The 72,089-nt window shown below is 36.6% G+C and overlaps 1 pseudogene; it reads right to left on the minus strand.

Annotated features, from left to right (window-relative positions):
* Positions 1–6,397: 6,397 nt before the first annotated feature.
* Positions 6,398–56,470, minus strand: LOC132027505 (uncharacterized; annotated as a pseudogene).
* Positions 56,471–72,089: the final 15,619 nt, after the last annotated feature.

Raw genomic sequence — 72,089 nt, forward strand, 5'->3', positions numbered from 1 at the left:
CATAACAATGTAATGCTTGGCACACGATGGGTGGAGGGGGGGCTGCAAATCCATTCCTCTTGAATGAGTTATTTGAAAATCATGATCTTTCAAAGGCCAAGCCCATGGTTTGTCTCCCTCTCTGATTACTTCCCATTCAGTTTATAGGAAATAAACTGAGAGTTTCTGGAGAGGATGGTGGTATGGGGATGGATAATTGGGTGAGGGGCGTTAAGACGGGCATGTGATGTGATGAACACTGAGTGTTACATGCAACTGATGAATTCTTGAATTCTACAATCTGAAACTAATGATGTGCTCTATGTTGGCTAATTGAATTTATATACAAGTTTTTAAAAAAAGAAGAAAGAAAGAACCCCCTCTTTCCCAAAACAGAGCCAATGTTGAAAAAGAAAACAACTCTAAAAATTAGAGCTATAACTGAGATCATAGGATTTGATAGTGATTACAAAATTTGCTGTTATGCTTACCATTACATTCTATCTGGTCACACAGTTTAAAGTCAATACTTTATTTTCAGTGGTCTGGGTTTTGTGGTCCCTTTTTAATAATTGAGGACATAGAAATCTCTATCATAATTTCCTGCCTGATCATCATTGTAGCTAGTGACATTAATTTAACTATGTGTTGACTCAAGAATAAGTCTCTGATTGCTCCTTCTAATTTGACTTGGGAATTAAGTCAATGTCAAGTATAAGTTATAGGCTGTTATATCATTTCAGTTTTGGTACATCCAAAGTTTAATGTAGCACTGCACACATACACAAAATAGATCTATTAAAAAATATGACTGCTTATCTTTATAGAGTGAATTCATAGAAAAATGCTGTTTATAAAGCTATGTTTTTGTTTTCACTACCACTAACAATGAAAGAAAGATAAGCTTCAGGTGCAGAATATAAATTCAATAGATTATATTTGTTCATCAACACAAAGGTGTTCCTCAATATACCCCTAAACCTTAAGCATGATTAATGGGACATTGGGCTGCTAGAGCTGGTGTCTTTTGGTCCATATGTAGAATTATATAATTCACAGCTGTTGGTGATTAATCACAGGTACTGGCTCATGCGTTTATTCTCTACTCCTTAGAAGAGCAAAAATATAATGGTGTGTGTGTATGTAATTTGAGTAAACAAATTTTGAACACGTGTAAGGCTGATTTATCAGTTTCCAATTCATTAATGGGGAGCTTTTGCTTTCCCAGTGAATATAATCAGTGAAACATCTGGAAGTATGTTTCTATTGGGCTTGTTTATATAAACTTTGTTTATATAACAAATTACAGTTGTATAATTTGTGACTGAAACCGTGCTTAGGTGGTATAAATGAGCTACTTCCTTAGAGATTCTCAAGTTGTGCAAGAGGCAGGTGTTGAAGTGACCCAGAATCTAGGAGTCTTTAAATGGAATTTCTAATAGATCTGCTATTTTTCTTTGCCACATCAGCAAGTACAAAAATGATCTACTATTTCAACAGCCCTAGTGGAGATCAGACTGTCATGGAGTAGATTTAGATTTAATTTAACTTTCTTTATCTTCATCCTACCTCACAAATTATTACATATTTGTGCATTTTCTTATAACTAAGTTAAAGTTCTCCTCCCCTAAACGTTTTGATTAATATACTACATCTGATATTTCTCTCTTCTTCTTTTTTTAAATAATAGTAAGTATTTAATATAATAAGTATTTCACTGACAAATTATTACTTGTGTTCAGAGGAAATGCAAACACTATAACTAATTAAATGCTACTACAATACACACCATCTTCATTTCCAGTTCACCTGGTGCGTTGCTACATTTCTTTAGTAGAAATTCCTCCTGCTGTTTTGAGAAAACCAGTTTCATGAATGGTTCTAAAACGAATTCCAGCTGATAACTCAAAGTGTGTTTCACAACGTCCCCAACTTACTCGGGTCTTTCAGTTCTTTCTTTCTAGCTTCTAGCTTCTTCTTTTGACTGTGAAGGTTGGTGTTTTTTTTGTTTGTTTGTTTTGTTGTTTTTTTTTTTTTCATCTAGAACACGAGATGTTTCATTGCTCTCACTGAAACATCACATACTTCAAGGAAACAAAGTGCTGTAGGACAGGTTCTCCAAGGAAGAGCCTCTGAGAGTCTGAGACTGACATGCATGAGGTTCATTGGAGATTGCTCTTGTGAACAGCTAAGAAACATGATTGCAGCCATGAAGCAATTGCAACTGTGGTCTCAGACAACCCTATAGGAAGCCTTCCATCTGGGATGGCTCTTCAGAATTTTTATGTTTGGAGGCAAGAAGTCAGGATTTTATCTCCTGTGTCTACCAGTCATTGAATGCAGGCCACCCTTGGGGTGGGGCTGACCTTGGCTGAGGCTAATTCCTGTAGAGAGAGAGAGAATCAGAGAGCTGTAGACCAACATTCCCAGCAACGGAAGAAGTGAGTGTTTCCGTCCTGAGGAGGATTTCAGAGCAGCACAACACAGTATCCACTCTAACAAGCTGCAGAACTTTTGGTACAACGTTTGCAATGGCAGTTGTGAATGATGATTTACTTGTGTGTTATACACACAAGAGCATTACAACCATTCAAGTAAACTATGGCCTGTAGGTAGTGGATAGTCATGCTATAGAATAATTGGGATGTTATCTTTATCTTTAGATAACTTTAGAAATGCCAGCCTCTGATTTCCCACGGAGACCCTAGGGAAGTTACAATCAAGATTATAATTAGCTTAATGAGAATAATTTGTAAAGAATCCCGTGAGTTAGACCAAGAAAGAAACATCTCCACATGTGAAGCTTTGAACGTCTATTTATTTCATCCTTTAAATGAATCCTAAGATGTTTTGTTTTTAGAGATTTTATCAAAATGACATTGAAGATTTCTCATATTTTTATTTTACTCCTAATAGATTTTCAACAATGTTAGGGCCATGTATTAGTATTATTTAAAAAATATTTCTATCAATCTGGGTTTAAAAGTTATAAATAATTACATGGACTACTAAATGAAATAATAGAGCTAGAATCTAAGGGTCAAATGAATCTATTTTAAAGCTAGGTTTAAATTGAAGAGGACTCTAGTAGTTGAATAATACACATTTTGATGCTTATTGACACAATTATTGCCATGGCAAAAATAAATCCAGATGGGTGGTGAGCATTAAAGTGGCAAAGTGGCATAATTGAATCAAACACATAAAAATTGCTAGTTGAATGAACAGGTCAATTTGCATTTAACACTGAGGGATCAACTGGTATTTGGAAGGAGTGTTCGTGACAGATGCATAGTTATATAGTCCTAGTTCAGTCAATTAACAAACAATTGACAGATGTGCTCAGGGTGCTGAGCAATTATTTGAATAAAAATGTTTAGAATTGTTTCTTAAACTTCAAAGTTTATCAGATGTGATTGTAATAAATTATTTTTATAAACGGAACTAAACAAATGAACATATTCATTAAAGGTTCAACAGTATAATGAACTCATCCTCATGGTTTGCTTAATGGAACAATCCATCTGATCTTGGTCTGTCGTAAATGACGACAATAGCAAAAAGAAGTCTTCTATAGAGTAAACATCAATTTGGTATAGTAGGAGAACCCCGCACATCAGACATTGGATAAAGAGAAATAACAAAAGAACCATACTCACTGTAAAGTTTTGATTATCAGTGGACATTGCCCTCATAGAATTTTGTACTAACTTGGTTAGCTTAATTTTTTCTTTAAGCTCAGGATATAAAACTTCATTTTCTTTATGTTGTGCTAGAGAAAAATGGTTCCTAGGTCACATGTTCTACCTTTACCCTCAGATTAGGAGTCATGTAGCAGACATCCCTCTAAAGTTTTAATAATTCAATTTTCTTCTTGCTAAAGTATATCCTTCAGCAAGACTTTCAGTGAGGACCTATAGACAACATTTTGTTTGTGCTTTTGTGTTTATGAATATCTAGGCAAGGAGTCTGTTTCTCCCTTTCCCTCTGCCCCTCCCCCTGCTCCTTCTCTCTCTCTCTCTCAAATAAATAAATAAAATCCTTTAAAAAGTTTGGAAAGTGAGGGAAAAAAATAGGGGAACAAAGTAACTGACCTATCAAACTTAAAAATACTAAAATTGTGACCATCACTACTAACTGTTTGAAGAGGGCTTAAAAACAAGGTCAAGTACCTAAAGAAAATATAATTTGTTACATAACTTTGAATCTTTTGAAAAATGATAGTAATTATTGATTAACTTTAGACTTTAGTAGGAAGAAATAAAATTAAGTGTGTATGTTAAAATTTCAAAGGAAACAAAACCATTGGTGTAATAGAAATAGAATATTTCATTTCATTTTTTTTTTTTTTAAGATTTTAAAAAATTTATTCATGAGAGACATTGAGAAGAGAGGCAGAGACAGAGGGAGAAGCAGGCTCCTGAACAGGCAGAGAGAGAGCAGGGAGCACGATGTGGGTCTTGATTCCAGGACCCTAGAATCATGACTTGAATGAAAGGCAGATGCTTAGTCACCCAAGCCACCCAGACGCCCCTAGAATGTTTAATTTCTTTTTTTTTAATTTTTTATTTTTTATAAACATATATTTTTATCCCCAGAGGTACAGGTCTGTGAATCGCCAGGTTTACACACTTCACAGTACTCACCAAAGCACATATCCTCCCCAATGTCCATAATAGATTGTTTAATTTCTTTTTTTTTCTTTTTTTTAAAGATTCCATTTATTTATTTGACAGGCAGAGACCACAAGCAGGCTGAGAGGCAGGCAGAGAGAGAGAAGGAGGAAGTAGGCTCCCTGCCGAGCAGAGAGCCCAATGCGGGGCTCGATCCCAGGATCCTGGGATCATGACCCGAGCCGAAGGCAGAGGCCCCAACCCACTGAGCCACCCAGGCGCCCCTAGAATGTTTAATTTCTAACCAGGAAAAAAATTCTATCAAGTCAACAGGAGGCAGGAAAGAAAAGAAAAGAAAATGAAACACACAAGATACAAGAAAAGAATAGTAAACTAATAACCTTAGTTTAAAATGTAACAAATATAAATATATTAGTAATTAGAAGAAATGTAATAAATTAATTATCCTATTAGAAGACTAAGACTATCAGATTTGATTTAAAATTAAATAGCTATGTATTGTTGGCAAACAATAATGCCTTATAAAAGAAAGGTTGGAAACCGAGAAATGATTAAAAATTATTCTATATAAACATTAACCAAAGAGACAAAGAATAGTTTTATCAGAAATAGAATTAGTTCTATTTCTACCTTCCCAGTGTGGATAACTTTTATTTCTTTTTTTGCCTAATTACTCTGGTTAGGACTTCCAATATTATGTTGATGGGAGTGGTAAAAGTATATATTCTTGTCTTGTTCCTTATCTTAAAGGAAATGCTTTCAACTTTTTACAACTGAGTATAATTATTAACTGTGGGCTTGTCATATATGGACTTGACTAGGTTGAGTTACATTCCTTCTATACTTGCAGAGAACTTTTATTATGAAAGAATATTGAATTTTGTAAAATGCTTTTTCCCATCTACTGAGATGATCATGACTTTTACCCTTTATTCTGTTAATGTGGTGTCTTATATTTATTGACTTATAAATGTTGAGTCACCCTTCCATTTCATGGATAAGCCCCACTTGATCATTGTAGATGGTCCTTTTAATGTGTAGTTGACTTGAGTTTGCTAGTATTTTGCTGGGATTTTTACATTTATGTTCATCCCGGATACTGGCCTGTCTTTTTTAATTTATTTGTTTACTACACTTGATCTTAGCCAAAAGGTCAAGAAGTGATATTTATTTCTTTATTTAATGTCATCAAGTTCAGAAGGCAGCGTCCTATAAGTCATTTTGGTATTTATTGAACATTGATTACATGCCGGGCATTATGATAATTTCTTTCTTTTCTTTCATAGTTGAGTTTTTATTGGTTATTCTGAAGATCAGTACAGACATCTCAATTTTTACCCAATTCTTAACATATGTACAGAAAAATCTAAAAAAAAATCATGTAGTTGTGATTATTTTCTAAAAGTTATTCCAGTGACCTCCCAGCTTAAAATCTGGAGGCAAATTTTCCTTAGCAGTCTATCAAGTACCAATGTCTCCAAATGTTGATACACTGTTACATTGTTATGCTCCATTAATTCGCAGTTTAATATCATATACACTACATACTCAAATTTTCAATCTTACACACCACATTAACAGAGTTTCTAGAAAACTGGACTACCACAATGAAGATGTGACACAGTGCACAAAATTCTGACGGGCAGAGCCAAGATCAAGGATTGGGTTTCTTTAGGAGACAATTCTACCAAAAACAACACGGCAATAGAAGTAATTGAAAATGTTCAAGACGTATTAAATGCATGATTGACTCCAAATTGCCATTTAATGTGGTATGCTTCATATTATAGAATAGAAAAACTATCCCATCCATGGAATGTTAAGCTGACACCCTAAGAAATCAAAGCCTTCCACACTCAACATCCCACTCCTTTCTGACCGCATCAGAAAATACACCACTAGCACAGGATTTTGCCTCTAAAAAAAAAAAAAGCATTTACACTTAGAAATTGGGTTGAGGTGGGATTCCCTCCTTCTTAAAAACGTTTTTAGAGTTAGTAAAACACTTGCATTTACACAGCAGTGGATAAAAATATTCCTCAGAAGAGTCCAAGAAGGGGGTCAGGAGCAACTGCTAAGACAGGGTCATGATTTTAATGAGACTTGGCTTCTTTCTCTCCTGTTTCATCAGAAGCCCGACTCGCCTCATTTTCAGTTTCTCTGTTCTCTGCTGGGAAGTCTGTCTTCGGGTCTTCGGTGGTCACTTGTAGTCACTTGAGCCTGCTTTGCCCTCGCTTGCCTCTTCCCCTTTGTTTGCGCTTCCGTGTCTGAAGACTTATCCTGTCCTGTCCCCTTTCTGCCTTCCTTTCCACTTTTTTTTTCCCCAAGATTTTATTTATTTATTTGAGAGAGAGAGAGAGAGAATAAGAGACAAAGAGAACATGAGAGGGAAGAGGTCAGAGGGAGAAGCAGGCTCCCCGCCAAGCAGGGAGCGCGATGTGGGACTCGATCCCTGGACTCCAGGATCATGACCTGAGACTTTTGCAGGAGCAGGTTTGGCCGACAGCCTCGCAGATCTCCTCTTGGGCCCCTTTGCCCCAGTCTTAACAGAGCTGACCTTCATCTAGGCCATGGCGGTGGCAGGGCCCAGAGCACCCAGAGCCTTCGCAGAGGTGGGGAGCCTGGCCTCTGCTGCACCGTCCACCGTCTGAGGTGCTATGAGCCACCTGATAATCTCTGAAGATAGCCTGAGATGTAGCAGTTTTTGTTTCAAAGAACTCAATCTACCCAGTGACACAGACTCATCATTAAACAACAAGAACAACAAAAACCCAAACAAGCAAGAAAACCCAAAAAACAAAAAACAAAAACAAAAACAAAACCCTAAAAACCAAACCAAAGCAACAAACCAAATACCTATAGGCTGAAAGAGAAAGAGGACTAAGAAAGGAATTTGAAAATAGAATTTCAGAGATCTTTGTAAGGAGCAAATTAGATATGTTGGAAGATTAGTGAATAGTTTTGAGCAAGGGGGCAAGTGGTTGTAGACTATTATTATTTTTTTTAAGATTTTATTTATTTATTTGACAAATCACAAGTAGGCAGAGAGGCAGGCAGAGAGAGAGGAGGAAGCAGGCTCCCTGCTGAGCAGAGAGCCCGATGTGGGACTCGATCCCAGGACCCTGAGACCATGACCTGAGCCGAAGGCAGAGGCTTTAACCCATTGAGCCACCCAGGCGCCCCAGTTGTAGACTATTATTAAGGGAAGTTTCCACATTCCAGTTTTATAAAGATCAACGTTAGAAAACTTAATTTATTTCATGGAAATAAAAGGAGATAAAACGTGATTAGTGCCTGTGCAAGTCTTAAAGACCCTTAAGAGTACATTTCAGCAACCAAAGGTAAATATGTATAGTGAAATGTTAAAGACAGTTCCCTTAAAATTAAAAACAAGGCAAGAATTGTAATGGGCACTGTGATAATTCAATATGGTAATGGAGCAAGGCACAATGTGGAATAAATGCAGTAAAGAAGTTTTGCAGATGATATACTTGAATACCGAAGAAAACCAAGAAACCGAACTAAAAATGTATTCGAACTAAAAAGAAAATGTATTAAGATGGCTGGCTACAAAATATCAGGTTTTCCTTTCCTACTAGTGTCACAGGATATTACGTTGGAAGCTTTGTCTGAACTCCAAGTTACAATGTGCTGTGAGTCAGATTATAAACCGAAATTTCAAAGAACGTGTCTGTGAAACTGCCGAATGAGTCATACACAGGATCTAAAATGGTACGTTCGCTAGAGATGCAGCAGGATTTGGTGAGAACGAGTATGGAACATTCTGTGTTGCAGTCCCATCTTCCATCCAAGGGCAGGGAGGGATAACAGACCCTCTTCCTCAAATGTAATGAGGCATATTGGATTGGTTTCTGATGCATGCTGGTGGAACTTGAGACCAAAGATTACGGCTGGCAGTTTCGTGTGACGAGGTGATTACGTTTCCTCAGATACGCTACAGGGAAAGCTGGTGTCTGGTTGTTCTTTCCCCTTCCTCTTTCCTGCTGCCAGCTGGCATCGGAGCACTTATCTTTGAGCTTGAGATGACCTTGGCACTGAAGACGCTAAAAGGAGACTGATAATTATGGAGCCACCATTCTTGTCCCAAGCAGCCTCCTTTACATGAATTCCTTTACATGAGAAAGGAATACGCTACCTTATTTAAAAAACTGTTCCTTGGGGCTTTCTGTTCATCGCAGCTGAAACGAAACCTCTCACTCGAACTTTTTTCTTATTTAATCATCCCAACTTGAGAGGTTTAGCAATGAGGAATAATAAGTTTACAGCTAATAAGTGGAGGCTTTTGAAAAAACATTGAGGTAGTGGTGAAGAAGTATTAATGAAATAAGTTTCAGGAGGACTCCTGGATGGCTCAGTCCGTTAAGCCTCAGACTCTTGATTTGGGCTCAGCTCAGGATGAGATTGAGATTTTAGATCCTATAAACTTTACCATTACAATAAAGAAGAAAAACTCTGTATGTAGTTAGAGAAGTGGCTAGTTTGGGGAGGTTGATTTTTTTTTTCTTTTGAGTTTCCCAATATCCTTGCAAGTGACACACCAGGTAGGTGGTATTTGGGACCATGTGAAGAGGAGTGAAAATTAAGTCTTGCAAAACTGTATTTCATTTCAAGTATAATAATATTTAATAAGCATACGGTACACCCGAGAACAAACAGTAGTCATTTCACTTCCTGCTTAAATTTCAATAACTTGAATTTGATGTTTTTTTCTGTTTCTAGGAGTCCGTGTAATCCAATTGTTTTAATTTTCCTCAGGACATCCCAAATACAAATTCTTTTTCTTTTCCATTGCTTAGAGGTTAGTTGCTTCCTTTTGTCTGTCTCGAGGCATTTGTTCAGATGTCATCTAAGAAAAAGAAACCGTGGCATGATCTTTTTATCAAGAATAGAATTAATCGGGATGGGGGCACCTGGGTGGCTCAGTGGGTTTAAGCCTCTGCCTTCGGCTCAGGTCATGATCTCAGGGTCCTGGGATCAAGCTCCGCATGTGGCTCTCTGCTCAGCAGGGAGCCTGCTTCCTCCTCTCTCTCTGTCTGCCTCTCTGCCTACTTGGGATCTCTCTCTCTGTCAAATAAATAAATAAAATCTTAAAAAAAAAAAAAGAATTAATCGGGACACCTAGGTGGCTTAGTTGGTTAAGCGGCTGCCTTCTGCTAAGGTCATGATCCCAGCATCCTGGGATCGAGTCCCGCATGGGGTCAGGTTCCTTGCATCTCCCTTTGCCTCTGTCTGCCACTCTGCCTGCCTGTACTCTGTCTCTGTGACAAATAAATAAATAAAATCTTTAAAAAAAAAGAGTAGAATTAATCAACTAAATACAGTGTTTGCTAAGTAAATTATTTTTCCATATAGTATATTTACTTATAGGAAAAATTTTCCTCAATCTATCCTCCAGTTTTGAGCTGAATGGAAATTTTTGAAGTTAAAAAAATGATATATTACATAGCCATTTTATATTAACTTTTGTAAAACTAGATTGAGATCCCAAATTAAGTTTAAAGATTCAGGCATGTTTGAGTGATTGCTGGGATGGGTTGTAGAAGTTTAGACTTAATAGCAACCCAAGAAGGCTGTAAATCCTTGTCTAACACTGAGACCCCACTGCATTGTTCCTGGCTTCCAGAATTTTCTTCCTAGATATTTATTGAACCAATAGGTTAATGGAAGGATGGATGAGTGGACGGATATAAGAGAGAGGGAGCCCTTCTTGTGAATGATAAAGCGGAGTAGAGATGACTATGGAATCCGTTTCTGGAATATCAGGAGGTAAAGCACTGTAGTGAGCAGAAGATCTGCCCCTGATATTGTTTCCTCTCCCACTTGGCTGCACTGAATTCATGTCCAAGTCCAGAGGATATCAGGGAACTGTGAATGATGACTATAAGAGAGGTTTCATTAAACTTCAGTAAGACTTGAAATACAAGTAGCAGTGCTGAAATGCTATGAATCAAACCCTTCTTCCCCACATTGCAACAAAGCACGGTGACATTTTGAGAGACTGTCCGTACAGCAGTGAGTTTATTCATGACCAGTTGTAATGCATCTTCTGAGAGTCACAGTCGTTACTGAGGGACATTTGACATGTGGCCACGGCCACCATTGACAGGTGTTGGAGGAAACAGCCAGTAACATTTGAGTTCTGTGAATGTGGCTTAATTACGGAGCCAGGACCAGAGCCCTGCCCTAAAAGTGAGTGCTTCTTTGACTTTCTATACCCAAGATATTTTTCTTGCTCTACCCTATCCTGGTTTTATTTAATTAATACCCCTTAGTTCATCATAACAAGAGAATGCTAGGTTAAAAAAAATATTTCACTATCTTCACTATCCACTGATGAAGTCTCTTAACAAGCAAATATGTAAAAGGCAAAGCTAACGATCTTGACTCTAGGTAATTGCTTTTGGTGGAAAATGACTGAATACATATAAAGTCCACATTGTCAGACATATATTAGATATTACAATTTCTACCCAACTTCCTCATACTTCGGTTGAGGTCCCTCTTGGGAGTAACTAGATAGATAGAAGATTAGAATATAATCATTGCCCTTGGGAACTTAACATTTATTTATTTTAGTAGAATTTTTCCCTCTTAGCAATTATAATAAATGTAAAATGACTAGTCTGCATTCTTTTCCTTCATTTTGTGGCTAAGCTGGACATTTTTAAAAAGTTTTAAAACCACATGAAAATTATATAGTGATGTGTACCACACTGACAGGCAAACTTGTGTGCTTGGAGCGCTGCTCAGAAAAGCTATTGTTTTCCTTCCACAGAGAATGATGGCAAGTAGGTAGGACCAATTTTGGTGAATGTAGGCTGGTGTGGGACCTAATTGTAAAAATAGAAGTGTCCTGAATAATCTGTTATTTTGGCAGCAGATCTAAGGACTATGGGCAAATACTTATGAAGATTTAAGAAAATGAAGACAAGCAAAGACAGATCTGCCTTCACCATAGTAGTTAAGAAATCCTTCATTCGGTTAGTACTGCAGAGAAATTTCATTTAGATTTTAACTTTTTGATATATAATTCACAAAGGGAATTTGTCTCACTTCAAAAATAACTCTTCAAGTATTAAACAAGAGAATAAATTTTTTTACACTAGGAAAATATTTGAGATTTTTCTGACAAAAAGCTGTTCTAGGAGAGAAAGAGAGAAGCAAAGAGCAAAGCAAAACAAAACAAATACTTTGTTCTCTAGAGTTTTCCTAACAAAAGTCTTGCATTTGTGTCTGTGGAAAGTGTACAGGGCAGTTTTGCCAACCATATGTTGTCAGAATGTAACATTTTTTCCCAAAGGTTATACGCTTCTGTTTATTTCATTTATCTCTAATGTGGGCTAGTTCCATACCAAAATTTCTCAAGTTGTTGAATTGACTCCTCTATCATGAGAAGACAATTGCCTGATGCAGCCTCCATATAGTGTGCTGAGAAAGCACATTTCCATAGCTTGAGCAAGTTCAAGGTGACTTCCAAAGGAGGTGAAGATCCAACTACTTGAGTGAGAAGGACAAGAAAGAGTGAGAGGGTAAGAGAATAGCAAAGGGAAAGGCAGGAAGGGGTGAGGGGGAGGAAGACAGATCAGAGTGAATCTGAGCTCAGATTTGAATTAACATCGTTGTATACTAAAGCTGACTGATACCAGAGCAGATTGGGTGGCTCTCTTCCCAACCCTGTCCAGTGATTTCTTATGGATAGCTTCAACAGACCATAGGGGACGTGTTTACATGCAAAAATAAGCAAACGTTATGAATCAGGGTATCTTCTCCTCTGGAGAGCTAGTTGTTAAACATTTACTGGCTCACTCCAGTTGATGTGGAAACTCTCAATGTCCAGTGTGGTAAAAGAAAAGCAATGTAACCAGATAGAAGCAACTCCTGAGCCAGGATGAAGGCATCAAGGGGGAAGGAAGGAATGCGACTCTGGATGATCAAGGTAATAATTTAATCACCTGGGTAAATTATGCCTACTGGAAAAACACACTACCGAGTTAAGCCCAGTTACTTAGATGATTGGGAAGAGCACTGGTCGTTTTCTCTGGTGTAACATTACTAATGTATGACCCAGGCAGACGCCAGAAAGAGAGGAGGTCGATTTCCCTGGGGTTTCCTGGATTAGCAGAAGTTGTCCATTTTTAGTGTGTTGAATATGATTTGGAGGGAAAACCTAATAAAAATATGATATACGCTGGGAACAAAATGAGATTGCTACAGCACTTTTTATGAAGAGTTGAAGAAGATCACAAGCTTTTTAAATAACTTGATTAAAATCTATTAGCAAGGTTGCCCAGAATAGCGATCTTTCTGAGGTTCCTAGAACATGCCAGGTACTGGCTTAATAACTTTATTATATTCTCTGATCTGATATTCATGGCAATCACATTAAGTAAATATTACTGCTATTCTCATTTGACAAATAAACTAAATAAAATCTAGAGGTGTGAAATCACTTGCTTAGGTCCTGGTCCAGACTTTGAGTTCTTATCTCCTTTAGTGTGGTTTGTTGTGCTATTCTAAGAGTTGCTCAATCTTTTTGAAATGCAAAATTCTGGATTAAATTTAATAACCAAGGAGTAATTTTCAAGTAAAAGAAGGGGATCCAGTGTACTTGATATTTTTGTATTTATAATTGTGGTTTTTATTGGTATCTCTTTTATAGTATCCTTTACAGAGAACATATACTTCTTATAAATGTCTTATATACAAATTATTATTTTATTGATATAAAAACATGAAAAGACCCAATTAACCATATAGTACTTATATCTGGAAACTTCAACAAGCTAAAAAAGTACTTTTTTTTTTTAGTAAAATTTTGTTTAAGATTTTATTTATTTGAGAGAGAAAGATAGTGAAAAAGAGCACAAGCAGGGAGGAGAAGGAGAAGAGACTCCTGGTTGAGCAGGAAGTCCTATGTGGGGCTTCGTCCCAGGACCCTGAGATCATGACCTGAACCCAAGGCAGCCACTTAACTGACTGAGCCACACAGGCTCCTCTTTAAAGTAAATTCTTTTTTTACTTTTTTTTTCTTTTTTTAAAATTTATTTTTTATTTTCAGCATAACAGTATTCATTATTTTTGCACCACACCCAGTGCTCCATGCAATCTGTGCCCTCCATAATACCCACCACCTGGTACCCCGACCTCCCACCCCCTCACCCTTTCAAAACCCTCAGATTGTTTTTCAGAGTCCATAGTCTCTCATGCTTCACCTCCCCTTTCAATTTCCCCCAACTCCCTTCTCCTCTCCATCTCCCCATGTCCTCCATGTTGTTGGTTATGCTCCACAAATCAGTGAAACCATATGATAAATGACTCTCTCTGCTTGACTTATTTCACTCAGCATAATCTCTTCCAGTCCCATCCATGTTGCTACAAAAGTTGGTAAATTTTTAAAAAATGGAATGAGCATATCTTATAAATGAAGACTCAGTGAGTTTTCACATGGCACACATCTAGTGTACAAACTGCCTAGATGGAGAGACCATGTCCAAAAACCTAGGAGCCCCTTTCATGTCCCTTTTGGCCATTGTCTGCCACCCAGCCCCACACAAAATGCAACTATTATCCCGACTTCTATCACCGGGGGTTGGTTGTACCTATTTTTGAAATTATGGAAATGGAGTTATAAAGCATGAAAACTGTATTTGCCTTTTTGCTGGTTGACCATTTTATTTGTGAGGTCCACTCATGTTATTGTGTGTGGTTGTAGATCATTTTCATTGTTGCAAGATCATTTGCTTATTTATTTGACTACTAATGGAAATTTGAATTGAGAAACAGTATTAAAGCGCATTTCCTGCCTTTGTATTTCCAGCTTATGTTAAGCCTTTTCAGCTCAGGCAAAAGTCTTGGGAATTGGGAGGATTTCTTAAAAGAATTTGCCGGCAAACACACTAATATGAGTTAATCTCTGTCTTTGTTCAACTTTAGCTTTATGTAAGTTTATGTATTTTAATGGTCTGACTTATTTACTCCATTCCTAAAATTTTAAACATTCCTGAAGCACTTTGGAGTTGTAAGACTTTTTTGCTAGCTATTCCACTCAGACCTCAACGGCCTTGGTAAATTCGTATCCGGGATCCAGCGTCTCCCACACAGAACCAAATGACTCTATGGGTCTCTAGTAATCCTACCAGCAACTTTGAGGCTAAAACTTGGGTTACCAGTGCAAACCATCTAACAAAAACTCTTGTTTTAAGAAAGCTCAGGACAGTGTTCCACTTTGTTTACACATGTAGCTATTTTCACAAAGTCAGTGTTTTATAGAAGCTTGGTGATTTAACTTGAATTTGGGTATTTTAACAAAGGACAATGGAAACTATAATATCAAATGCATTAATTCAGTTAATGGCTTTGCTTTTTCATTTTTGTTTATTTTTAAAATATTTCATTTATTTGAGAGAAATAAATATTTCATTTATTTATTTATATGGATACTTCCCAAAGTAAGCAATATAATATTTTACTGTTACATACTGGTTCCAAAAATATGAGCAATGAAGGTCATTTGTTCTTCAAAGCTCAATTTTATTAATTTTTTTCATGTATTTAAAAAGATATCTGAAAATAAATTTACGTATTTTAATGGTCTGACTTACTATAGATATAATTGCTTCTAATTTCCTTAATGATATGTCTTGGAAACTTATAAGTTTTATGTAATCTTAGGTTTTATACTTAGCAATGATATGGTTTGGGAAGAAATGATTGTACTTTGAAATAAATATCATCATTTAGCATAATTTTGAGTAAATTTATGCTTTCGAAGTTTTTATGAAGGTTCATTCAAAGTTGCCATCTTGGAACTCATTTTTAAAATAATCAGTCAATTATCTTATAGAAAAAATGAACTAATTGCTCTGTTCCTACAGACCATTCTTGGTGGATTGATTCTTTTCTAGGTAAAATGAGTGTGTCATTTACTACTCAGTGGCATATTTCCTTGGGTGTTTTGTTCTTCACCTTTCCCTTCAATACAATTAGGATGAGTTTCATTATCTACTAAGAGGTAAAATCAAATACCCAAGAGGGCACAATGACTTACCTTGGCATTTAAAAAGTGAATTTTAAGGGTGCCTGGGTGGCTTAGTGGGTTAAATAAAACCTCTGCCTCTGGCTCAGGTCATGATCCCCGGGTCCTGGGATCGAGCCCCACATTTGAGCTCTCTGCTCAGTGGGGAGCCTGCTTCCCTCCACCCCCTGCCTGCCTCTCTGCCTGCTTGTGATCTCTGTCTGTCAAATAAATAAATAAAATCTTTAAACAAAAAAGTGAATTTTAGATGTCATTAAGAAAATAAATATATGTCAATACATATATTGACTTTCTTCTTTTTAAATTTTTTAAAAATTTTTATTTATTTGACCGAGAGAGATCACGAGTAGGCAGAGAGAGAGGCAGAGAAGGAGGGGGAAAAGGCTCTGCTGAGCAGAGAGCAGCGAGCCCATCTCGGTGTTTGATCCCAGGATCCTAGAATCATGACCTGAGCTGAAGGCAGAGGCTTAACCCACTGAGCCCCCAGGAGCCCCAATTTTTTTTTAATATTTGAAAATATTTATTTGAGAGTGAGAGAGAGAACACAAGCACAGGGAGGGCAGAGGAAGAAGCAGGCTCCCTGTTGAGCTGGGATCCTGAGCCATCTAGGACGGGCTCTTCTCTTTTTTAATATGATGCAGGAAAAGATTCTATCAAACAGTAACTTTGGAAAACAAGAAAAAAAGAAAGCAAAAGCAAAACCAGCAAAACCCAACAAAGCAAAAATAAAAACAAAAAAATGAAACCAACTCCTTGTGTGTGTTACTATCAATAGCTGAACAAAGTGTGGGTCTACTTTGTCAAAGAGTTGTTTAATTTTGTTACAGACAAGAGGACTTGCCCCTAAGCATATGAAACAAAATCTTATTAACCTTGGTAGACTGGCTTTTGACAAGTTGATTAAATATATTTGCCCCATTGTTTTTTAGCTGGAAAGCTGGAGGTAACTTAAAATTGTAGTAATTCCTACTTCAAATTTCTTAGGCGTATTGTGTTTTGCTGGGTATTATGGGCTGAATTGTGTCCCTGCCCTCAACCCAAGCTACCTGTTGAAATCCTAACCCCCAGCACTTTAGAATGTGACTGCTTTTGGAGACAGGCTCTTCAAAGTGGCGATTAAGTAAAGGGAGGTCCTTAGGATTGTCCCTAATCCAATATGACTGAGGGTCTTTATTAGAAGAGAGGATTTGGACACAGACACATACAGAGGGAAAGTGATATGGAGATACAGAGAGAAGATGGCCATCTATAATTCAAGGAGAGAGGCCTCAGAAGAAACCAACTATGCCAATAGCTGATCTTGGACTTCTAATCTTTGGAACTATGAGAAAATAGATTTCTGATTAAGCTACCCAGTCTGTGGTACTTTGCTATGGCAGTCCTAGCAAACTCATATATTAGGTTAATATCTATTAAAACAGTTCTTCATGAATTTTTGATATTTTATTTTTCATGCTTTCTGTTATTTTCTACCCCTTTCCATCTCTATACGATGTAGTTTTCTTGGAGCTAGCATGATTTGGTAGAAATAGGTAGTCTTCTACTATGGGATAAAGGAGGTTTCTTTTAAGAAGAGAGAAATAGCAAGTCAAGCTAAAGAGTGAAGGGTCCGGCTCCTTCCTGTCTGCATTTAACAGATTTTTTTCAACATCTTTGCAATACCCATGTATTTGAGCCATTTATTAGTCTTTTTTTTCCCCACTTTGAAATGGTTAATCATGCTTCTTTCTGCTCCATAATAATACTCGCTGCCACACGAGGGCCTTCCGTAAAACTGAGATGATACATTTGAAGCATCTAACAAAGTGCCTGGGTAGGATTTTGGGAATAAAGGTTGGTCCTCTTCTCATTTTTGTTCTCTGCTTTTTTAGGAAAATGACCTGCTGGATAGGAGGTAACCAATGACTCGGATTTGGATAGCTCTATCACTAGAATTAATTAGGAAACTAATGGTGATAAATTATTTACTTAAAATTAATTTTGTCCAATAAATAGAGTCTGCTGATATTTTTCCTTATGTGCCTGAGGGCAAGCATTCGAATATAGTTAAGTTATAGTGAAATTAGAATGGTGATGGTCATAGTTTGATTTTATGTTTTATGAAGTTAAGATCAAGAATGGTTAGTTATAATGTAAGTTACTGTGTACTGAAAACTTATTTTCTGATTTTTCCAACTCTGCCTACCATTCTTTACTGTAACAGTCACGTAAGATATACTTATTTTAGGTATCTATACACAGTAACACTGGAGGCAATTTTTTACATGGGTTTTGCAAAGATGTTGAAAAAATCTGTTAAATGATTGAACTTAAATATGATACTGTTTTTATCAAAAAGTGTGTAAAAGTGATAAATTTATACATTTACTGCACATATTTATGTATGCTAACTATGTAGACTATGTAATGGATTCTGAAAACAATTATAAAATATTCTATCTGTCCTGGTCATTGCCCTAACCTCAAAGTCTAGTACAATGCCTGCTGTGTATTAGGTATACACTTACTGCTAGATGGATGGATGGATAATGAATCAGTGAATAAATGGCTTTTCTAAAGGAACTTCAGATATACTCTCAGTAGTATAGACCACATAAGACCTGGTCTAGTATATATAGAAGACAGAAGTTTTGTTTTATTGCTAAGTTGTACTAATTACTAGGAAGAGTTATATTTACCTCTTGGGGAAAAAAGAGTCTTTTTCTTCTGGAAATGTTATGTTGAAAACCATTCCTGCCTGGCATATTACCATTATATGTCCCAGGTAACCCAGTTAAACATCTTTCTAGCAGTAGCTCTTCATAGGCATTTCTGTATTAATCACTTTATGTCTATTGTTGTGTAGGCCACATCTTTTCTTCTACCTTTACAGTAATTGATTGATTTGAGGAGACCTATTTGGATTTATATTTATTCTCTTTCCACAGACCTGTCTTTAATTTGGAGTTGACTTGGAATAAACTTGACCTGGAGTTAATTTCCAAAGTAAATTTTCTTACTTGAAAATGTAGAATTTTTAAACTTCCCATGCAGTAACTACTAAACTGCAAAAGAGAATTCCAAAGAAACCTGGCAAGACTTTCAAGGTGTTTTATTTCTTGATGTTAAAAATGTAGTTACTAGTTCTAGAATATTATTTTTATATGATTGCATTCATACATTTTTTTCTGATTGACTTATAACAATGTATCATTACCAGTGCAAATACTTTACATTCTGGTGGTTTATTTTTTATTACATTTTGTATGTGTAGCTTTAGTCCCTGGGAATCTTGAACCAAGTGATAGAAGCAGTTGGAAATTTGAACTTTTTTGTAGTAATTTAATGATAGTAATATTGAACTTTCTCTCATAGCTATTAAGGCCATTTGATCCATTGTCTTAAATTATCCACAGCTTGCTTGTATCGTGCTTATCACTTTCACTTCTTCTTCCCTCTTTTTTCTTTCTTTCAATATACCCTATCTTATTTAAGAATAATTCGAAATAGCATAGAATATTCCACAAAAATCAAATGTATGAAGAATAAATGCATTCAAATTTCTGTGAAAATAGAAAATAAAATGGAAAATCAGGAATGCAGATAGACCATAGAATTCTGGAAATTTACTCAACTTGAGTAATACATTTAACTCGGGAATCTGTAGTGGTTAAAGTTAAAAGGACATATGATCATTCTTAAGAAAACATACCATATTCTCAAGAAAAGTCATTTTTTCCAGGCATTTATTTTTCATCAAGCTATCAAATGATATTGTAATTAGTAAAGGAGCAAACACCATGGCAGATTTTATTAGATCTCATAATTAACTTCAGAAAAAGTACTTATGATGAGTGATTTTTTTTTTTTTTTTTTTTTTTTTTTTAGAGAAGTAAGTTTTTGTCCAGACACATCTTCAGATTTCTTAGTCTAAATACATAGGAATTAGCCCCAGGAAGTTTTAATCACAACTTCCTTTGATCTTTGTACAATTTCATTTTCTGTAGCAAGGAAAATATCACCTAAAGGTTTCATTACCAAGGCCAGAAAAAATTATTTTGAGGGCCACTTTGAATCGTTTACCTTCATTTTGGCAAAACCAAAGTCTAAAATTGTCATATGTCTGGGGTGCCTCGCTGGTTCAGTCGGTTAAGCATCTGACTTCAGCTCAGGTCATGATCTTGGGGTCCTGGGATGGAACAGGGAGTCTGCTTCTCCCTCTCTTTCTGCCTTTCCTCCCACTTATGTGCTCTCTTGCTTGCTCTCTCTCCAATAAATAAATGAAAGCTTAAAAAGAAACTTAAAGATTTTCAAATGTTTTAGAAGTGTTAAAAGTTGTTACAGAAGATTTCTTCATTATTAACCCACAGATACCCTTTGTTATTGCCACTCATGGTGATATATTCACCAAATGGAGTCTGAATTCTCCTCTAAAATGAAAGAAACTATCCATTGTTGGAACATTTGAGAACGCTTTACTTAACAGAGGTATTAATTTCATTCATAATCTACAATTTTAATATTTTGGTCAGATGTTCTTCTAATACCTGAAATGCAATATGGTTAAAAAAATTAATTCCTAGTCTTTTCATTCTATGTCAGTCCACTTCATCAACCTTATACATCTGGCAGGACTATCATCCCATCTGCCTTGTAGTGAAACACACAGAAAGGTGAAGGACCATCACTCTTATAACCCTTATTCAAGCCATTGCCATATGCTGTTACTGTTTCTCTATGTCATCTATTGCGTGTGTTCTTTCTGCTCTAACTACTTCAAAAGCTTTGTGCAAATAGGGAGTTTGAGCCTAGAGAATAGCAACATCTTTTACTAGGACTTTCAATCATCAGTCATTCCATGTCTTACATTAATGTAATCTTCACAAATAGTTACAGAAGCACATCAGTGCTGACTGATAACATAAAACACAGTGGTAAACTGCAAAAGGGCAGATGTGAGAGAATTCCTAATGATGAAAACATTCATTCTCATAGCGTGATATTCCTTTTTTTTTTTTTAAAGATTTTATTTATTTATTTGAGAGAGAGACAGTGAGAGAGAGCATGAGCGAGGAGGTCAGAGGGAGAAGCAGACTCCCCATGGAGCTGGGAGCCCGATGCAGGACTCGATCGCGGGACTCTGGGATCATGACCTGAGCCTAAGGCAGTCGTCCAACCAACTGAGCCACCCAGGCGTCCCTAGCGTGATATTCCTTTAACAGATATTTAATGAGCACCTGCCATGTACTAAGTACTATTCTAGGTTATATGCATTTAACTAAATGCCCCAAACTTAAAAATTATGGAATTAGAAGTGACGGTACACGTCATTTTATACTATGAACTTGTACACAGTGCAGAGAAGTCTATAAATCTTCATATGAATGGAGGTTGGACGGTGTATTTGAGATAAAGAGAAAGAATGCAGAAGATAATTCAGACGTGGCGAAAACTTATGGCTATCTGTCCAGTTAGAGGAAACCAGCTGGTGATGTTCACAATCACAAAACTGTTGTGATGGCAGCTATAGAAGTGACCCTGAAACGTCTACAATCTGTTCGTCTTCTGAAAGTCTATTCCAACGAAGCAAAATGTTGACAAATTCTTGCCGGGTCTTAATGACATTTTCATGGCCTGGAGGGTCAAGAAAGTGATTACAAGAGCTAATATTTTTGCCCTAATTTTGAATCAAATTCATAAAGGGCCAAATGGCAGGTGATTTTGGAAAAACTGACCATGGCGTTTTAGAATTTGGAATACACTGGGAGAGCTACTCATTGGATAGGTACTCTAGACTTTCAGAACGAAGACTTCAAGAAAGACATGAAGATCTCAGAAGAAAGCTCAGAAAGATAGCAAAAAATGCTGACAATAGAACTCTGACAATGCAGATCTCAAAGTATTTTAATGAGAAAGAAAAGGCTCATAATGGAGGAAAGTGTCATAACTCCGCAGAGAACTTTATTATGTGTTCAGATTGTAAAAAATACATGCAAAGGAGATAAAAAGGAAGACAGATAACCCAAAGGAAGACAAATAACTCTAAATATAGAAATGTAGTATGGATTGGTAAGAATTGTGCAGGAAGGTCAACATCCATAATGAGCTGAGGTTTACAAAATTTCCTACTGACTGCTGAGTTTGGCTTCAATTGGAAATGAGTAGGGCTATTTTGAGTGTAAGTCAAAACTGCTCTGGTTGATATATGTCCTCCATTGCTTGTTTGTACTCTGCTCTTTCTCTATTAAATAGAGGCATTACCTAATGTTAAAACAAAATTCCTTTAGCTTCCAGTATTTTCGCTAAGCCTTTTTTTGGAGTCCATATGTAGAACTCATAGATTAAAAAAGTAATTTCCAATCTCCCAATGCTAGAGATGGAAGGGCCCAAATCAAAGATGTCAAACTGAGTTTGTTAAGAGGGTACGAACAAGGTCAGAGGGAAAAGAGAGAAGGAGGCTTTCAGACACACATCTTTAAATGAAGGGAGGTTGTACTCCCAAGAATTTTTCTGCCTTTTCAAAGTTCTTCTCTTATGAGCTGCTATAGGGTTATTACTGAGATATTCAATGAGAGTAAAAATGGGACAGAAACAGGAGATGAACTTTGTTCAGCTTGACTTTTTAAAAATGTTCTGAAAATCTCAAACTTACCTCTCTTGATATGCCAGAAGTCAGAGCTAGTCTTGACTTGGTTCCCAAGGGATTCCACCAACACCAAAGATTAATGGAAGATAATATGGTGTCAGAAATTTTTTAAAAAATGGGAATTTGAAATTTATATTTCAGTTGGGAAAGTAAAGAGAATAGGGAATGATTTAGGAAAAGTTACAAAATTTTTAAAAAAGATTTTATTTATTTATTTGACACAGAGAGAGATCATAAGTAGGCAGAGATGCAGGCAGAGAGAGGGTAGAAGCAGGCTCCCTGCTGAGCAGAGAGCCAGAACCCTGAGATCATGACCTGAGCCAAAGGCAAAGGCTTAACCCACTGAGCCACCCAGGTGCCCCAAAAGTTAAAATTGTTGATTGTTATGTAGCTATTAGATTTTTGTCAAGGAAAATAACCCTTAGGATTATTACTGGAGAAAGTAATAGTGGAGAGGAGATCAAACCTAAAATCTTTCAACAAACAAGTGTCAGAATAGGTCATTCTACTGCTAAAAAAAACTTTATGGTTTCTTATTGCACATACGATAGTAACGATAATATTCCCTCTGACAAACTTCTTCATCAAGTTCTCATTTATTCTCCCCCTTTTGCACTGAAAACATTTATCATTTTGAAAACTTTGAGAAAACTGTAGATTCACAGGTAAGAAGTAATACGAGAAGTTGCATAGACACATCACACAGTTCCCACAATGGCAACATACCGCGTAATTCTGGTACAAAATCATAACCTGGCACTTGCCATTCATATTCTCATAGACCTTTTTCTAAAATATCCACAGTCAAGGTAGAGAACAGTTTGATCACAATGATCTTACTCTGACTTACAAGTCTAGCATGAGGCAGCTGCTGCTCCCACCTACCATATCCTTTCCTAGAATCTCCTTTTCTCCTGTATTAGTTTTCCATTTTTGCATAACACATGACTGAAAACTTAATAGCTGAAAACTGCACATGTAATATCTCAATTTTTGTGGTCAGAAGTCTGAGCACAGCTTAACTGGGTCCTTTGTTCAGGCTCCTACGAAACTGCAGTTGGGGTATCAGCCAGCCTACATTCTCTTCTGGAGCCTTCTCTGGGGGAAAAAAAATCAGTTTCCATGTTCCCCTGCATTAGTGGTGGAATTCACCTCCTTGTTGTTCTAGGACTGAGTCCTCTCTCTTCTTACTGGCTGTTGGCTGGGAGCTCTTCTCACCTCCCAGAGGCTGTCCGTGTGTCTCTTCATGTGCTCCTTTCACAATCAGATAGCTTATTTATTCAAAGCCAGAGAAAGGGGTCTCTCACTCAGGTCTGCTATGATGGATTCACATATAATACCACCTACTCTTGGGAGAGACATCCCATTGCCTTTGCTGTATAATGTAACTAAGTCAAGAAAGCAGCCTGTTGTTGCCTTTGCTATATTCTTTTGCTAGAAGCAAATCACATGTCCTGCCCATGCTAAGGGGAAAGGACCATACTACGTTTGACATCTGTGGGACTGGAATTCTGGGCCATGTTAGAATTCTGCACACCATATCTCCTAATGTCCCCATTACCCTGTTCCCGTCACTCGGAACTTCTCTCTTTTCTCCCAAGTATGACTCCATACCTACCACTTCCCTTCATTGGAATATTATTCCCCCTATATTTACAAAACTCTATTTTTTTTTGTTACTTTTCAAAGATAACTGTAGTGAAGAGGTCCTTCTTCCTGACCTTCGTATTTAAAATAGCATTTTCGCCTTTATCTTCTATATTCCTGTCTTCATTATCTTGCTTTATCTAGTTCCATACCACTTAACCCTACCTGCCATACTAGGTATATATTGTCTGCTTGTCTTCACTAAAATAAAAATTTCATGAGGCAGAGATTTGTTCCCTTTTGCTTCCTATCTCTGGTATTTGGTCCCTTGTGCAAAAGTGGTCCAAAAATATTTGTTGAATGAATGAATGAATACTGTATTTGGCGAATATAAAACTAAATAATTTTATTTGAAAGAACGTAGTGGTTAAGCTCACCAGCTTGAGTTATAGTGCTTGTGATTGAATCTCTGTTCTCTGACTTAATGTGTTTATGCAAATAATTTCACCTCTTTATACCTTGCTTTTTTTAGCTGTATAATGACTAACATAATAGTATCTTTTCTTCAGGTTGTTTAGGAATTCTGAAATAACACATGTACAATATTTATTAAAGTATCTTATAATCGGGGGCACCTGGGTGGCTCAGTCAGTTGAGTGGCTGACTCTTTGTTTCAGTTCAGTTATGATCTCAGGGTCGTGAGATTGAGCCTCACAAGGGGCTTTGTATCAGCGTGGAGTCTCTCTCTCCCTCGTCTTCTGCCTCTACTCCTGTTCACGTGCACAAACATGCTCTTTCTCTCAAATAAATAAAATCTTTAAGAAAAAGGTATCTTAAAAACAGGAAATTCTCCATAATACCAACAAATGTTATTGCTGGTAGTAGCTTATTCAGATAAATAACAGCTAATGTGAGTCTGTGGGCCAGGAACTCAGGCAGGCGTCAGTGGGGATGGCTTCTCTGCTTCACATGGTATTCGCTATGGCAACTCTACTGGAGTTAAGAGATTGAAAAGTGGCCTTCAATGCATACCTAGAACCTCATCTTGGGAAGCTCAAATGGGTGTGTGTTATAAAAGGTGACTGGACCTCTCTCTTCCATGGCATTTCCTAGGTTCAGTTCTATGGGGTGTTGGTTTCCTTGTGTGACCTCTCTTTCTACATGATCTCTCATCCACAAGGTCTTCTCTCTTTAGTTTTAGGCTATCAAACTCAACAGAGCAGCTGGCTTCCCAGGGAGTAGAAAGGAGATGTTGACAGTTCTCTTGATACGTAAGGTGAGAACTAGCCCAGATTCACTTCTGCTGTATTCTGTTGGTCAGAGCAAGTTATAACACCAGGCCAGATTCAAAAAGAAGAAAATAAAACCCTGCTCTTTTTTTTTTTTTAAGATTGTATTTATTTATTTGACAGAAAAAGATACACTGAGAGAAGGAACACAAGCAGGGGAGTGGGAGAAGGAGAAGCAGGCTTCCTGCGGAGCAGGGAGCCAAATGCAGGATTTGATCCCAGGACCCTGGCATCATGACCTGAGCCGAAGGCAGACACTTAATGACCCAGGCACCCCTAGACCTCCACTCTTAATGGGACAAGTGGCAGGAGTGTACAGAGACAGAAGGAATTACTGGCAGTTCTTGGGCACTCCGTTTAACAAAAAATATTAAGAAAATGTTTAAGAAAGCTTATAACAGAGGTTAGGATGTGGATAAAATAGTGAAAATTACATTTTCTAAACCATATCTTGATACAAAACCTAAAATGGAAAAGAGATCAACAAACTTAAATACACACACACACACACACACACACACACACGAACACTAACAAGAAATATTGAGAATTTGACCTAATAGATTGAAGAAAAATAAGGTAAGTCTAGACCATTCAATCAAACAAAAATCTAAAAGAAACAGCCATTGCAAAATGCTAAAGTGTGCTGTGGAGACAAACAAATTAAATAAGAACAAAAACTGGTGATTGAGAGCAATTTGATAATACTTTGTAAAATGAATCTGAGTGTTTAGACTGTAAGAAAAATATCTCCTTCTTGGAAATAGGAATATGATTTCAAAAGCACATTAGCTGCCCCATATTTAATTTACATAAAAATTAGATTCTTCAGTACTTGTTTTTCTAGCTCTGATGCAGAAATAGAAATATATATCCACTTTTTAGAGAATTTTTTTCCAGTTACAAAAATAAAAAAAAAAATAAAACTGTAAGTTATCTGTAAAAATACATATTTTAAAAGGGCTAAATGGCTACAAATATCACAGTAATTCAGCTCAACCTGGAATTGCAACACCATTCTTTACAGTTGGTAAAGGCAGATACAAATTAAAAATAAGAGATTTAATTTTCCCTGTTGAAAATAGACACTCTTCCCTTTTCTTAGAGCACTTACTTCAGATAACTTGTAAGTGCTTCTGAAAAGTATGTATTTTTTTTTTTTTAGACTAAATAAGCCTCTTACCAGGTTTTTGACCTAAGAATGTCTTCCTCAAGGACTCAGGAACCAGATTCTTGAAATGCAATCATTTTCCAGTTTCTGTGGGAGGGTGGGAGCCTTACTTCAGTGGGAGCCTCACTCTTGAGAAGCAAAACTATCTCTTGTTATAAACATAGGACAACTTTATTTTTCCTTTGGGTAAAGCCAATGAGTGAGCACAGATGGTCACCCCAATTACCAGATGAGTTTAGGATGAATATGTGACAAACGATGATACCAAGTCCTCTTACTTGAGGACTAGTTGTTGGTTAACTTGAGAACAACTACATGGCTTGTATCTGCTAGGTTAGATAAAAGGATAAGATTTCTTTTTGGCATTGCAATCTCTGAGCAGATGCTTGTGATATGTATTTGCTTTCTAGTTTAATGTTTATTCAATAATAAATCTCTGTTTTCTTTTTCTTCTACCTTTGTGGATAACTATCCTGGGTTGGGAGAAGATTTTGGCTTAATTACATTTCCCTAACAAAATATAGTTCATGAAAAACACAGATTAATTATGAAGAGAAAACAATGTACTAAAATAGTTTTAAGTTTTGATTAATGAGAGATGTGTTAGACTCACTCCTGTGGCAACTAAAACAATGGAGTAGAGAGACAGAGATTTAGAGAACCGAGCAGCCTGAAAATGGGGAATTCAGGATTCTGCTCTTGGTTTCACCACTTCAGTGTCTGTGTTTAACGTTATGAAGACTCATTTCTCTTCTTGGTAAAATAAGGGTAAATTGGACCTGTGGCCCATTGGCAATATCCATTTTTATACATATTATATATATTGCACGTTTTATGTAGGTTATTTAAAAATGAAGAGATGAGATAAAAATTGAACTTCTGAAAAATAAGAAGAAAGAAGAGAAAAGAAAAGGGGAGGAAGGACCATCTTTCTATACTGGGCTCTTGTCAACAATTAATGCAGCTAAGGAGTGACTCATTCCTTTATAGGGATACATGCCCTTGAATCGCCTGTAACCTTCATCATACCTCTTGTGTATCATTTGGTTTGTTCATTCACTTCTATTTTTTGTATACATGTATGCAAGATACAGGTCACTGAACAAACCACTTGAAATAGGTGTGGATGATGAGAGCAAGAAAAGAAGGACTACGTCAACAGTACTGGTCTACTGCTCTTTAGGCAGAAAGTAACCCTCGTATCCGCACATGGGCAAAGCAAACAATGAAAGGTTTCTAAGCTGTGTTCATTACTTTCTATCCTGACAGGCAGTCGCTGGTGATGTAATCAAAGCATATCTTTACCACCGGTGCCTTCACTGGCCAGAATAGTTTCAACATAGAACAAATGGAGAAAGCTAATTAATGACTGATTTAAGATCTTACTGGAGGTAGATTAATTTATTAATTAATAAGGATTTTATTTATTTATTTTAGAGAGAGAGAGCACAAAGGGAAGAGCAGAGGGAGAGGGACAAGTAGACTCTGTGCTGAGCACAGAGCCTGATGAGGGGCTCGATCTCAACACCTTGAGATCATGACCTGAGCTGAAATCAAGTCAGTCGCTCAACTGAATGAGCCACTCAGGCACCCCTAGAGGTGAATTTAAAAATGCCACCAAACCTGTTTGGTTGAGTGCATCTTTATTGATTAGATATGTCCGTTTTAATCTTGATTATAATTTCTTTTTAAATACAGACTTAGCACTCCTTCTATCCCTCTAAAGATCTTACTTGCCATTTGTGCATGTGTGTATGTGTGTGTGTGTGTGTAAGAGAGAGAGAAACAGAATTGCTCTTTTTCTTTTGGTTCAATTGTATCTAGTTCCTGAGACAGGCAAATGACCATTATATTTTAAGCCTCTAATGGACATTAGCTTTGCATGTAGTATACCAAAGCTCTGTGGGCCTCCACACTGTAGTTTAAATACACATCTGGTATTCTTGTGTAATCTGTGGCACAATATATAAACTATAAATATATCATTTTTTTAAATCAGAAAATTGCCACATTTCAACTGAAAAAACCTTAAAATATCTTCTTGATGTAAAATACTGTTGAACAACATCATAATTAGTTTCCAAATGATTTACAATTAGTATTTCTTCCAAAGAATAATAAATGAAACTCAACAAGTATAAGCTATTCATTTTTGAAAAGCCTCCTTCTTCAAAGAAATCAGTATTGTTAATAACAGGAAATGTCACAAATGTCCAGATCGGCTAAAAATAAATCTGTCTAAATGGGAAAAAAAGTAAAAGGAAGATAAAATTATCTGTCATTTTTAGATTATGGTATGCATTGGAAAACTAATTGCTTATATACTGAATATCCTGTCCAAACAAATTAAAATGGAAGTGAAATTATCATGCTTGGAAACTGCCTGTATCACACATTCAACCATTCAGATTTCAGAGAGAATGATCTCAGCAATTCTCTTGCTAAGCTCACTGCCCTTGCATTCTTTATACTTATTCCATTTCCAGTCTTTTACCCTAAATGGCTGGCTGAAAAATGCATTTAGCCTTGACTATTGGCAGCCACCCAGCTAATCTCCAGAACCATAACACAAAGTAGAAAGAGGGGAGACCAACATAGAGCATGCAGCTTTAAACCCATACCTTGTCATTGAGCTTCTTCCCATGACTCTTAAATTATGATGTTAAGTGATTTAAGTTTAGATTTTCATAGGCCGAGACAATTTCTGGGATAATGTTAGGATCCTTGAGATTAGCTTGTCCTTTAATTTCAAGAAATGTTAAGCAGTCAAAAAGTTTATGTTACATCAAATTATTGTATTATTTTCCATCTAACAAACAATGGTGTGGAGAACATTGCTGTGTTTTGAAAAGTATTTTCTCCTTTCATTCACATTTAAAAAATTCAGAACTAAGAATCCAACTGATTGTTTATGGAATTAAAGCCAGGCTTCTCCATGTGGCATGGAAATAGGTAAAGTCTTAATTCCAGTACCAGAACTATCCAACATGGGTTGTAAATAAAACCATGTGTATGGCAGTAGTAGCTGGATATTTAAAATGTATTCTAATTACAAGATTGGAGATTTCTCTATGCCTCATTGACTTATGACTACTTTGATTTGAAATATAACCACAACTTAGAGAACTGAAAAATAGCAGGTAAAGACATATTGCTAGTAGACCCTAGTTTAATATAATTTTTTATGACATCTCAGACTCAAAAGATTTTATATCTCACTGAGGTCAAGTTCAAGCCAATGGCATGCATTTTAGCAACGAATGTCTCTATCACCTACTGAGAAAACTGTAGGGTGTAAAGCCTTAGCAGCTAGGAATATAGGAATATAAGTGATTAGATATTTCTATGAACAATAAAGATTGATATTTAGTCATCATTTAATAGCATCCTGATTCATTTTTATTTTCAATATTTAATTTACATTTTTACTTGCAAACCCCAGAGACCTCTGGGCGAAGATTTACTGTGGAGAAATCTGACAAAAGATAAGAGCCTCAGCTTTACTACTTTTGAGGTCTGTGTTAACACCAGGGAAAAAGTATTTGTTTCTTGCCAAGAAATAATGCTTGTACTTAAACCTGTATTTACCTGGAGAATTGAGAAGGCAGGTAGGAAATTAAAGAAACTGACAAAAAATATTAAATCTAGGGAATATTTGGTATTTCAAACCAATTAGTGTTAATAGGCTTCCTTCAGGCAAACTATTTCCAAATTTCATGGAATTTTGCTAGTACTATCCCTCTTCCCGCACCCCAGGCCATTTTGGAGTGGTGTTCTTAATTGGCCTTCTTCTGTTTGTGCTGTTACTTCACAATGGTGTTATTTTGTGACTCCATATTTTCTTAGAACTATTTTTGCAAGCTTCATGAATTTTAATCCTTTAAAATCCTTTAACAGGATTACAATTTTATGTTTCTAAGTTGTTGGGTAACACCAGATTTCAAAATTTTCCAGGCACGCACAATGGTTTATTTTTTAATAAAGAATAAATCCACGCACAGCCAAGTGTAAGATACTGGAAATAACCATTTCCGAAGTACATCAGAAGAAGTTAAAAGGTCACAGAACTTCTTATGATGTTAATATTTAACATTTGAGTAATATTCCAGTTGAGCAAGCTGGATAGAGAGTACTTTAGATCCTAGACATGAACTAAAGCTACAAATTGTACTCAGTTCAGTGGAGACAAGTTCCTTACAGCGCAGGGATATACAGGGCTAAAGAAAGCGCTGCGTCACTGGAAGAGGAATGCTTGGCAGACATTTTGAATATTTGAACAAAGTCATGGTCCTCTTCTTCAGAAATAACTAAAAAAAAAAAAAAAAAGTAGTTTAAAAAGGGTTGTTATTTCTTTCTAAGCGAGAGTAAAATATGCTGTTTAAGAACAAGAAATTTGTAGAGTCTGCACTAGTGAATTCATAATCATTTGGCTCTTAAAGGAGTCCCTGTGTGTAGCATTCAAGGCAAGTTACACATCCTCGAGGATTGTCTTCATTATCCATCATCATAGTGAGTGCATGAAGGCATGAATCAGGACAGATGGGGACATTTGAGGAAATGAAAGAAATCCCTCATGGCTGCATCATATAAATGTGTGAAGGGAGGGCCTGAAATGAAATTGGAGAGAAGGAGAGGTTCCATTCATGCAAAGCCTCAGAAGTGGACGCTTGCTCACTTTTGAGCGTTCTCATATCCTGCATTGGAGCTTTATTTCTCCAAGAAATAATTCAAAAGCTACGATTTCTAGGTAAGGTGTAGGCAAGTCATATATGTTCAGCAAATCAAATGCACAACTTTGATAAATGAGTCACCTGAGAGAATTGGCTGGGTACTAGATATTCATTGGACTCACATGAGTGGCTGAAACAACAGCCTGTTTGGGGGGTTGGTGGCACATTCCTGGCTAAATTATATGGAGTCAAGGGAAATTTATAAGCTGAAATCAGGGAGAGTTGATGATTAACTGAATGTTGGAGATGAGAATGAGGATAAGATTAACCCCCACCTATTTTTAAGGTCGTCTATAATCTCTTTTTATGAAACTTTATCTATGTCATACCTATAGAATTTTCTTTATACAATTATGGCATAATATATCAATATTAATCTCTTAGAAGTAAATGCTTTGCTCTTTTATCTTACCTATACTCAAGATATAATCATTGGATTATTTATCTTTCATAATGTCATATATAACACAGTCCTTTATAATTTATTAATAGGAAAAAATCTCACCTATTTTTATGCTTTAAAAAAAATAAAATATTTAAGTGATCCACCACATTTAATTTTCAGTTTTAATAGCAATGAAGTTCAAAATCAAATTTTGTGCTTCATTGCAACGATGTATAGTCTGTTTGCTTGGACAAATTTTCCCTTGAATTATGATATACTTCTTCTTTGTTTTTACTTTAATGGTCATCCTTCGGGGCTTTTTAAAAAAATATAGTTCATCTGAGGATCTATAATAAAGGAATCAAGGAAATATAATTTCACGCTATAGATCTTGAAGTGTTGAAGGAATTGGTAAATGAAACCTTTTAAACTACAGTAAAGATAACTGAAAAGAGATAGCTTTGTGTATTTATGAATGGACCTTATTTTCCAAGAACATGGAAAAATAAAAAGGTTGAATTCAGGTTTGTACCTCATCTCGCCACCTGGCCCAGTGTGGTTCGAGCAGACTATCTGCAGAAGGAGTGAGATGAGGGGACATTGATCTCTGTATTCTTCTAAGGTGCATTTTTATAATGGAAGTTCTGGTTTTCACAAGAATCAAGTCTACATTTCATATTTACAGTTTTCTACTTTTTCCTCATGGAATTTCTCTTGACTTTCTTTCCACTTGTTCAGACATTTTAGATTGGGGATTATTTTATCATATAAATTTGCTCAACACAAGATAATCCATATCTTAAAAACTAAAATTATTTCAAGCAAGAGAATTTAGTGTGTTGTCCCTAAATTTCTCAAGGGCCCGCACTATCAACTTTGAATTATTTTAAGAAAGAATATATAAACACTGTTGCTTTATTTTGATGAAGTATTTTAATAAATAGATTTGAAAATACAGATTTTGAGTAATATACATGAGTGATATAATTCTACTATAGTTTAAAGCAACTTCTTCACATCAACTTTTTTTCGTTTTTTAACTGCAGTTTTAAGAAATGATACAGAGAGATGTCTTCCTGTCCGCTTTCCTGTTTCCCCCAATGGTAAAATTTTGCAAAAGTGTAATAAAATATCACAACCTACTACTGACATTGATGCAATCCACAGCTTTTGGTCTGATATCCTCAGTTTTCCTTGTCTTTATTTGTGTGTGAGTGTTGGGTCCTATACATTTTTATCACATGTGGGTTTGGACATCCACGATCAGTTAAGAGACAGAATAGTTCTCATAAAAAGGACTCTGCATCCTTAGAGCCGTACTCACTACCTTTCTCTCCTCTCCCAGCCCTAAACCTAGAAACCACTAATTTCCTTTCCATTTCTCAAATTTTATCATTTGAAAAATATTATATAAATGGAACCATATAGTATGTGACTCTTTGGGGTTGGCTTTTTTTCATTCAGCGTAATTCTCTGACTCTGCACATGTCTTTGTGCCCATCAGTTTGTTTGTGTACATCGGTTTGTTCCTTTCTACTGGTGAGTAGGATTCACGGTATGGATGTACTTTAGTTTGTTTAGTCATTCATCCACCGAATGATGTCTGAGTTAATTCTAGTTTTGGTTATTACAGTAAAGTTACTATAAACAACCATGGATAGATTTCCACGTGAACATGAGTTTTCATTTCTCTGGGATAAATGCTTGGGAGTACAATTGCTGGAGGTTTGGTAGCTGCATATTTAGATTTTTTTTAGAAGATTTTATTTATTTATTTGACAGTGAGAGAGGGAACAAACACAAGCAGGTGGTGTGGGAGAGGGAGAAGCAGGCTTCTCGCAGAGTAGGTAGCCCAATGCGTGACTCAATCCTAGGACCCTGGGGTCATGACCTGAGCTGAAGGCAGAGGCTTAATGACCAAGCCACCCAGGTGCCCCCCATACTTAGATTTTTAAGAAAATGCCAGTTGTTTTTTTTTTTTTTTTCTCAAAGTCAATGTGTTACTTTACATACCCACTAGTGTGGTATAAATTATCTAATCTTTCTGTATCCATGCTGGCATTTGGTGTTCTTGCTGTTCTTTTTTTACCTTCCAGATAAGAATCTGCTGATAACTCATTGTAGTTTGGATTTACATTATTCTGATGAGTAATAATGTGAAACATTTTTTCACATGCAAATTTGCCATGTATATGTCCTTTGGTGAGATGTGTGGTGATATCATTTGCCCATTTCTTACTGGATTTTTAATACTATTGAGCTTTAAACTATTGATATTTATTTATTTATTTAAAATGGTTTATTTAGGGGCAACTGGGTACGCATATTTTCTTCCATTCTGTACTGCCTTTTTATTCATTTAACAGGGTCCTTTGCAGTTAAAAGTTTTTAATTTTGATGAGATCAGATTTTTCTTTTACAGAACATGCTTTTGGTGTCAAGTTTAACAAACCTCTTTGCCCTATTCTATATCCTTAAGGTTTCCTCCAAATTTTGTTTCCTAAAAGTTTTATAGTTTTGTGTTTTACATTTGAGCCTATGATCTATTTTCTATAAGGTATGAAATTTAGGTGGAGCTTCATAATTTTGGTGATCTATGGTCAATTACTCCTGCACCAATTGCCGAAGATCTTTTTCTTCCTCCATTCGATTGATTTTATGCCTTTGTCAACAATCAGATGAGCATATTTATGTGGGTCTCTCTGACTCCTCTGTTCTGTTCCATTGATCTATATGTCTATCCCTTAACCAATACCACAGTCTTGATTACTATAATTAATAGTAACCCTTAATATCAGTTAAGTGATTACTGCCACTTGCACCATCCTTCTTCTATATCAAGATTATATTAGCTAATAGAAATTTGAGAATTAGCTTGTTGATGTCTAAGAAGCCTTGTCAGTCTGGGAAGCCATCTTTATTTTCATGGACCTAAGACTCCCCTTTACCATATTAACTTTAAATAACCTGGAAGTAAATACTCCCCTTTACCGTATTAACTTTAAAAAACCTGTAAGATTTAAAAGAAGTTTAATCAGGTGAAAAAAGACTTCTTGCCCTAATTAGGAACATGATTAATTATGGCTTTATATATCTAGGAAATGTCATCATTTCATTTCTCTTTTTGTATTATAAAACAATCCATTTGAAGCAAAACCCTTTCTCTAAAATGAAAAACCTTAGGGAACATAGGAAAGGACAATTTTCACTTTGGAGTACAGACAGTTCTGTAGTTTAGAAGAAGTACTGTGCTTTAAGGTCATCAAAATGAGGGTCAGTTATTTTTGCCCTGAAATGCCAAGGTTCTGGTTAATAGAGAATTTTGAGAACTTTAAGTGTTAGGTTAACTGATTAGGTTGTACATAATTAGCAAAACTATGCCTTAATAAGATATCCTATCTCATTTACATTAAAACATTTAAGAGCGATAGGAACAACTTGGGAAATAAATAAGATAAAGTATTTAATTATTTTTTTTAAAGATTTTATTTATTTATTTGACAGACAGAGATCCCAAGTAGGCAGAGAGAGAGGGGAAAGCAGGCTCCCTGCTGAGCAGAGAGCCTGATGCTGGGCTTGGTCCCATGACCCTGGGATCATCACCTGAGCAGAAGGGAGAGGCTTTAACCCACTCAGCCACCCCAGTACCCCAAGATAAAGTATTTAAAATGAAACCTTGTGTGTTGGATATGATTAATTGGCACCCAGTATTTATTGTTTACCCCTTTCTTGGGGCTCTTCTTGTATTATATGACCCAGAAAGCTAACTACTCCATTTCCTTGTCATTAATGTTCTAGATATAAATAATTTTCTGCCTATTAAATGCCCTGTGTGAGATTTAGAAGACAGAAATGAGACAAACAACATCTTCCTTCTACTGCTGGCTGAATCCTGCTGTCACCAGTAGGGAAAGAAATAATTGCTTTGTTTTTGTGTTCTGTGGCAGAATTCTGTGCCAGCTTTGGTGTTGAGAAGGAGTTACAGTTATGGTGCAGCAGCCTCTCAATCTCGATCTCCGCATGTTATAAGGAAGTATGTTCTTGAACTTAAAACTTCCTTTGGCATCCTTCAGGTTCCTAAACCTTTTGGAATGTGGTAGAGGTAATAGGTATTCTAGCGATCTCTTCTCTGGCCTTCTGTGGTAGAACCCTTCATTAGACGTCCCCCTGTTGCTCCAGCCCTTCAAACAATTCTCCAGGTATCAATTTTCTGTATTAAAGCTCTTTCCATTTTAAGGACTTGGAAGGTTTCTATTTACAGAATAGGAACTAAACTGATACATACTCTGCAGAAATATTGTAAAAGTAAGTACCAATTAGCATGGAGAAAATTGAAGATTAGTACCCTTATAAGAGACCCCAGAGAGCTCCCTTACCCTTTCTGGTATATGGAGACATAGTAAGAATATGGCCATCTTGTGGATCGGGAAATGGGCCTTCATCAGACAGCAAATGTGCTAGAGGCTCAATCCCAGACTTCCAGACTCCAGAATTGTGAAAAGGAAATGTTTTTTGAGCTGTCCAGGCTGTTTTTGTTACAGTAGCCTGAAAGGATTAAGACAAGTAGTTTTTTTTTAAAAAAGTAGCTTAAGTTGTATTTCTCTTAGAGTATCTTTCAAATGAATCAGGCAGAAGTTACAGTGGAATGAATTAATGGTGAGTAGAATGACTTTTTATCCTGGGAATACATTACAATGTCTAAAGGTTATTTTCTCCAGGATAAATTTCTAGTGATTTTTTAGCTGTGAAATGTTTAGCAAAGTATTGGTAGTTTTATTATTGTTAAGAATGATTGAAGAAGACAATTTAGGTGATACAAACTTTATTTAACATTTCATGAAATGGCAGTCTGAGTTCCCAAGGGTTTGGAGAACTATAAAATAGGACAGAAGGAGAAAGCATTTATTGAATAAGAAATAAGGGACAGGAAAGAAAAAAAATACAGAAAATGAAAAAGAAACAAAGGAATAAGTGTTGGCTTGGTTTTGGGGATTGGTTGGCTGCATATATTGCATTTCTGGTCAAGCAGAGTATTTGTAGGGACGTGAAAGTTATCTAAGTTTTGGATTGTTGATGCGTGTCTACCCCAGGCAGAGAGTGACTCCATTTTGAGCCCATAGATTTTATTTCAACATCATTATAACCTTCTTTCATTCTACAAATGGTTTTTCCACAGCAGTTTGATGTCTATAGTCTCTCAGTCACATACAAAATTAGGGTTTATCTTTTTGACTCATTCATGCCTATCCTTCCGCAGAGAGTTAATTGCTAAAATTCTTTGACACAATTTACTTTTAATTAGTCTCTCCATTTTTGTTGCTGTACCATGTTCTTGTTTTAGATCGTTATCATCACCTGCCTACATCCGATGACAATATATAATCCAGATGTTTCTCTTTTGTCGGTCATCCTTCCGTCCAATCTACTCATTATTGCCAGAGCAATTTTTCAAATTCTAATCTCAGGATTTCTGCTCAGAGATATTCAATGACTGCTGGTTGGCTACTGAATTGATTTCAAACTCCTTGGCCTGGCATGCAAAAATCTTCCTTAGTGTCAAGCTGTTTGTGCAAATTTCAGTGCAAAAAAAAATGAACAGTTCTCTGATCATGACTTCATAAGTGATTTCCGATGTATTAATGTCTCTTATAGAAAAAAAGTTAAATGGAAAAATGCATTACAAACATGGTCTTAGAGTAAAGTATGCTGAATCTGAATGGACAACCCGGATTATCATGTTATACAATCAGGTTGTGTTTTCTAAATAAAACAAAACATTTGCATTAGCAAATCATGATGTGGGTCTTTCCTAGTCATGGAATAGGAGAAAGGAGTGGTTTTTTTTGGGGGGGGGTAATAAAATTGATTACGAAAACTCTGTGTTAGCGTCCTATTGCTAATGAAACAAATTACTATAAGCTTAGTATTTTAAAACAATGCGAATTTATTATTTTAAAGTTCTAGAGGTCAGAAGTTTAAAGTGTATCTCTTTGGGCTGAAATCAAGGCATCTGTAGGGCTGCATTCCTTCTGGAGGCTCTAAGGGTGGATCTGTTTCCTTGCCTCTTTCAACTTCTTTTTATTTTATTATTTTATTTTTTAAATTTTTTATTATTTTATTTTATTTTATATTTTCTTTTCAGTGTTCCAAAATTCATTGTTTAAGCACCACACCCAGTGCTCCATGCAATACGTGACCTTCATAATACCCACCACCAGGCTCACCCATCCCCCCACCCCCCCTTCCCCTCCCAAACCCTCAGTTTGTATCTCAAGGGTCCACAGTCTGTCATGGTTTGTCTCCCCCTCCAATTTCCCCCAACTCACTTCTCCTCTTCCAACTTCTGAAGGCTGCCTGTGTTCCTTGACTTGTGGTTCCCTTCTATCTTCAAAGCCAGCAATGGCTGGACAATTCTATCACATCACATCATTCTGACACTGACCCTTCTGCCTCCCCTGGCCATAGTTAATGACCTTGTGATTACACTGGGTCCACCAGGCTGCTTCATCAGGATAATATTCCTCTCTTAACTCTAGCTGATTAGTGACATTAATTTAGTTGCTGCCTTAATTCCCTTTTGTCAGGCAATACGACACATTCATAGGTCCCAAAGATAAGGACATGAACATCTTTGGGAGGTCATTATTCTACCCACCATAGGCCTATTCAAGATAGAACTGAAAGCAGGGGTGTTCAGAGCTGGGCCCAGGGCTTATTAAAAAATATCCACATCAGCTTGGCTACTCTCAACCAATTCCTGAATCCTTCTCTCTTTCTGATCCTTAAAAAATTGAACATATTTGAGGAATTCAGGGTTTTTCACTCAAGGATGGATATTTTGACTTTCTTTCCTCTCTATCAAGCTAAAATGGGGGGGATCGCTCCAAAAGATTCAATAGAAGAGATTGGAGGTACATGAAAGAAGATAGGGCTGGCAACTCATTTCCAGGATGGACTTTCTTTAATGTGGCAAGCTCAATGTTTTGCACTCTGGGTAGACCTGCTAGGTTTAGAGTAGAATTAGAGGGAGATAATGAGGTAGAGAGATAAGCAGTTTTTGTTCAACACTGAAGCATCCACAATGTATTAAGCGAAGATGGAGGTCAATGTGGTGCTGCAGAAATTTGGAAGTTGTACCACCTGACTATCCCTACCCCCCGGGGGTCTGCCCTGGGAGGGGGTCTCTGGCACTGTTCCTCTCAAAGCACAGTCAGTTGAGGTTAGTCCAAGAAGCCACAGAAAGTAAAAGAGACCTACAACAGCCTGGCTAAGTCAAGCCTTTGCTTCCTTTGCTCTAAACATGGATCCTGGTCTTCATAATTGTGGAGCACATGGACCCAGAAGAGGGAAGGAAGGAGGTCATGGAAGGGCTGACCGTACCCTCTTCCCCCTTCTGACAAGTACTGAGGGGAGGACAGGATCTGAGCAATAAATTGGATAAGAGCTTGACATTTTAAATTGAATTAGAGTAGATTGGAATTGAAAATCTAAAACTGGCAGAGAATTATAGAATTTACTCAAAAAGTTTTTAAAGGCCAATGAAGAAAGATTTAACACTTTCAATTCAGTGCTGATCCGTGTGCTCGTTACAGATTACAGTGACAAGATTTTGTTCTAAAATTCTCTTTATCAAAGATACGTACAAATATTATCTTAGGGATATTACAGTATAGGGTAATAAATACCCTGACTTCCTTGATTAAATATGGAACTTTAAAAAAAATTTTTTTGAGACTCACTTGAGATACTTTATAAACTCATCTATTAATGACCCTTCCAGATGGGTTATGCTGGGGACATCTTGTTTGCATTTAAGAAGGAGACATTTTCTGATTTTGCTTGGTGAAATACAATTGGGCACTCATGCTTCCAGTTTATTTAATCCTATGAAGTAGGGTTTTAATCCCCTGAGGAAACTGAGGAGAGAGAGATTGCGCAATTTATCCCAGTGTTTCGGAGTTAGGAAGCGCTGGCTCCAGATTGTACATGGGAATTCTGTCTCCAGAGCTGACCCTGGACATGATGAGGCTCAAAGCTTCACAGAACAAAGTAGTTATTCATGAGTATTTGCTGAATTGAACTGAGCTGAATTGAATTGAATTGAGTACTATAGATAATCATGATTATCACCAACTTTGCTACCTATATTGGCTCTTAGTTCTTCATGAAATACAGCAGGATAAATTGTTCTCCAGAAGCAGTGGTGATTCATACTATTAAATTGCCTAATTTTCCAACTGTCAATTGTTAAATTGCCTAATACATTCTCTCAATGGTATTTTGTTTTCTTTGAAGAAGTAAACAGACAGTAAAACTCTTTAATCTCAGCCATCATGGGATAAAGCTCCTCTCTGAGCAGCGCTTTTGCATGGGTTATGGCTGACATTAAATCATCTTTAAGCATTTAAAAGGCAATAGCTTTGTCCATGGCAATTTTATTGTGCTAGGAAACCTTAATTGCAGAATAATGTCCTTGCTCTCTCAACTTTGATGTCCATAGTAACCTTGAAGTCCATTTTTTGTGTTAGCAAGAATTAAGGAATGGAGTTTATCCTTCAGTAGAAAAGCTTGTAATATAATAAAAATGAGGTCATTAATGGCATTTATGGCTAAATATTTGCTCATTGCAAAGTCTGTATAAGGGGGTAGATTTCAGAGAAAAATTTCTTTGAAGAAAGAGAACTTGCATATACATTCTTGTGCATATAAAATAATATATTTTCCAGTCAGAAAGCAGTTTATGCTTAATATACCAAACTTCAAAAAGTATTTGGAGAAATAAAGCAAATTATAATTATATAATCTAATCACTACTATTACAGTTTTGATGTATTTCTTTACAGAATTTAATTTCATGTTTGAGTGTATATTTCTGTGTTTCTCTTTGTAAAAATATAAACCTAATTAGCATTCAATAAATGTATATTTGGAAGAATTTGGACCTATAAATATTTCATTAAGGTTTTTCTATATTCATAAATATATGTCCATAGTATAGCTTTACTGGGTACACAGTAATCTAATGGCATTATAATTGTATAACAGCCTTGAAGATGAAGATATTTTAACTCATCTAAAAATTTCAAGAATTGAATGCTGTGCAAAGCAAACATTTAGCTCATATTAATAAATTGAAAAAATAATGCATCTTTAATACTAAGTGGAGTATGTGTTTGAAGTCTTGGAAACAAAGAACCAGAACAAATGTATCCATTTATAATTTTTATACATATTTGAGCCTACCAAATAAACAAAAATATCTCTATCTCCACTCTGTCCTATAAGATTTCATCAGTATGCAGAACAGTGTGTGCTTAGTACAAAACAACTTGACTAAGGTCACTTATTGACATTCTGGAATGGAATCGGAACAGATTATCTGCTCATTTAAAACATTCATAAAAATTCCGGGTCCAAATCAGAAGAGATCATGTGCAACAATAACATGTTTTAAAAGAAGAAATTCTCAGGAGCCAGTAAGAAAGCACTAATATTGGATACTTTCATGGCTGTTCCACTTTCAGAATCAAATGCATGTTTCTGGATTTGTAATTGAATTTATAACCTTTTTTTCTTTATGTTGAGGCGATTCAACTTGAAAAAAAAAGTTTAAAAAATATTAATAAAAATTCACAAAAGATCAACTTGAAATGATCTTTACTCTCTTTTAGAATATTTTGAACACAAATAATGTATACATATTTGACTTTGCTTTGTTCATTATAAGTATAAAGCATTAAGACCCCCTTTTTGTTCATATACTTGAACACCAAATCAAACTGATTGTGCTAAACACAGTTTCTAATTTGAAAACTGTAGTAAGATCATATACCTTTGCTGAGTATATTTTCAGAGGTCAAAATTCTCCTTATGATTTTCAAAGGCAGAACTTTTAAGATAGAAGTTATCTGGGGACATGGACATTGTTTTATGCACTATGTTTTAGTTATTTTATTTGTTTAAATATTATGCTTCAGTTTTTGGATGCTTTTTAGCCACCCAAAGTAGCCATTGATTTTTCTTGCAATTTTATGGATTTTAGAAGTTAATTTTTTAACCTAATCAATAAAAGGCTTTTGTGAGTGGTATTTCTTAGGAGAGGAAAAACAACTCTTTTTTCTTAATTTTTAAAAAAGATTTTAATGGGGCGCCTAGGTGGCTTAATGGGTTAAAGCCTCTGCCTTTGGCTCAGGTCATGATCCCATGGGGCTCTCTGCTTGGCGGGGAGACTGCTTCTCCTTCTCCTCTCTCTCTGCCTGCCTCTCTGCCTACTTGTGATCTCTGTCTGTCAAATAAATAAATAAAATCTTAAAAAAAAAGATTTTATTAATTTGACAGAGAAAGAGAGAATGAGAGAGAGAATAAGTAGATAGAGCGGTAGGCAGAGGGAGAGAGAGAAGCAGGCTCCCTGCTGAGCAGAGCCAGATTTGGGGGCTGGGAGGGCTTGATCCCTGGATCCTGGAATCATGACCAGAGTCCAGTCATGACCTAAGCCAAAAGCAGATGTTTAACTGACTAAGCTACCCAGGCACCCCAGAAAAACAATTCTTATAAATTAAAAGGTATCTTTAATCTTGCATAAAACATGGCTGGCTTTCAGAAAGACATGAAAACTATTGATACTTCTACTCTACTCTTTAGGGATATTGTCATGTAAAGGAAGGTGATGATAATGATGAGGAGCCAGAATGGGGAGAGAAGGAGTAGGATGAGGAGGGGGAAGAGGGGGAGGATGGTTGCTGTGAAGCCTCAAAACGCATCTCCAAAGGAGACTGAGATTACAATGGCATATTCTTTGGTAACATCTTGACAATAACAACAACAACAACAAAAATCCCACAAAAACAGAAACAGCTATTTTTCTTCGGCATTTTATTTACTATCTTAACTCAAAATCAATAAGAATAGCATGTGTAAATACTTTGTAAACTGTAATATAATTTGCAAGGGTGGCATATTCTTATTTTCATCCCTGTTACTGGTATCATCATAATTGTACTTATTCGAGCAATGAATATTCATATCACCATTTGCTTTTATGTTTCCATGTTTATGCATGTGAATATTATGATGAGATGCACCTTGCCCAAGGCCAAGATGAGAATGAATGATATTCGGATAAAGCCAGAATTTAGTTGATGACAAATGTCTGGGCTTCAGGTTCACGACCTGTAGCTCTCCTCTCACATGGCCCAGAAATGACAATCATAGCGTAAAAGCCTATCTGAAATTGGAGTCATTTTGGCAAACTAGGATTCTGATTGCACATGACGCCTGTTTCTTTTGTGTATATGCCTTATGCGGTTTTTTCACTCAGTTGAAAGGGAAAGAAAAAACAGGAACACTTTATTTTGCCTTAAAAGATCCTTGGTAATCTGCAACATTTCTTGATGACTCGTTTTCTATTTCCCGGTCTTCAGCAGGTGAAATTCTGAACACTCTAAAATAAACTTCCCCAGTGAGTAGCTATCAGGATAGTAAATTTCACCCAAAGAATTCAGTGAAGTGCATTGTCCCACAGCCAGTACCCCTGTGTTCTCACAAAGACTTAGGAAGTATAACGCAGATGGGGTTGCATGTACACAGACCATGAATAAGTGACGGTTTTCTGATGAATTATATTGTGTAGAGTCCTTTGATAGGTCTGTTGAATAGGTTGCTGCCAGTCCTGTGTGATTATATACATTTAAGTATATTTTATAAAATAAAAATTCAGTTCCCTAATCACAGTGGCCACATTTTAGGGGCTCAATAGCTGTTCACAGATATAGATATTCCCCTCGTCATAAAGAGTACTAAAGGATAAGGCTGGGATACACATTTGCTATGCAAGGTATGGTCCAAGACTTGACCAGCGGCATTAACAGATGGTGACAGCAGCAGGTACGAGCACCTTAAAAAGGCAGCATGGTAGCTCACCCAGTACCTACTGGGGAAGAAGCTACATGTTGGTAAGACCAGCTGGTTACCCAGGCATGTAATCATGTGATCACATAACATAACTCAGTATGTTTTAGAACAGGGTCCATTTGGGTCTAAAATAACTCCATTAACTTTGTAATTTTGGTAATCCTGTGGCATATGTACAAAATGTTTTTCTTCTCATGTATCTGGAATTTTGTCTATTTCTTTGCCCCAGATATTTTTATTTAGAAGGGAATCACTCTAAAAACCACAGAAGAGTTGATATAAATTATATTTAAGCTATAATATTTAATCCAGCTACTTGACATTTAATACAATTCTTAACCATTTACAGTCTGCATTCCATATAAGATAATAGTAGGAAGATGTAAAATTCCAGTAAGTTTATTGTTCTTTTCTTTGCATATGCGGGATTTTTATTTTAAAAAGTTCTTTTTATCCTTTTCTCATCCTATTATTTCATTTTGATTTCATTTCTATTCTTCAGGGTTTTAATAGTTCTTCTTGTTTGCAGAAGTGTTTGTAACTCAATCTAGTGTTTTCTTATAAAAAGATCTTCTACTTGCAGACAGGTTTCTGATAAATACAGAGAAATATCCTGGATATCTCCACTCTTGATGGACATTGGTCAATTTGTTTATTTATTTAAGTTCCGAAGCTCCGTTCTTAAACCTTGTACTGATAACTATTTACTCATATGTGTGGTGACACATCTACTCAAAACATACACACACACACACACACACACACACACACACACACCCCTATATGCAACTCTTTTGCAGTGCTTTAATGTGGCTCAATGGATGTTTCATAATACGTAGGTCATAATAAAAAATATGCCTCAACTGTATAGTTCAAATGGGGACAGTGCAAATAGAATCCTATAAAACTCCAAATTTTGGTCATATGACAGGTAAAAAATAAACTACCAGGAAAGTGTTCATAGTTTTTCTTTTCCCCATCTCTCACACGCTCACATGCACGCGTGCGCACGCACACACACATACACACACACACACAGATATTTGCAATTGAATTTTTTTTCCATTCTAAGGAAAGGAAAGTTGATCTTTATGATTTCTCAGTATTCAGGAAGACAGATGGGTTAAAAAGGCAGATGGCATTGGATTGAGGTTGAGAGTACAACCGGCCAGAATTTCTTGCATATTAAGAGTTTAAAGAATGAAGAGAATTTTGCTGTTTCAGGTGCAAGAGATTTTCCACTGGGTCTTTGGAAAGTTTTTAGTGTGGGATTGAACATTGGGTGTTGAAGGCTGTAGAGCATAACATTTTTTTTCTTTTCTTTTCTTTTTTTTTTTTTTACTTAGGGTTCCTGGGTGGCTCAGATGGTTGTACCTGTCTTTGGCTCAAGTCATGATCCCAGGGTCCTGGGATAGAGTCCCACATTGGGCTCCCTGCTCCCTGCTCAGGGAGTCTCTTTTCCCTCTGCTTTTCTCTCTCTCTCTTTCTGTCTCTCATAAATAAATAAATAAAATATTTAAAAAATTTTTTTTACTTATTTATGATACTGAACTGTGCTTCTTAAATTTGACCCTATGAAGAGAATGATCCACACGACACTGCTGAAAGGTAGTATTACAGTCATGTATTTAAATGTGAAATGAATGCATGATCCTCTGATCTTGATATGCATTAGGCTGTGCTTAATTAAATCCAATATTTCGAGCTGATTTTATGAAAATTAACTGTTAAGTTTTCAAAATCCTTAATGTTACAAAATTAATCACATCATCTGATTGAACAGTCAAGACTGACTTGTTACTCCTTGACAGAAGAATCATGAATAACTTTTTTCATTATTTTCTTTAGCTTCAAAGTTATTTTTATATTGAGGTATATATTGTATTTATAATAAGACAATAAATAATCTCTAAGGAACTGGATTTTTATTTTTCTCTTAATGGCTTTCTCTAATTTCCAGATTTATTTTATAATCAATATATATTTCTTTATAATCAAAAAAATAATGAAAATGGCATACCAATTTACTATTGCTACTGTTTCTAGGGTTTTGCTGTTTCATCATTTTTATGCCCAACTGCTATGTATTGTAATTCCCCCATGGAAATGGCTACCATGGGTTGAACCTTAGGAACATTTGCTCTTTGACTCAAGGGTTCATTTGCATTGTCTCCATGTCTGCTCTAATTCTGATGCTGTGCCCTCAGTATTAGTATGTCAGCCCTCAGTGTTCCGCCTCGGGCTTGTTTAGATGCATTGAACAAAGTAACGGAGCATTTGAGGCAAAAAAAAAGCTTCTGGTGGTTTAGTCTCTTGCAACTCGAGGAAAATACGGAGGTTGTGTTTCATTAAGTCACTCCGTAGCCTACTGGGTGCCATCTTTGTTTGTAGGATGACTTGGCAATAGAAGGCAAAGCTGTTTGATAGATTAGGCCACCTGCATATGCTGAAGAAATGCTTTGTAAAAAATACAGAGCTTGCATAAAATTGGGGTTTTAGTTGGTCATGTTCTGAGTCTTCATCCCCTTTCCCCTCCTTCTCATGGATGCCACACAGACACATCAACAAGCTACTCAGCTACTCCTCCCCCACAAGGGACCAAATATGGGATGCCTGGGTCTGGGAGCCAGTAAGATCAGTGGGGGCTGTGGGTTGAAGGCAAAGGGCAGAATGAAGCCCTTGTGATGCTTTGGCTTTCTCCAGAACCCTCAAATATTCTTGATGTTCAAAGCATTTAGGTACTGCCATAATGCCTAGTTTATTCTACATAACAACAGCTTTATTATTAGCCGCCTTTGAATTAATTGAAATTCCTTTGGCTGGTTCTGTTACTACACCATGTAAATGAGAAGAAGTAAACAAAAGCAGGCAAACTCTTCAACACACCACCTTTTTTGTTTTCTTTTTTTTATACATCAAGCCTAGACAGAAGAAAATGTGGAGGTTTACAAAAGGGCTCACTAAGTGATTTTGTAAGAAGATAATCATTCCTCCCCAAATTGCAGTATACGCAGCTAGGAAGCCCTTTCTGAATTGCTTTTTACATTCACAGAAGCATTCACTTTTAAGAATGTTTGTTTCAATTGTGATTCCAGGGGTGGAGGGGGGATTCACACAAAAGTTTCCCCGTAAATAACATGAACAGAACACATTGATCTTTATGAACAACTTCATGTTTATAGTTATGATCCTTAATTATGTTGCATTCTGTAAAAAGAACTGAATGAAAAACAGATTACTGTTCAAGCTGGGGGTACAGTGACCTAAATAAATCCAAGCTCTTCAGGTGTTTGGTTCTAAAAGCTGTCATGAAAGTGGCCAGCGTCTTGTCATTTTAGTTCAAAGAAAAATTACAGATGGAGATTTTGTTTTTAGCTTTCTTGTTGAGTGCAGACACATTCATAAGTGTTTTACTCCCTGAGTTTAAATAGTTGCTAAGTCCTATAACATCTAATAATATCCAGTATAACTAATAAGTCTGACTTGGCAGCATCTGTCACAGAAATCTTTTCCTCTCCAGTGCTGTTACCAAATTCAAGCCCTTAAAAACCATGCAATCTAAGAAAATTGGTAAGCCTCTCTGAGGCTCAGTTTCTCCATCTGGAATAAGGAAAGCATTTCCAGCCTTGTAAGGTTTTATGCTCTGAGTCTTACTCTAGGACAGGTATTGATTTTGCAAATCCCAATTCAAGGTCCCCATAATAACCCTATACCATTGATAGATACTAGTAGTACATCAGCATTTGGGAAAACTGAGTCACAGAAAGTTAAGCAACCTGTTCAGTGCCATACACTTCATGATAGGGTGAAAGCAGAATTAATACCTGGTTAGTTTAGCTCCAGAGTCTCTGTTTGGTGGGAATTTAAAAGAGAGGCTGTGTAAAGCATTCAGCATGGTATAAACTGCATATGTAACAGCTACCTTTACTATCTTTTATACTTATCATCAGCCAATGAAAACACAATTATCTCTGCTCTTATACTGTCTAATCAAGAGAAATAGAATTCAACACTTGGCTTTGGCATCCTTGTCATCATTTTATTACCACTTACTGAAGAGGAAATAAATCTTTGATGCTAAAGACTCTTAAACTATTATTTGAGATTTGAGGTACTATTCAGATACAAGATGTGGACAGAATTCTGAATTTCTAAAAACTGAAGAGTTATTTTATATATTTTTGTGAACTAATGATAAGATAGTTGTTCAATAACAATATTAGCTAAAGAAATTTGAGGGGAGGGAACCATCTCATCAAAATTTCTTCTTGCCTGTCTACGTGGTTTTTAGAATTAATTGCCTTGAGAATGTGTGTTTATGCCTGTGTACATCTATTTTATATTTTATGGGTACAACATTTTTTTTTTAAATAAAGGGAAGTAATGAGAAATGCCTGTCCATTTTCCTCACCCTATTTTTCTCCTATCCATGGTCCCCAGGTAGTTTAAGAAACTCCCTTGGGATGCGTGTAGCTGATGAAGGAGGTGATCTTATTCTTTTCTTTTCTTTTTTTCTTCTTTTTTTTCTTTTCTTTTTTAAAGATCTTATTTATTTGACAGAGAGAGATCAGAAATAGGCAGAGCAGCAGGCGGCAGTGGGGTGGCAGGGGGAAGCAGGCTCCCTGCTGAGCAGAGAGCCTGATGCGGGACTCAATCCCAGGACCCTGAGATCATGACCTGAGCGGAAGACACTGAGCCACCCAGGTGCCCCAAAGGAGGTGAACTTAATAGCCTACTCTGGGGCCATGTTTGGCTTTCATTGGCCCCATTTGGTGCTTTTTCCACAGGTAAAGTCAGTAAGATTGAACTCCCATCCCAAAGCTCTAAGTAAATAAGGAAGTTATACATAGTATCTGTTCTAAACCAAACCAGGGTATCAGTTCTTTTTTAGTGTTTCTTCCATCTTGCTTCAATACATAAGAGTGTAATAAGCACCCTGTTGACCTCTCCCCTCCTGGATTGTTACAAGGAAGGTATGCACCTATTTCTTATAAGTTCTTTTTCTCCCAAGACATGGAGATCAATGGAAGTAATCAATATTAGCTCAGTTGCTTTATTTTACAAAGGCAAAAGTTTAATATTCAAGGATTAAAATTATTTTGTGGCTAGATCTAGCACAAATTTATTTCTTATCTGTGTATTTTTTTTAAAAAGATTTTATTTATTTATTTGACAGAGAGAAATCACAAGTAGACAGAGAGGGAGGCGGAGAGAGAGAGAGGGAAGCAGGCTCCCTGCTGAGCAGAGAGCCCGATGCGGGACTCGATCCCAGCACTCTGAGATCATGACCTGAGCCGAAGGCAGCGGCTTAACCCACTGAGCCACCCAGGCGCCCCTTATCTGTGTATGTTTTAAGTCAAGGTCTACATACTATGACTTGCTTTTTTCTCATCATGGTAACATCAGCATAATAATACCATTTAAAAAGTTTTCCCTACATAGGCTGACATTGGTTTATTTTATTTATCTCTCGTTCTGAAATAATTGCAAACAGAAATTTAAGAAATTTCCATTAAAACTATCAGGTAATTAAATGATCTGCACTGGGTTGTGGAACTTGTTTTATTATTTTATGAGTATCCCTCACAGTACTGCCTTCTTTCATAGGAAATATAACAATCGTACTTGGTAATTAAAATAGGGGAAAGTTGTTTTATAAAGGTAAAATTAAGAGAAATACTCTCATATTTACAGAAAAAAAATCAACACTTCTATTCACGGCTCAGATTTCAGACAATGAGAATCAATATGTACTTTCTTTATTGTAAGCAAAAGTGAAATCCTGAATAGCTGGAAGAATATCTTTGTTAATATGGAAAAGTGACTACAAAGTGTAATCAAAAGCTACACATTTAAGTCTTCCTGTTTTCCATGAATAATTAAATGTGGCAAGACAGAAAAATACAATAAAAAATAACTTATCAAAGTAATATTATGATTTCCATAATTTAGCAGTTATATGGTTCAATTTGTTGATGTCAAATCTATGTCTTTGTGAAGAACAATGACAAATAGATCAAAAGTGTTTTTTATTTACTATTGCATAATCTGAAACAGGATAATTGGAGGGGCTGACTGAAGACAGAGGAATATAATCACACAGGAGAAACAGAAGAGAAGAGAAGAGAAGGGAGGGAGGAAAGAAAGCAATGAATAAAATAATAAATATAGAAACAAATCAGAGCAAAGGTCTTGCAGGAGGTTAGAAAAAGGAACAGGACTTCACTCAGCTCTCTAACAGCTGAGGATAGAGTTGAATATTGAAGAGCTCTGAGGTCTCTACTGAATCAACAAATAACTTTAGGCATTAGTAATCCTAAAAAGGTCACGATCTTATTCTGCACAGTTTTTAGGTCTTGGATTCTGCATTCAACTTGATTGGGTTGGATTTGACCCTACCACATACTAACTGATCATCTTTTGGTAAATTAAACCACTATGTGTCCCTTTCTTCATATCTTCAGAGGAGGAGATGGATAGCACTGACTTCATTAGATTATTGGGAGAAATACTACCCTTTGACCCTGGCAAAGGGCCACTACTCTGTGCCTGGCATGATAGAGTGTCCTGTGTATACCAAAGAAAACAAAGTAGATTTAGGAGCATGCACACATGTGCTTGGGGACTAGCCTGGGGCTCCCTGGTGCTTCCATGACAGCTTTTAGACACAAGGAAATCCTGTTCAAAATCTCTTGCTCTGTGTCCTTCAAAGAAAGGACAGCCGTGTTCAACTCCAGGATTTGAGGATTGTTCTGTGGCTCATTCCTGAGTGCAACATAGCTTCAAAGTGTTGGGAAGATTTACAAAACTCTTGTAAAACCCTTCCTGTCAACAGCAGAGCAAATTTTCTCACACAACAAGGATTACTTTCCCTTAATGCTGAACTTCCATCTTGTTTCTTTTTCTGTATCAATTCCTATTTCCAGAGGTATTCTCGAACCTGCGAATTAGCAAGTACTTGCAATAGTTGCATTTCGTGGCTGAGGAAAACGATCTAATATTAAATAATTTATGTTATTTTTGAATGAGCAGGATGTAAACCTTTCCTCTATCCTGGCAACCGGATGGACACAGGAATTGGTAGTAACTACTTCAATAACATAGTTATAATTTCAGTTTTATTTAAATAATTTTAACTTAAAATTTCGATATTTAATCATTTTATTTTGCACTGTCTTTTATTCTAATTAGATGACTGAATATTTTAGAAAAATAAATTCAAAACAAAATTATTTTATTTTTTGATTCTCAATTGTTACTTTAATGCATATATTCTGATCCATATATATTCACATTTTGTACACTCAAATTAATTATACTTTCTATTTTTTAGTTCTTTGAATTATTAGAATTTGTAGAGCACAAATTATCGAAAAATGATTATTACAACATAACAAAGATTTTGCTGAACTGAAACTAAGAAAACGAATTTTGTAAAATAAATAATAATGGATAGATTATATATTTATTTGTTTTATTTTTCATCCAGATATTCTTAGTTTAGCAACAGAACATCTTTCACCATATTTGACAATTTTGTTGTTTTATAGTCATATCCATTAAGGTAGGAAGATAAAATCTGTTTTATAACATTTTTGTGACTTGATGTCAAACTCAGTTCAAAAGATGTGATGAGATGATATATGAGCTTAAAATAGTAAAATTTAGTTTTAGCCATAGCACTTTTCTAGGCACTGAGAAATGACAGTAAACAAAACAGACAGTAAACTTCATAGGGCTCATTTTCTAGTTCAGAGGCCCATAAATGTTTCCCATAAGAATCCAGATAGTGAATACTTTAGGCTTTGTGGGCTGTATATGATCTTTGGCATATATGATCTTTGGTATATGATCTTTTTGTCTATTTTTTCAAAACTTTTAAAAATGTAAACATTCTTCCTCACTTGTAGGCCATACAGAAGCACGTCTTCGGCCAAACTTGGCCCTCAGGCCTTGGTTCGCAGACTTCTTTTCTAGAAGGTCCAGCTGTGGCTCATCTGGAGGGGAGGCAGTGGAATGCCAAATCAAGTCCTGCACATTTCAGGATCTTCTAGGTTCATCACTGAATCCTAAGTGGCTTCTGAAAATCAACGTGGGTCTATGAGTCAAGCAATTGGGGGATATGGAGTGGATGTGGTGTGAGGCATTTTCATGGCCAACACAACTAGACACATCACGTACTATATGCACACATTAACTCTTCCATACAAGGCACTGTAAGGAACTCAGCTAGGGAAAGAACTGAGCTGTCAAACTGTCAAAATAGCCAACTTCAGGTATCCGTATTGTTTTAAACCTTTAAGACAGAGTACTCTGCTGCAAAAAAAATGTCAAAAAGAAGTTGTTCCAATCAATCTAAGACATACAAGAATTCACTCTTTTCAACCAAGATGTGTCTTAGAATGTTTAAACTTTGAGTTCTATTCAATGTCAAATATGGAGGAAGAATGTGAGGTCAACCACTACTTGATTTCTGCCTGCTCAGTATCATCTTTTGCTTCTGATGATGAATATATTGTAGTTTAAAGAAATAACAAAGAAGATAAAAACTTCAACCAGGAAAGCAAAAAATATACTTGCAGAGAGTCAAGTTACAAACCTCTAGAGAGGACACAGCTGTGTTTCCAGTATTTTAGTTTATGGAAAAGGGGGAAAAGATGGAAAAGTGAAAGGAACTGACATGGCCTCGGGTAATCTTCCATGAAGCTGTTCTACACAGCTTGAATCGACCCATTCATTTCCCCACAAGGTCTAAAACCATTGTTCTATCTGTAACACACTATTAAAATTATTTTACATTCATTGAGGCTACAGAGAACTTAGAAACATTTGTTGCTCAAAGAGATACATTTCAATCATCAGAAAGTCTTTGATCTTGAATAACTTAAGCAATACCACTTAAAAGTAAAGACATTTTCTTATAACTAATTATTCTTAGCGTTGTCTGTTAAATTGTCAGTCACAAGCACTTATCACACGCACACATATATATGTACTACACACATATACCTCTAAAGTGACTCAAAGGAGAAAGTGTTTAAGTATGAGGTAGATTTTGGACTCAGATAGGTATGGATTCAAAGCCTGCTAATGTCACTTTTTAACCATGTCATCCAGGGCCCATTACTTTCCCTTTCTAAATTTAATTTTTCTGAACTATAAAATAAGACTGATAATAATAACTTCTCAAAATAATTCTTCTGAAGACAAATGAGATAATGTATATAAGTGCTTAATTTTGGCACAAGTGCACACACAGTAGGTGTGATGTTTATTTTGCCATTTTCATGTTTATTAATGTCATTAGCAGTTGTTTTTTTAGCAACCATAAGTTTCGATCATTGACTGCAATACAACTGACTTAAAATCCCAGAGACAGGGAAGAACCATACTATGAAAAGTACCTGAATATCACCATCTATGTCGGGAAGGCAGTGTGCCCTGGGAATTGCAGAAATGTAGATATCAAGCAACAGAAAATATATAACCCTTTACAGCTTAAAACTTAACACCCGAGACAGCTTCTTCATGTCTTGCCCAGGCAGCCTGGTGGATTCAAATAAATTTGTTGGATCTCATCAGAACTATATATGGTAAGAAGAACTTTCGTTCAACCTCCATCTCAATTTGAGGATCTCAACAGAAATGCCGTTAGATCCCAGAAAGTTTAGTATATTTATGAGCTTCATAATAGTGTGATTAATTTGAAATTGAGTGAGAAGGTCGAGTCACTAAACCCGGGAAATCACCATGGTTGCGTTTACTAATTTAGCTTCTGCAAGTGAAATTGAAGTATCTTGAAATAGTCAGCTGTTGCTATTAATGGAATATTTAGAACTTAGCACAGATAGTGTCATGGTACTGGGCAATGGGAACATTCATTCGCCTCAGTCTAGAATGGGAATCTTTGACTGAAAAAATATTGCTACAATCTATACTATAATTTTCTTGGGGACAACACATGTAAGTGACGCCAACATTTGTAGAACTTATTGGAAAAAAAACCAAGGAATCAATTTATTAAGACTGATAATTTTCTACAAATAATGAGTTTCAACTGAAGAGGAATCCATCAAAAACAACAAGGGTGAGGCACCAGTGGGCGTGGGATAAAAAGATTAGCAGAATATGGGAAAAGAAGCATGTACATCAAATTAGAAAATAGACTGTTTCCAGGCACTTTTATCAGTTCCTTATCAAGGAAAAGCTACCAACTAATATAAAAAGGTATTTGTGTAATATTGGTGCTTATTGATTATAATTGTGTATAAGTTAACAGTCCCTAAATAACCAATGTTTTCTTTTTTACATTTGTGTGGCTTTAGCTGTTCTTAACAAATAATTTTATCATTTTAATTAATAGTTTATCACTGTACTAATATCTCAAGTTAAAACATGATAATAGATACCCCTATATATAGATCCTTGGCCTAAATAGTACTTACTTGACTATTACAACCTAGGCTGTGTTGCCAAATACTTGAATATTTTTAAAAGATTTGCAAGCATTCTATTTGTGCTAAGATTTTATTTATTTAATTATCTGAGAGAGAGAGAGAGAGAGTGAGCTGGGGGAGAGGGACAGGCAGACTGTGCTGAGCTCAGAGCCCAGTGTGAGGCTTGATCTCATGACCCTGAGATCAGGACCTGAACTGAAATCAGGAGTCGGCCACGTAACTGACTCAGCCACCCAAGGGCCCCAAGGATCTGCAAACATTCTTGATCAATCTCCGTTACTTTCCTGATGATGAACTAGGGATGTATTATTATATATTTTGCCCATAGGAAAATTGATTCATATAGCATAAATATCAAGGTTAAAGTCATGAAAATATATGAAAGAAAAATTTCAGCCATCACAAAGTATCTATGTGATTGTTTACTGTAAGAATACGAAGCAAAGAAATTTATATAGGGATGAGAAGTTGTAGCTGTATTTCAGTGCTAAAAATAGCAGTCACCTTTAGCTTGCATTTTGGCCTAAATTTTGCCATAAAATTTTCTAAGCCTCAAAAGCTTTGGATGAGGTTGTCAGATATGCTGAGGTATTTTGGAACACTCCACGAACATTAGGGTGCGAATAATTTCTCCCCCTGGAGAGGCTCTTGTTCACTGATTGCTCATTAGCCAATCTTGGGAGGCATAATTTCACTTTATGCATCTTTGTGAGTATTTTCTAAAGCACAAATTTCAAATTTCCTCCTTGCATTTTTGATATAGCTGCCACAACATTATAGTTCTTTGTTGCGCTTAAATTGACGACCCTGGGTCTGGAGGCAATAAGCAGTTGTTTGTTTTCATTCTGTGCAATTGTGAATAAACAGCAAGTTGGATCATTTCACTTTTCACTGTCAGGCTTCAGTGACTGCTGCCCTTTCTGCAATGCAATAATTAGGTAAGGGATCATTTCATTTCCTTTCATCTTTGTGGAATTTGCCAAGAATCTGAGGTTCATTTCACATGAACATTATGAATTAAGAGTGCCAACTTCAATTTTTTTGATTATCTCCAAATCCAAGTAAGACCAAGAAGGAATGACTAAGAGCTTGTTTTTCAGGTTTGCACTCGTCTTTGCTTTTATTTTTATGTATAACAGTTTTGTTGCACTGTAATTCACGTCCCATACCATGCAGTATACAACTCAATGGATATTAGTGTCTTCCCAGAGTTTGGCCACCATCACCGCCATCAATTTTAGGACATTTGTTATCACTCCAAAAAATATCCCTGTACTTGCTAGGGGTCACTCTTCATTTCCCTCCAAATGACTCCCTTCCAACCCTAGGCAACCATTAATCTATCTTCCCTCTTGATCTCTCTGTTCTGGACACATCATGAGAGTGGATTCACTCAGTATGTGGTCTGTGGGGACTGGCTTCTTTCACGTAGCAGATGTTTTCAAAGTTCATCCATGTCATAGCATGTATCAATACTTCCTTTTTTCCAATTAATATCTCACAGTGTGCATCACATTTTATTTGTCCATTCACCAACCGATGGACGTTGGGTGTTTCCATTTGGTGCTGCTGTGAAAAATGCTGTTATCGACCTAGGTGTACACATTTTTGTGTAAGCAGATCTTTTCATTTCTCTAGGAGTAGAATCAATAGGTGATATGGCAACTCTGTGTTTAATCTTTTGAGGAGCTACCAGGGTGTTTTCTAAAGTTGCTGCACCATTTTACTTTCCCACCTATACTGTGTGAAGGCCCCAATTTCTCCGTAATCTTACCAACTCTTGTTACTCTCTGCCTTTTCGTTATAGACATCCTAGTGAATGTGATGTAGTATGTCACTGTGATTTTGATTTTCATATCTCTGATGGCTGGGGAGAAACTTTTCATGTGCTTGTCTTTACACTTTGACCATGTGCTCTCATTCAGAAATAGCTACATCTTTGGGGAGTAGAGACTCGGGGTGGCGAATACCTAGTGCATATCACATGGGTGTGTGTTTGTGTTGTGTGAGGGTGTACCGTCCTAATCTGTGTGAGTTTCTCTCTATCGTGTAGGGCTCTGCATTTTAGAAAGAAAGAGGTTCAAAAGAGGTCAGGGACAACGAAAGGAAAGAGGCCAATTCAAGATCATAGACAAAACCGGGGGTTAAATTTAGGAAAGCAAGAATCCAAAGTCAGAGAGAACATGATAAAAATCCAAAGTGAAGCAAAAGGGATGTTCTCTGTGAATAGAGCTGAAATATCCACCCCACATTAACCATTATAGTCTTAGAGCGTTGGAGATTGGGCTGATTTATAGGTATAATGTCAACAAGAACAGTGAAGTGTTTCTTTTGTCCTCTCCATGTTGACTTTGTATTAGACACCCTAGGGTTGTGGAACATCCCTCCCCTTTTGAAAAAAAAAAAAAAAAGTGAAAAAAAAAATAGAACTAGAGGAGGCTTACAGATTATACTGTCTCTGGGCCATGTGAGTGGACCATAGCTCGGAGAGAGAGAGAAGCAGGCAGTTGCAAACCTGAATGGAAACTGGAGGAGAGACAAGATGTGGGAGCTCTGATGACTGAATAACAGGTTTTAGCTTGTTGCCAACATCAAGTTTGGGAGAGGAGCGGTCATTGTCTTTCTGGGCTAAGATAAAAATCCACATCGGACTAGGACCATTATGAAGTGCAAGGACAAAACCAAACAAAAGAAGCAAAGTAAGTAACCAGATGTAGGCTGCAGCAAGTCTAAATTACTTACAACGTTGGCAAGTTAAAGATCCTGATCACACATCAATTTTTGTCTCTTTAACTAGGACTTTCCCTAAGCACAGCCACACAACAATTATGCAGTTCAACCCTTCATTTTCTGGATGAGAAACTGAGCATCAAAGAAATTAAGGGCTTTATCCAATTAAAGTAATACTGGTGACATGGATTGACATAAGAACTAGAACAGAGAGCTAACTCCGAATGTAGAGATCTTCCTTTTCTTTTCTTTTCTTTCTTTCTTTTCTTCTTTCCTTCTTTCTTTCTTTGTTAAGATTTTATTTTTTTGTTTGTCTGAGAGAGAGCACAAGCAAGAGGAGCAGCAGGCAGAGGGGGAGGGAGAGGGAGAAGCAGGCTCCCCACTGAGCAGAAAGCCTCATGAGGGACTCGATCCCAGGACCCTGAGATCATGACCTGAGCCGAAGGCAGATGCTCAACCAACTGAGCCACCCAGGCATCCCTTTCTTTACAAATTAAGATTTTATTTAGTGATCTTTCTTTTTTGATATTATTTCAACTATGTTTTCAAGTCAATAGCAAGTAGAGTATGGTTCTTCATAATACAACACAGAGGGAATATTTGATAAAAATATGATTAATTTAGGTTTAACAAACTCTGCAATTCAGTCTTTTTCACCACTTACCAGCTTTGCTCTGTAACTACCACTTCAAAAAAAGTTATTCCATTCTGAGACCTAAATGCTTAACTGTTCTCAATCATTAACCAAGCATAGTATTAGGCTTAGGGGTCTGCTTACTTTACAGTGAGTAAAATACTGTGCAAATACTGAAAAATATACAAATACTTATATTTGTACAAGAAGGATTAATTAATATATTTCTAACCATGACTGCCACTTTAAAAATGATTTCTCTGATTTTATTATTAAAATAGATAAAAGTACATGTAAACTTGGCTGATCTAATCCATCTAAATGGAACTTTTTCATGGTAGGATAATAATACGAAATAAAATAAACTAAAACCAAAAAACCAAAATAAATTATTGTGAACAGTTGAAACATATAGGCATTGGCTAATGCTTGTTATGTAAATAACTTTAGGAAACTTACTGCCTTTTAAATTTGTATTCATTTAAAAAAAATACATATCACACTATGTCTATGCCAGAAATAGTTGTGGCCTACTTAGAGTGCTAAATGTTAAATTTCTGAATCAATAATAACCTCTTTCTGTTTCACAGATATTTATAAATCTTTCCTCCTTTTTAGGGTCTTCAGGGATTTTAGACTGCCAAAAAACCCAAAGAATCTTGTACAAAGCACTTGCACATCACAGACAGACTTAGCGAGTATCTGTTGATAATGAGGTTGGTGATAAATTATCACTTATTTGTTATGTCTGAGTGGCTTATTTGCACTGGAATGTTTCTTGTTAAAAATGATGTTTTCTTCCTACGCTTTGGTTTTTAACACCCCTTGATGATTCCCTTCACAGAAATTGATGTAAGGAAGTTGTTGTCTTGCTCTCTGTGTCCCAATGGCAATTATAAAGGATTTTGTAGAGATTGAATGGATTCTCTTTAAGCCTCTGTTTAAACAGATTTTCAGCATTTATCAAATTACAAAAGATATTTGCACAGTCTATAGCTTTGCAGATGTAGTTTTAAAAAAATACCTTTAAAATATTTCCACAAGGGACACCTGGGTGGCGCTGTCGGTCAAGCCTCTGACTCTTAATTTTCTGTCAGGTCATGATCTTAGGGTTGTAGGATCGAGTCCTGTGTCCGGTTTAGCCTTCAGCAAGGAGTCTGTTTGAAATTCTCCTCTCCCTCTGCCCCTCACCCTTGCTCTCTCTCAAAAAAAAAAAAAAAAAAAAAAATTAAATAAATAAATAAATAAATAAATAAATAAAATAAAATACTTCTACAAACCCCAAATTTTATGCAACTTTAAAATGACTTGTCCTGTTTTTCTCCTATGGAGAGAATTGGCTTTGCTGGGGAACACACCTTGAATGACCATTGTGTGTGAAGAGGTAGGCCCTAGAGGAGGGTCTGAGGGGAGAGGGCAGCATGGCCGACAGACTAGATGCCTCCATACAAGACAACAGTTTAGATGTTCATGTATCCATAGAGCTCACATCCATATTTAAGTTTCGTGCATACCTGCAAGCATAAGCCTTTTGTGTTCTAGTACAGTCTGCCATAAACACACATTTCTGGAATGAATATTTCTTGGTAACACAGGAATCGGTAGAGTCCTATCATTGGAAAAGTGAGATACACATAGAAGATGAAGAGAGAACACAAGATGTTCACTAGTTCAGTAGAAGCATGAGTTCAGAGCCAGAGTTGACTGGAAAGGCTGCCCCTTCGAAGAACTGCCTCTTCAGCTCTATCCCTGAATCCCCGGAGATCTTGGGAGGAACAAGGGTTACTACCACCTGGGGAATGGGGTTGAGGCATGATCACTGAAGGCTACTTCTGCTGACATTGAGATCCTAAATATCTAGGGACATTTGTTGTGAATTTGGGAAATCTCTTCCTAATCTTCTTAAGGAGTCATTACCATTTTATTTACTTAGGCTCCAAATCAATCCAGGGATGCCTCCTAATTGATGGCAGGGCCACACATTCTCACCAAAGCCACCAGCTAGCCAGGACCTTTCCCATTCCCTCTCTGTTCCAGATGTGGGCTGGGATGACCTGGGACCCTAGGCAGCCACATCAGGTCTCTCCTCTAACACATTCCAATAAGTAAGGACAATGAACTTCCTTCCAAATTGTGTTACCCGAGACACAGACTACAAAACAGAGATTTTGCTGAATAAAACGTAAAATTTTAGGGACACCTGGGTGGCTCAGTGGGTTAAAGCCTCTGCCTTCAGCTCAGGTCATATTCCCAGGGTCCTGGGATCGAGTCCCACATCAGGCTCCCTGCTCGGTGGGAGCCTGCTTCCCCCCACCCGCTGCCTGTCTCTCTGCCTGCTTGTGATCTGTCTGTCAAATGAATAAATAAAATCTTAAAAAAAAAATTTTACTGATTCAACCTCAGGCCCCTGTACAGAATTACACATGAGTTTAGGAATCTGTGACAGGGAAAAATCATGCTATATTCCAGTGTTGGTTGAAATGTTTTGTCAAAGTACCTTTAACATTGGAAGGATTGGAACAGAGCCCAGAGGAGGAGGAACAGAGGAGGTCATTGACCTCAGGTTTAGTCTCTAATTTTATTTTCAACATAAATTCTCTTATATATGCAGTCTACCTTGAAAGAAATATCTCCCGAATAATCAAACTCTATTGGTCACTATGTCATGGCCAGTGGTGATCATCATCATATCTATCACAATCCTTTCTGATGTCAGGTTTCCAAATTTCCATCCTCTGGCATATTGGCTCTGGCTCGTTTTTGCTTCAGTTTCTTTTTGACTTCTAATCTTGATCATTAGTTTAAGGAACTAATCATTATAATACATTAGAAATTAAATAAAAATATTAATTCTATGAAAACACACAACTAAAGTATTTTTTACTTTTGTGATGTAGGGGACATTTCCAAGGGGTGCCTCGCTGGCTCAGTTCTTAGAACATGGACTCTTGCTCTTGCGGTCATGAGTTCGAGCCCCACATTGGGGGTAGAGTTTACTTATAAAAAACAAAGTTGTTTGGGAGGCAAAGTATACAAGAAGGAATGAAAACTTTAGTGTTTCTAAATAAACTTGTGAGAGGATAACTGCAGAAGATTGAAATGATTTATGTGTGTGTGTGTGTATGTATGTGTAAAGCAGAGCAAAAAAAAAAAAAAAAAAAAAAAGACAAAATTACTTTCAAATAGCTAACCTGAAAGCTGCGAAGAGGAGCTGAGGAATCACATCCACTATCTTCTGGGCTAAATAAGGTTGGGGCAAGCTGCAGGGGCCGTGCTAATGAGTTCAGCATAACAAGGTCTAATGGAACATACCATCCTCTTCGCTGGGACATGACAATAGCACTAATCACAGCAACACTCTCGGGTTCTCTGACAAACACACATGCGCACACACACACATGAGCACACACACACACACCCCACATTATAATCACTCTGTGCGTCAACATTTTTACTTTCAGAGAGGGAGAAAGGAAGGGAGAGAGGGAAGAAAGAAAGAAAGAAGGAAGGAAGGAAGGAAGGAAAAAGAGAAGAAGGAAAGAGGAGAAGAAAGAAGGAAAGAAAGAAAAGATACCAAATTAGCCAATATAAAAACTGGATTTTGGGGCACCTGGGTGGCTCAGTGGGTTAAAGCCTCTGCCTTCGGCTCAGGTCATGAACTCAGGGTCCTAGGATGGAGCCCCGCGACGGGCTCTCTGCTCAGTGGGGAGCCTGCTTCCCCCTCTCTCTCTGCCTGCCTCTCTGCCTACTTGTGATTTCTGTCTGTCAAATAAATAAATAAAATCTTTTAAAAAAACAAAACAAAACAAAACTGGGTTTTGCTGTTCATGCATGTGAAAAAAAAAATTCAAGAACACAGAAATTAAAACACAAATACAAAAGGAACAGTGACAAGAAATGTCTCCCAAATTCTCAGGTGGTTTTGTATATTCCTTGCTACATTGCTATATTCCCCTGGCTTTGTGCAAGTCTCAGTTTGAGAAATATGCTACACCAAATGTTTTCTCTTCACAGTGAGGTTGGTTTAGACTCTGGACCACTTTTCCTCATTTATTCATTCATTTCTCAATTCATTCAACATGTCTTACAAGGCCCATCACATTTCAGGTGCTGTATAGAAAAGATGGATAAAACATAGTCCTAGTCTTCAAAGAAGTAAAAATCTAGTGGCAAAAAGGTGTAACTACTTGTAACTCAGACAGTGAAAGCAGTGACATGTGTATGAGGTACATTATGAAATTATATAGAAAAGTCACTTCTTGGAAAGGTGAGGAAAATCTTCCAGGAACAGCTAATTCTAACAAAGAGCTTTCGAGTGTGATTAGGAATTTGGTGGAGAAGGAAATGAGTCCTGTGACAGCATGGACAAAGAAACTGAGTCCATAAACATCACAGAGGTGAGATGAAATCTCGGGCAATGTGTGAGAGCAGAGAAGGAAGAACCAGGGGCTATGGGTTGAATTGTGTTCACTTCCCCAGCTCCTACTGATATGTTGAAACCCTAAACCTCCGTGTGATGAGTGGTGGTACTGGGCCTTTATAAAACAAAACTGGGTTTTGCTGAGGTCATAAGGTTTAGATGAGGTCATAAGGGTGGGGACTTCATGGTAGGATTCATGCAATATATGCAAAGAGCTTGCTTGATCTTTTGCCAAGTGAGGACACAGCAAGAAGGTGGCCTTCTGTAAACCAGGAGGAGAGCTCTCAGCAGCAATGGACCCTACTGGACCTTGACTTTGGAGTTTCCAGCCTCCGGATTGTGAGAAACAACTATCTGTTGTTTAAGCCGCTCAGTCGAAGACCACATTTTATTACAGCAGCCTGAGCTGACTAAAACATCTTGGAATGTGAGGGAGGCAGGAGGAGAAGTGAGGTGGGCTCAGACAGGGGGAGCCCAGTTGCCCTGTAAAGAAATAGACGTGATACTCTAGCCAAAGGAGATGGCTGATTCATTTTGCTTCTCCTTACCTAGGCTGAGTTTTTTCCCAGATATTTACTCAATTCTTAGTATAAATCACTCCTGGTTCACACATCATCCATCCAAATATGCTTTAGTCCCAAACTGAAAATAGCATGTATTCTCAGGTTGAAACGGATACCTTCCTTCCAAAGAAGTCTGAAAAAGCAAGTTGAGAGGATTATTGAATGCACCAGAATTGTCACTTTCTAAAACAAAAGCAAAATAAAAAGCAATGCATAATCAATTCACAATGGCACATTCAACTGACACAATCTCACTATGTTACTGGAGTGTTTGTGTTTATTAATGAACAATTCTCTTTGATTTGTAGGCAGTGGAAGTGAACAAGCAACTACAGAGGACATTAAAACAGTGAATTATTGTCTTCTTACAAACCTTGTATCTACTGCTGATTACAGATGGTCCCCAATTTATGATGGTTCAACTGAAGATTTTTTGAGTTTATGATGGTGGGAAAGTGATTCATGTTTCATAAAAACCATACTTTTTTTAATTTTTGAATTAGGATATTTTCCCTGAGCCAGCAATATGGGGCACAGCACTCTCTGACGATACTGGGCAGTAGAAGGGAGCCACAGCTCCCGGCCAGCCCCGCGATCGCGCAGGTACACAACCAACATGCTCGCAGCCATTCTGTCCTGATACAAACATTGTGTTTTTCATTTTCAGTACACTATTCAGTACATTAAATGAGATCATCAACTCTTTATTATAAAATAAGCTTTGGGGGCACCTGGGAAGCTCAGTGGATTAAAGCCTCTGCCTTCAGCTCAGGTCACGGTCCCGGGGTTCTTGGATAGAGCCCCGCATCGGGCTCTTTGCTCGACAGGGAGCCTGCTTCCCTTCCTCTCTCTCTCTGCCTGCCTCTCTGCCTACTTGTGATCTCTGTCAAGTAAATAAATAAAACCTTAAAAAAAAAAGGCTTTGTGTCAGATGATTATGCCCAAGTTTAGGTTAAAGACGTATTCTGAGCATATTTAAGGTAGCCTAGGCTAAGCTCTGATGTTTGGTAGGTTCGGTATAATAAATGCATTTGTGATTTAGGATATTTTCAATTCACAGTGGGTTTGTGGGGATGTAATCCCATCATCATTTGAGGAAGATTTGTACTAAATGTCTGGAAATAGTAATTTTGACATCATTTTATTCTTCTAATGTTACACAAATGAGAAGAATGGAAATGATAAAATGAGTAGATGGTGTTCTTAGAAATCAGGTTTTAGTTAATGACTTTTGGCTGAGAATTAATTCTTTAATGAAAGCCCATTTTTTGAATGAGTGTGTGTGTATTTAAGTTGTATCTTAATACATCTTAATATATAAAATAACCCTGAAGCAGCAATGTGCCTTTTTATACTACATTGTCATTGTTGGCAATATCATCTGTATTTATAAATATTGCTCATTTCATTTGATTGTTATTGTATACACATTAAAACCAATGCTTCAGTTCATTTCACTACCAAACTCAGAATTTTAAGGTGCCTGTATAATACTACATTGTGTTCATCTTCCTTTTCTGAAAAACCTCAAGACATTTATAACATGTACCAATGGCTAGTACTGTTACAGTTTACAAGGAGTTTAAGTTACCTAGTATTGTCTAGTTTGATCCTCACCAGAGTTCTGTGAAATAGATATTGTCAACAGCACATCTTATAGAATGTGTAAGAAACCATGTTTCTATGTCTATCGACAGAGATCCATTCTCTTTAGGAGATAACCCTTTTCTTCTGACTCATCTCCGAGTAGGAAAGTTGGAGAATCACGGAACTGAGTCTTGTTTAACAGGAGCTGTTAGCTCTGAATCTGCTATATACATTTATTTTAAATACACAAATAAGGCTAAGTAGGGGAAAGGGATATCAGAAAGTAAGAACTTGAGGTGTTTGCTGATAGTTGCTTCCTTTTTCTCTTATTTCTCTAGACCTTTATTTGTGGTTCCTGGTCTTGAATGTTGAGTTCGTTTGACACATGGAAATGTCTAGGAATAATAGAACAGTGGCTGTTTTTAACTACTATAGGTTGTCTGCAAGCCATTTGGCAACAGAATAGGAAGAAAATATTTTCCTAATTCATTTCAAAGAGAGTGATTTAGATGAGCGGGCTAATATCTTGCTGTCCTGGTCACATAAATGTGTAGTTGTCATATATCAAGTGTCTTGGGTTTTGGACTTTGGTGCTTATTACAGCTTCTACTGACCATGATTTAAAACACAAGAAGGACTTGTTGGTTCTTTTAGGGGTATACATTCACGAAAGTACTGAAGGGATATGATTCCCTAATGAGTGGTATAAAACTTGTGAACTGAAAGCAACTGTAAAATTTAAATTGTATTTTCACTCACCAATGGCTTAATAGGGTAGAAATTCTTATTCAGACAAATAATTAGCTTTCACAACAGAAAGGTAAACAAAACTATAAATTATGATTAGATAAGAGATCTTCCCTGCTGAGACAAATTAGTCATCACTTATTTTTCAGCAGTGATACATACATGCTATAATACAGAGAGAGATTTGTGAATAAATTTGGTAAAAATAATTAAAAGGGCCTGATAACTGTACTCTTGCTTATGATATGTATGTGTTGTAATCTTGTGCCTTGATTTATATCTTACTTTGTCATATCTGTTAGAGAAAAAGGAAATCAAAACGAGAATTTAAATGTTTTTAATTTCAAGGGGGAAATAAATACACTGGAGAAAATTTTGTACTTGATGAATTTTGACAAAATTTTGATGAAATTTTTATATTTGATGAAATTTTCCAATTGGAAGTTCCTATGATGATGCCAGATTTTCCTTACTATTTATTTACATAAAAAATTTTCCATTTAAATACATATATTTAAAGGAGTCAAATGTGTACTATCTAAAAGATAGGGTTTCTATGATGTTAGTCTTCCAACATTGGTTTTAAAAATGGTTTTTAAAGAATGGGATTTTGTACTAATCAGCTCAGGCTACCATAAAAAAATTCCACAGATAGGGTGACTTAAAAAAAAGAAATTTAAAAAATGCTGTGGTTCTTTTCATAAATGGTGAGAAGAAAAGAGAAGCACGATGGGCTAACCTATCTTAGTGCCTTCTCGACAGCAGCAATTGTAGAAGATGAACTGAAAAAGATGATTCCACTTAATCTTCATAACTCTGGAGTCATTTATTATCTGTATTTACAAGTTAGCTAACTATTTAGGTTCAGGATAATTATTAGCTTATCAAAAAGCATATGATTAGTGAGTAATAGTGCAGGTGTTTAGCCCAGCTTTAAGTGTTCCTAAAACTTTATTTTTTTAACTTTTAACTTTATTAAAAAAAATTTTTTTTAGGATTTTGTTTATTTGCCATGGAGAGAGAGTGTGTGCACAAGCAGGGGGATCAGCAGGCAGAGGGAAAAGCAGGCTCCTTGCTGAGTGAGGAGCCTGATGCAGGATTTGATCCCAGAACTCTGGGATCATGACCTGAGCCAAAGGCAGATGCTTAACCAACTGAGTTACTCAGGCATCCCATTTTTTACCTTTTATTATTATTTTTTTTAAAACATACCAGTCTTGATTCCTTGCTAAGCAGTTGTTAAGTAATGGGGAGAGTCTTCATCTGATTTATGTTTTATAAGTTTTCAAGTTATATAAAATGATTGAGGAATATTAGAACTAATAGAAACCATTAATATCATGTAGTCAAACTTTTCATTTTGCTAAAAGGAAATAGGCTCAGAGTGATAAAATGCCACCTCATAGCTCTACAACTTGTTATAGAGAGAGGCAACACAAAACTCACACTGTGAACTATCCAATTTTACTTCACACAAGTATGGTACAGTGCCTTACATCCCTGCGGGTTCCTTCTCAGTATTGGGGCATAAGGATCTCTGTATGGTCCTCAGCATTTTATAGACTACCCTATAGGAGAAGGCAGAGATGCATGAGTTTGGTGGGGAGGGCTAGAGGGCTGAGTTTTTGTTATTGGAAATTTCTGTCAAGCAGGTGGTCATCGTCCTGGATATTTTTCCTTGGCTTATAGGTCTTTGGTCCCTGTACTAGGTCTCAAGGGTGAATTTTACACCCTTAAAAAAAAAAAAAAAAAGACGGTTTTGCATAAAATTATTAGTTAGCACCTGAGGGGAGGACCAAAGTGATGCTTAATCTTATGGACATGATCTGCATAGGGACGGTGAAGGCAAGAGATGTATCCTCTGGGTCAATAGATTCTGGGCTTGATTATGAGCACAGGAGTCTCAGAACACCAAAAAGGTGGGTAGCAAACACTTTTGCTGATACCGGGATTCCATGTTAGGGATTGCCAGATAATGTCAGGGGAGAAGCCTAAGTGCTCCATACCTCAATGCAGAATTGTGTTTGAAGCTGAAAGATACATAAAATAAAATAAAATAAAATAAAATAAAATAAAATAAAATAAACGTGAGGGACTTGGGAAAGAATGAAAGAAATAGCATGAAAATAATTAAGATTACTGACAAAATTTCCTCTCAGATTCAGTTTGACTCAAGACTGTGAAACCACAAAATATCATGAAGCATTGTTAGATGACTTTGACATAATTGACCTGTGACCATTTCCCCTGCACGGGTGTGTTGTTGTTATATGAGAAAGCTTTGGAAAGTTATTTTTAAGTAAAACATAAAACACTTTTATGAAAGTGTAGAAGTTGACAAGGCTAAGGAACATAATGAAAGAACTCATAGGCATCAAAAAATTATCTAAGAGAAAGGCAACAGACTTGATTCATGGGTTAAAAAAAACCACAGCAACAGATTAATACAGATTGGTAGGTTATTTTAGGTTATTTTCATGGAGCAAAAATCGAGCAATTCAAGTACATAGCAGAGGAAGTGACATAATCAGACTCAACAAGAAAAGAAAATTTAGAAAATTTACATCCCTTATTTAAATTAATAATATCTAAATACAGTTACTCAGAGCAGTACCTTCCTACACAATAATACAATTGACTGGAAAAAGAAACACTCTTAGTTAAGAAATTTGTCTTTTTTTCGAAGACAATTAGAGATAAGATGTGTATCTTAAATTTATAGGACTAACTAATGTACTCTCAATTTTTGCTGGGCATTATTAAGGTAAATACCTTAGATACTTAATGTATAGTTGAGAGGCTGGACTGTGGAGGTATAAAAACACGGTTACATTGTAAAGCATTGGGATTTTGTGACACTATCAATGAAGGAGAGAAGAATAACAAAGAAAGTAACAAAGATAAAAGCTTCAAAGATTGAGAAATTAAGCTTCCATGGCCAAAGGAGAAAATGATGGTTAAGAAGTTGGGAGTAGAGGAAAAAGCTCTTTTTTCTGGGCCGAGATAGAATTTGGATTGAACTTTTGGGAAGGGATACTTTACAGAAGAATCTATTGAATATTTAGGATATTTTAAACTATTTTCCAAATGATAGCAATATGTTTCATACATATAATTGAGAAAAGGGAGAAAAATTAACTATGAAATCAATATTTCTAATACTCAGATGTAACTATTAGAACATTTTGAAGTAATTCCTTTCAGTTTTCTATGCAATTTCCATATGGATAGCTTAAGAAAATTTACAATTTTATAGTTTACAAAAATATACTAATTTTTTTTAGCTATGTCTTCTTCGCTCAAATCAAAGTAGATGATGAAGTTGAAATCACATAAAAATGTACAAACAAGCAAACTGGACAAAGGGTACATGAAAATGGCAACAGATGAGCTGAGTGTGATCAATGACATTGTAAGAAACACCCAGAAGGTTCACCTGCTGTCGTGAGATCTCTTAGTAGTGATGTTATTCAAAATAATGAAGAGAAGGCTACTTCTGTCTTGTCAACCCATCATATCAGAGGCATGCTTGAAGTTGATAGAAATAAGGTGAGTGTGTTTCTTTCAACAAAACATTCATTCATGTTCAGATGTTCTTAGAGAAAGCTTTTTCCCAATTTTTGTCATTAAAATGGGCAAGAAAAAAATAATGCAAGAAACATTTTTAATGATTATGTAGTAAGTGTGAGGAGGCATCTGCCTAATTAATATTCTTGTCCATCCAACCATACTTCCCTTCGCCCCCCACAACATTCTGCCTTGACTTGAAAGCTGGCCTGACTGCAGGAAGCAAAGCCCAGAAACAAAGAGGATGAAAGGAAAGTATGTTGCTTTTGAACCTAAGTAGGATTAGAGAAAAGCTGATATTTACCAAGGCTCTGTTATATACAAGGCTTTCACATCATTTTCCCTGCCAGTCATGTTGAAGCACATCGGGGAATATCTTTCCCAAGCAGAGGAACTGCCTCTAAACAGCTATAAAACCAAGAAAGCATTAAAATATTAATGGATGATCAGATCGAGCTTTATAGTAATCGTCAAAATGCCTAAAAAGCCAATGGGAATATCTGATGATTTCAGTTATCATTTTAATTTTAAGTGTTGGTATAAATTTCAATGAAACATATTTCCATGCACAAGTATTTAATCTGTACTACGATGGGCATTTGAGTCATTTACTTCTCTGGGAACGGTAAAATCATGTATGTGTATGGTGGAAAGGTGCACGGCCAAGAAATGAAGACACTGGTGTCCAGTCTGGGAGATTACAAATGAAGCTTCTATATACTTCTGTTTATGAGTTTTTATGTGAAAAGTTCACTCAGGTAAACACCTAGAAGTAGGATTACCATATTTTTGCTTTATAAGGAACTGCCGAACACTCCCCAAGTAGCTTACCATTCTGCATTCACACTAGCAATGAATAAGAGTTCCTTTATTTCCATTCCCTTGCCAGCGTTTGATATTTTCAGTTTGATTTTTGCAATTCTAATAGATGTACGGTAGTATCTCAGTGTGGTTTTCTTTTGCATTTCCCTACTGGCAAAGGATGTGGAGTATTTTGTTCACATCCTTACTTGCCATTCAAATATTTTCTTTGGTGAAGTGTCTGTTCAGATCTCTTGCCCATTTCCTATGGAATCATTTGTCTCATTATTGTGAATTATAAGAAGTCTTCAGAAACTCTGGGTATAAGTCTCATGGTGGGTATGTGTTTTGCAAGTATCTCTCCCAGGCCTTGTGGCTTATCTTTTCAATCTTTTCACAGCCTCTTTCACAGAGCAAAACTTTTTCATTCTGAAGAGGTCTAATTTATCAGGTTTTTTTCTTACGAAGCACACTCTTGGTGTTGTATCTTACAACTCATGCCAACCAAAAAGCCATGCAGTTTTCTTACATGGAAATCAGATGCATGTATCTTTAGAACTGTGAAAAATGCGTACCAGAGTGTGTATATTTGGGCTATCCTGGGAACCAAGTTTTATATGTCTAGCCTATCCGGGTCAGAGTCACCGACTATTCTAGAATTTTTAATGGAAAAAAAAAGTCCGCATGTTAGATCTGACATTCCAGTTGTTGATTTAAACAGATTTGTCAGGGCATCTGGGTGGCTCAGTTGGCTGAGTGTCTAACTTCAGCTCATATCCTGGGATAGAGCCCTGTGTTGGGCTCCACACTCAGCAGGGAGTCTGCTTATCTCTCTCCTTCTCCTTTTGCCCCTCCCTTGGCTTGTGCACATTCTCTCTCTCAGTGAATAAATACAATCTTTAAAAAAAGTGAAATAGAAAACATGAAATACATTTGTCACTTTTCCATTGATTTTAGAAGTAATCTGCAGCATTTAACTGAGAGCGTTGATCCTTGAGGGGATAACCAAAGGAGCTGTGCAGAACTTGACAGGTTTATTTTTTTTTAAATAATATTGCTAATACTTCTTATTTCCATTACTTAATGAATCTAGCAGTAGCCGCCTGTTAAAGAACAAAAATTCAACTGAGTAAATTTGAAGATCTCATTGGCTTGATTAATCTATTTGTGAATCCGTAGCATCCCATCTAGCAAGTACAGGGAAACTCCAAGGAGATGGGCAAAATAGGAAGTTTGTATAGGAAGGAGGGTGGGGCAAGAAATTATTAACAAAAGAAAGAAAAAAGGATTGTTGCAGACAAGGTCATCCTCCTTTGGAGGATAAGTGAGGCCCTGTGACAGATTGCCTCATTGATGCTTATCACAGACTTCCCTATTTGATGGGTTCTGGAGTAGGCTGAAATTGCAATTTGGCTAAGTATTAAGCCCCAGTTTGGTGACTTCACCTGGCCCAACTGACACCATGTTGGGACTCTGGTTTTCTTATTAGCACAACAAATCATTGCTTAGTAATATACACATGATATCATCTATATTTATTAACCTCTTCAATTTCTTATCATCTGAGACTTTTTTTTTTTTTTTTTTTTTTACCAGTGTGATATTTTTGTTTAGTTCCCTCTATGTAATCCTCAACTTAACCTAGAATGGGTACTTGAGAGACTTTCCGGGATCCAATTGCATTGAGACTGGTTTTTGAAATAAGAGCTGTGTTGGGATTGGTATGGAAGTTTGAGAGAACCTACTACTTTCTAATTATAATCATCTAATCATCTATCTACCTCCTCCATTTGAGCTCTCTGAGGTCATGTCTAGTTGTTTTATAATGTTAAGAGCACTTATTTCATAGTATGAGCTTTACAAATATTTGTTCTATTTAATTTGAACTTCACTGAAGGTAACTTCAAGTGTATAGTATATGCTGTCAGGATTATGTCAGAGATGGCTCTAAAGTGGGTTAGATGCACTCCACAGAGGAAGAAGTATGACTGTTCTTCTATTCCTTTAGCCTCTTGTGTTAAATATGGCTAACAAGCAGATAATTCTGATCGACTAGAGCTTTCTTAGGGAATTATGTTAAAGTGCTTGAGATCTAAAAGTAAATAAGTTCCCCCTTTTTATAAAGACACTAGTTATATTGAATCAGGATTCACCCTATTGACTTAATTTTAACTTGATTACCTCTGTAAAGATCCTGTCTCCAAACAAGGTCACATTCCAAAGTACTGAAGTTTAGTATATCCAATGTAACTTTTTGTGGGGACACAATTCAACTCCTAATAGTCTGTACCCTAACCCCCTCAAAAATCACGTACATCCTGTGTGTAAAATACATTCACTGTATCCCAACATCTTCAAAAGACTTAATCATTCCAGCGTTAACTCTCTGTCCAAAATTTCATCTAAACCTTGGCAACTCAAGTTCCCAAATCTCATAACTGAAATAGATTCGGGTAAGATTCATCTTGGGGCAAAATGTATCTCTATCTGTGAACTTGTGATCCCAGACAAGTTTTCTCCTTCCAAAATGCAATGGTGAAACAGGAATAGTATATACATTCCCATGCCAAAGGAATAAATTAAGAGGAAAAAAGGTCATGTTTCCCAAGCAAATTGGAAACCTAGCAGGTTTCAACCCCATTAGATTTTAGGGCTTGGGAATGTTCCTTATTGGCTTGACGTTGTGTCATAAAGGCCCCCTGGGGTCATGGCCCTACCTGATGGAACTGATGATGTGGCCCTGCTCTTGGGGGTCATTTCCCCTTTTCTTGAAGGATAACACATGTTCTTAGTCAGATCACTATGCTAGCCTTCTTCCTGTTTGGAACATCCCAGGGGTCTAATAAGCTTCCTTCACTTCCTCTGGTTTCTACCCTCTTCAGTCCATACTGCCAGCATTTCTGTTAACATTGCTGACTGGATCCACAAATAACACACCCAAGCTCTTTAGCCAAGGGTTGTCTATTCGTATGTTGGGTTTTTCTCCCCAGAGCACGTTTTCTCTTTTTTTGCAGTACTGATAGGCTGAGAACTTTTCAAATCTTCAAGCTCGGTCTTCCTTTTGCTTAAAAATTCCTTCTTCAATTGTCTACCTTCTCTCCCATTTTACTGTAAACAGCAAGAAGAAACCAGGCCACACCTTCAACACTTTGCTTATAAATCTCTAAATATCAAAGTACATCACTTACAAGTTTACTTTCCATAGAACAGTAGAGCG

Source organism: Mustela nigripes, chromosome 12, assembly GCF_022355385.1.
Source record: "Mustela nigripes isolate SB6536 chromosome 12, MUSNIG.SB6536, whole genome shotgun sequence".
NCBI lineage: Eukaryota > Metazoa > Chordata > Mammalia > Carnivora > Mustelidae > Mustela > Mustela nigripes.